The 72089-nt window shown below is 36.6% G+C and overlaps 2 protein-coding genes, 1 long non-coding RNA gene and 1 pseudogene across 5 annotated transcripts; 2 read left to right on the top strand and 2 right to left on the bottom strand.

Moving 5' to 3' along the window:
* The first annotated feature begins 17503 nt into the window (after positions 1–17503).
* On the top strand, positions 17504–34731 carry LOC145802213 (putative potassium transporter 17; annotated as a pseudogene). Its single transcript, XR_014344543.1, has 8 exons — positions 17504–17659; positions 25688–25895; positions 31186–31401; positions 31509–31559; positions 32114–32375; positions 33067–33119; positions 33203–33572; positions 33852–34731. The product of XR_014344543.1 is annotated as a putative potassium transporter 17 (transcript).
* A 2773-nt stretch (positions 34732–37504) lies between these two features.
* On the bottom strand, positions 37505–45111 carry LOC114291834 (uncharacterized). Of its 2 annotated transcripts, none has more exons than XR_014343668.1 (5): positions 44923–45111; positions 42994–43137; positions 38164–38395; positions 38008–38046; positions 37505–37765 (listed from the first exon to the last, which is right to left on the bottom strand). It is a non-coding gene; the product is annotated as an uncharacterized LOC114291834 (long non-coding RNA). The 2 variants fall into 2 exon arrangements; XR_014343669.1 differs by having other exon boundaries at positions 38197–38395.
* LOC145803249 (uncharacterized) lies at positions 41246–42460 on the top strand. The gene is made up of 2 exons (XM_082896543.1): positions 41246–41598; positions 41695–42460. The coding sequence occupies exons 1-2, from the start codon at positions 41246–41248 to the stop codon at positions 42311–42313; spliced, it is 972 nt and encodes a 323-aa protein (XP_082752669.1). The 3' UTR covers positions 42314–42460.
* Positions 45112–54346: 9235 nt separating the features above from the next.
* On the bottom strand, positions 54347–54988 carry LOC145802212 (uncharacterized). The gene is made up of 2 exons (XM_082894889.1): positions 54722–54988; positions 54347–54493 (listed from the first exon to the last, which is right to left on the bottom strand). The coding sequence occupies exons 1-2, from the start codon at positions 54986–54988 to the stop codon at positions 54347–54349; spliced, it is 414 nt and encodes a 137-aa protein (XP_082751015.1).
* Between the last annotated feature and the right edge of the window lie 17101 nt (positions 54989–72089).

The following is a 72089-nucleotide window of genomic DNA, read 5'->3' as shown; positions in this document are numbered from 1 at the left end:
TGACCCTTGTACTTAGAACCATCTTGAGGTCTTGTTCAACCCCATCTTCACCTCGGGCATTCTTTGCCGAGATGTTCCGCACTTGAACCTTGTCCGTGGGCAGGTATGGCCTAGGCCGAGATGTGGCGCACCCCGGCCAAGGTGTGGCACAGCTTAGTCAAGTGTCGTCCTCCCTAGCCGATGTTTTTCTATCCTGTTGCTGGATCCTTGTTTAGAGCCGATGTCATCTCTTTGCCGATGTGTCCTGCCCGAGCTTGCTGCATACGATTTGTCAGAGACTTGTCTTGTCTATCAATCACCTTTTTGGAGCTGAACCAACCCGATAATGCCACGTGTCTGAACTGTTTGTTAAGGCAGCCGACAGACCTTGAAACAAATCATTTTCTTGTCTCAAATCTTCGTTTTAGAGAGAGAAGCTCTAGAAAGGAGGAAGAAGAGTTCTTGAGTGAGAGTTGTCTTCCAAGCTTGATCTTTGTGGCTTGAACCGTTAGATCCGAGTTTTGAGGTTAGAATCTTGATCTCCTTTGATTGTTCTTACTGAATACCTAGCTGCATTGCATGATCGGTTTTGTTTTGCATGTCATGCATCGTTTTGAAGTTGGTTTTAGAAAGAGAAAATGGTTTTTCATGTGTTCTCGAACAAAGTCTCATTTTGATCATAGAGTTTGGAACGAAAACCATGTTTTTGTGTTTGTTCTTGCATGACCTTCTTGAATGGGTACTTAGGTCCATATTTTGAACTCTTGGCATGAAAACTCAGATTTTTGTAACAAGTTGTGAACTTGCATCCATCTTTCGAATGATCATGTTCTTCATATTCTTCAAAGGAAAACCCAGGTCTTTCCTGACTTTGTTTAACGGGACCTCGGCTTAGCCCTGGACGGTACCCAGTGTGTTTTCGAGAAAACGGGAGCAGTGGTTAAGCTCCCAGCTTGTTTTGTTTTGTCTTTGACTTAGATCTGGCATGAATGCCGAGATCATTTGCATGTGTATAGAGCTTACTTTGAGAATGTGACTTGCCATGTGATTGTAGGTCCTTGATATTTGCTTTGAGTCTACACCTGAAGAACTAGGTGAGTGGTATTATTGATAAAGCTATGTTATACTTGTTTGATAAATCTTGTTGCCTTGTTTGACAAAGTATTTTGTTAGCATGAATAAATAGCTCTTGTTTTGATGTGCCAAGTATACTCCTTGTTTTGATGCCATCTTTGGAAAGGATACGGTCCTTGTTAAATCGGGCTACGGGCCTAATTAACACAAGTCCCTTGTGCTGGAGGACTCTAAACTTTCGCAGTACTAAGTATAAAAGGACACGGTCCTTGTTAAATCGGGCTACGGGCCTAAGTAACACAAGTCCCTTGTACTGGAGGACTCTAAACTTTCGCGGTACTAAGTGCACAAGTCCCTTGTATTGGAGGACTCTAAACTTTCGCAATACTCTTGACCAAACGATTACGGATCGTACAGCTTTTGATATTTGATGATGAATACGGTTCATCCCTTGTTTCGCCGATGTTATGATACTTGTATGATGAATACGGTTCATCCCTTGTTTTGCCGATGTTATGATACTCGACTGATGAATACGGTTCATCCCTTGTTTCGCCAATGTTTGATATTTGACTGATGAATACGGTTCATCCCTTGTTTCGCCAATGTTTTGATATTTGATGATGAATACGGTTCATCCCTTGTTTCGCCGATGTTATGATACTTGTATGATGAATACGGTTCATCCCTTGTTTTGCCGATGTTATGATACTCGACTGATGAATACGGTTCATCCCTTGTTTCGCCAATGTTTGATATTTGATGATGAATACGGTTCATCCCTTGTTTCGCCGATGTTATGATACTTGACTGATGAATACGGTTCATCCCTTGTTTCGCCAATGTTTGATATTTGATGATGAATACGGTTCATCCCTTGTTTCGCCGATGTTATGATACTTGTATGATGGGTACGGTTCATCCCTTGTTTCGCCGATGTTATGATACTTGACTGATGAATACGGTTCATCCCTTGTTTCGCCAATGTTTGATATTTGATGATGAATACGGTTCATCCCTTGTTTCGCCGATGTTATGATACTTGTATGATGGGGACGGTTCATCCCTTGTTTCGCCTATGTCAGTAAACACCTTTAGGTACTTGTAATATTTGATCGATGAATACGGTTCATCCCTTGCCTTGCTAAGTTTGATGTGTTTCGTTTTGAAGGACTCCGGCTTTATTCATGCAAAACCTTTATCTTTAGTACCATTCACTGAGTTTTGTACTCACCCCTCTATATATATGTAGGTGATGAGCAGGACGGCGGCGACGCCTAGATCGTTTGGATGCTTGTTTTGGATTCGTGCTTATGTCGGCTTTACTTTTGTATTTACGTCGGCGATGCCCTGTTTTGCATGTCGGCAAACCTTGAAAATCATGCTTCTTGACTTGTATTAGCTGCATTTTGTATATGTCGGCTCGAGAAGCCTTTTGATCAAGATGTAACATGTATCTTTTTACCTTGTTGTATTTAAGTTGTAAAGTTAATTGGAATGTTTGGCATTGCTTCGATCTACGCACAGCTCTTATGGACCACTTGCATTTGATTTATTGCTTCCGCATTTGTGAGCCCCTATATTCATACTCTGATTGTGTTAAGTTTTGAAAAGTTGGCCTTCGGTAACGACGGATTACTGGCCATCACGGCACCAAACTACTAGGGGCGGTTTGGGGTCGTGACATGTATGCACCTCAATTCTGGATACTGATCCAACCTAGTCTGTCACCCTGTTGGAGAATAGGGAAAGCTGCAACCATAGTCAGAGAGAAAAGTAGTACCTGTGGTTCAACTGAGAAGAAGCAATTCTGGATACTGATCCAACCTAGTCTGTCACCCTGTTGGAGAATAAGGAAAGCTGCAACCATAGTCAGGGAGAAAAGTAGTACCTGTGGTTCAACTGAGAAGAAGCGGGAGATCTCCAGCAGCATGAGGTAAGTCATTGCCAATTGTCCCTGTGAGATACCTTCATTTCCTAGCTGTTACATTGCATTTCAGTTATTACATTACAGTGCATTGCATGAATCCTCAATTTTCAAACCGGCTTCGCGTAGCGTATAAGTCCAATTATCAAACCGGCTTCGCGTAGCGTATAAGTCCAATTATCAAACCGGCTCCGCGTAGCGTGTAAGTCCAATTTTCAAACCGGCTTCGCGTAGCATATAAGTCCAATCTTCAAAATATTTCTGCATATCATTTTGCATCCTGCCCCTGAACTACGCTGGTTTGATTCCTCGCGAAAAGGATACGTAGGCAGCCTGCGGGCACAACCATTTATTTATCTATATTTTGTTTGTTTGTCCAAGTCTTTGGCCTTATCAAAAATGGGTTGTATCTAGACTTTGACATTCACTCCCGTCACTTCTTGACTTCCGAGTTCTGTCAAAGAGGGGCAACTGTAGACACCCCATTTTTTACCGCCTTTAAGACTCGGACGCGACTGATGGTTTTGGAAGATGTGCAGGGCAAAGGTTCAATTTCTTCAGCAAGGAGAGAGTGAAAGCTCAACTTCATACCCCTTTTTGGACCAAAACAATCTTGATCAAAAGATTTTAGCCGTAAAATCCTCTCTTTCAAAATGTTTTTGAAATAAAGTTTTTACGATGTTCCGAGGCTCGCATTTTGTCAAATGTTGCGCTTTTCGGTAAACCGAGCAAGGACAAAGTGGAAAAGAATGAAAGAGAGATGAAATCTTTGAAAAAAATCTTTCAAAACACCTTGCTTAGGGGTTTGAAGTTGAAGAAAAGAGGAGAAGAGGGAAGAAATCCAGTTGGGGGAGAAAATGGGCATGAACCGTTAAGAAAGAGTCGAGCAGCCCTCGCCAAATCGGGCCTATTCATTTGCACACTTGGAATCAAGCTATGAGGCCACCACCGTTGGAAATAATACTTCCGGGGCTTCATTTTTCACTCAAGAATCTCCTAAATCCAATTCCGGACGGGGGAGATATAGCTGATTGAAGTAGGGCATCACTCCGGTTGGGACTGAATCTGCGCGGCTTCACGGAAACTGGCATAACTTTTTTCGCAGGAGGAATTTTAATGCAAGGTTTACGCCATTGGAAAGTTAACTTCCGGGGCTTCAATTTGGATACTTGAATGGCCACCATTGGACTTCCCAATCACCCACCGGCCACTTTTCTTTCCGGCAGCCCATTTTTTTTTGCCCTGAAAGTAGCAGGCCGACCACCTAGCTGGTGAAATGACTTTTTTGCCCTTTTTAGCTAGTCGGCCATAACCCCCTCCCCAAGTGTGTCCTAGAAGTGAATTTTGTTTTCCTCTAGGCCTTATATCCGAGGGTTTGGCCTTTTGGGGGGAAACTTGAATTGTTTTCCCCCCCATTTTCCCCTCTTTTCCACCCTTTTTGTCTATATAACCAGCACTCTCAGCTGGTTTTGGGGGTTACAAAATTTTCCTTAAGCCCCTTGCATTGCCTCTCCCTCTCTCTACACTTCAACCCTCCAAACCTTTAAGTTCCTACACCCCTTTCTACACCACCACCTAGCACCATACCTCCAACCTCCATTGCAGCCACTTGAAGCTGTTTTCCAGAGCTAAGGAGTCACCAAACTCAAGCCAAGAGGCTGTGAAGGATTGGTCTTCAAGGGTGAGTCCCTATTCTCCTTTTTTGTGCTTTATTTTGTTCAATACATTAGCCATACTTGCTTGCTGTTTTGGGCTCCGACCCTAACTGGAACTAGGCTTATTTTGAGATATTTTCCATGTTTGTTTAAGGGCCTCTCACTGTTTGAGGTCTCCTTGTTGCACTTGCTTCATTACCCCTCTTGTGTGCCTATTCCTTGTGTAGTATTTTTGGCCTATGTGTAGACTGTTTTGAGCTCTGTCATAAACTGTAAAGTTGTTTATTTTGAGCCCTTATTCAACATTGTTGAAGGGCTCATCACTGTTTGAGGCTTCCATTTACCACTTTCTTTTATATCTCTCTTTTGGCTCCATTTTTGCATGATTTGTTAGCCTCTTATGCTTCTGTTTTTGGGTTCTGGTACGAACTATAAGTGACCTTATTTTGACCCCCTCTTAATGTTTCATTAAGGGTCTTTCATTGTTTGAGGCATCCTTTTTATACTTTGTGTTATAGCTCTCTTTTTGGCCTTGTTTTGCATAGTATTTTGAGCATGCTTGTGCATTGTTTTGGGTTTGATCACAAACTGTAAAAGGTCATATTTTGGGCCCCTCTTAAACATTGTTGAAGGGCCCTCATCTTTTTAGAGCCGGCAGCCATGACTTGCTTCTTTATCTCACATTTAGGGCCATTTTTGCATATTGGTTTAGCCCTATTTGTGTTCACTGTTTGCTCTTGCTTAAAACTGTAAACAATCTTGTTTTGGGGCTTCCTTGAATCTGTCTTCACATTTCATGATCAAATAGTGCATGTTTTGTATAGCTATAGGCCATTGCGCATGCCTAGTTTTGCATTTCGGGTCCCATTCCATGCATCGGGTGCCATGTTTCCATGATTCAGGTCTATTTTGGGTCATATTTTAGCACTGAAATTTGCATGTTTACGTACCATGTTTCACGCCTTGCCATGCTTTGGTAGAGTGGCATTCGTGCCTTAGGATCGGTCCTCGGTTTGCGTGCATGCGTGCACGCATCTCGAGTGTCTCATTTTCATCTCATGGCCTCCTATGTGAGTGTGGCTGAGGTCCACTTGTGTTGGTGTAAGTCCATTGTGCATTGTGTATGCCATTTCATTTCATAGCATTGCGTATGCTAGGTTGTATGTTAGAGCATTGTGTATGCCTTGTTACCTCGTGCATCGTGTATGCCATTTCATAGCATTGTGCATGCTAGGTTGTATATTAGTTGCATTTATGCATATCATGCATATTTCATTGTGCTTGGGATAGGAGTTAGCCCGAGCACGGGAAACGAGGTACGTTTCGTACACCGAGTGACGGAACGTGTCTCAATTCCTTGTCACCGACACTCCGGATTATCCATGATGGAGTCTAGGCCCTGTTGTGTTTATGTGTGCATTCATTCCATATTGAGTCTTGCAAATCGACTCCTCGGCCATCATGCATTGATGTGCGTGATTGGTGACACGAGGATCGAGGCATGCATATATTTGTGAAAATACATTGCTATGCCCCTTTCCTGCTTTCTGTTGCAGCAAATCAAGAATTAGCAACCTTCCGGAGCTTGGCGCACTTTCCAAGAATAATTGTAAAACATAGGCTAATTGGGGCCATCCCAGTGGATTTCCGCGCGAGACAGCCCAGACATGCATCATCCATCATCTGAAGAAGAGTCAAGACAGTCCCTGGCTTGCATGCCAGTTTATTATTGTTCTTAGTTAATTTGTAAATTAATTAGGAATTTGTATATATTTGGACTGTCCTATTTATTCGGACCCTCTGCGCGAGGGCAATGTTGTAATAAGTGTGCGTGTGTGTGATGTATGTTTTCCAACCCCACGTCTTTCTCCCTTTTATTTACCCGCTTATGATGGTTAGATTAGGGCATGTTTCAATTAGCATACAGTATGATAGCATGTTTGCATTCATTCATCTGTATTGCATGCACCGGGCTCGGCACATCATACTAACTGCATTGTATTTTCAATTCCAAATTGAATACATGTTAGCTGTAGCATTTCATATGCCATGTTTAGAATAGCCGAGCCTGCTATAGTTGTATTTTTGCATGTGTTGCATTAGGCATTTCTGTATAATTAGGATCATGCATGGATTTCTATTGAGCTTCTGTTTTGGCTTGGAGTACTCGGTAAGTTTTATGCTTTAGCATCCTTGCATGCGTGTGAGTGACTGCCATGAATAACATGCTTACCATGAGGCTATTTGCTTATGTGATATAACTGCCTGAATGCTTGTGGGTGAAGGTTGGGTTATTTGGATTGGAACAAATCATCAACTGTGAGTTTTAAGTCCACTAGATAGTGGCAAAACCATCTTTTCTTAAGCCCACCTGAGGGTGGTAAAATCTGCATTTTAAGCCTACTTGCGAGTAGCAAACCATCTTTCAAAAACAAACAGGAAATGTTTTGTTCCAATTCAGGCAATCCAGTTTATACTTGTATGCTGTGCGCATCATATAGTAAATCTAGGCTAATAACCGGAATAAGAACACACAATGTTTTCAAAACTTGATATCATGGTTAGTAGAGGCCGATCTTTGATCGGGCGAGCGGGGGTGCTCACGAAGTGACCTTTCCCAATCGTACCCAAGTTCCCGAACCGAGGCAACTTTGGTGATGACGGACACGTGGCCTTAGGCAAACGAGTCAGGGTTTCCTAAATTTTCCCAAAATAAAATATTTAGGTGGCGACTCTGTATCTGGCAAAGCAGTCCATGTTTGGCACTTCTTTCAAAAAAATCTGTTTTCTCAAAACGATTTGTCGGATTTGGACTCTTTGGTTCAGACTTAGAACCGTGACAATTTGAGAGTCCTGAACTGTAGTGAGCCCAATATCAAACGGAACGGGGGGGACTCGTTCCTCCCCGGGGCGTTCAGGGACGTCTACAGTGGCGTTTTTCTTAAAAATGTCAAATACGTCATGATTACGTCAGAGATAACTCCTCTAACGTGCATAGTTAATAGCTGTTAAGAATTAGTGATGTTTTAGAAAACGTCATTTAAAGTCTTTAGTGGCATTTTTAAAACGTCACAAAGATACAATGACGGCCGCATCATCGACGAATTTTATAAATGTCGTTTTATTTTTTTGTGGCATTTTTCTAGCTTATTGCGGCATTTAAAAAAAGCCACTAATTTCCAATTTTGTTGCAGTGTTTGTTAGAAACAGTCAAAGTTGTTAAATTATGTCTTGAGTTGTTCACTTAAAATCTAATAATTATATGTGTTTTGAGATAGGACGATAGAAGTATTCGAGACAAGATCCTAGAATGATATTGCTTGATGAATGTACGGCCAACATTATTAAATATAGGCACATTTTTTATGTTTTGGTTGGATTTACTTTACTGATTTTTATTGAATTTCATTATAATATCATATATGAATAATAATAAAAAAAAGGTTCAACAAGGTTTAGTAATTCTAGACATACATATAGTCATAACTTAAAGAAGGGCACATTACGGAATAACTCGTTTTACATTAGATGGAAGTATCGTTTGGAAATTCACATTGGTGTAGTTCTTATGACACAATTCTATCAGTAGGTCTGCCAAATAGGGTGCTATAAATGTTGTTTGCATTCTGGAAATTTGAAGTTGGTTGTGTGTCCGTTCAATAACAGTGACTAAATGGTCCTTTTAGTTTACACATGATCTTTTTTCATTCAAAATTTTAACAGAAGCATCTCACTGTATTTTCATTTACAAGAACTCAAGGTTTGTAACTAAGAGAATCTCCAGTAAGATGCTATAATTGTTGCTGTTGTTAAATTATAACAGCTCCTCTAAAATATCCTTCTTTAGTGGGTTGCCAAAAAGACTGCCAAACTAAAACTAGGAACTCAGAAAAACACCTAGAAATTGAAATTGATGACTAGGATTCACTCAAGGTTTGGTCACACAACAAAAACTTTAAACATACGCCATAGATTTATTTTAAACACACTAGATGATAAGGACCTTGATCAATTCATGAGTGTGAAAATAGGACAATTTTGGTGAAGGTTCAAGTTTGAACCTAAGTTGTCATGCTTTTCATTTTGGGGGAACTTCATTTCAGTGCAAATTAAAAAATATATATTTTCGTATTAATGTTAAACGTTACAACATTGAAAGATAATTTTACAAACTTTCTCATGTATCTGAAATTATTTTTTGAACTTATTTCCCCTTTTAATTTGTGCTTCGATGATAATTGCATTAGCTAGAACTGGTACTGGATATAATTTATGATGGAGTTTAGGTTTACTTACTTATGAATGCTTATTGTGGCAGCAACAAGAGGAATCATTTTGTTTGGTGAACTAATTATTTAGACTCTTGGAGGTTGTGGAACTGTAGTGCCTTCAATGTTCAAGATTTGTGAAAATGTAGACTGTCAAAAGTAACAAAATTTGATGAAAACTGCTGAAGGATTTTAATTATAAAACAATTAGGATCATGTTGTATATTGGTGAGTGAAAAATCTAGAAATCCCCTAGATTGGGAAGAAAACAAACTCCTTGAGAAATCCGGATTCTGAGGCTCGCTCGAGCGAAGATTTGCTGGCTCGAGCGAGGAGTGTATTTTTCATGATTTCTACTAGTGCCTTGGCTCGAGCGACGGATCCTTGGCTCGAGCGAGGAATACACTTTTTTAGGTTTTTGTATGGACGCAATCCTTGGCTCGAGCGAGCAAGCCCTAGCTCGAGCGAGAATTCCTTGGCTCGAGCGAGCAACGACGGACATGCAATTTTGAATGCAATTTTGCATTTTGCTTCGGCCGCGAGCTGACCGGGCAGCTCGACCCCCGTAATAATCAGCGAAGTGGCAATCTTGAAAGCATTAACATCACAAACTTCTCTGCATGGTTCGATTCGGGTTTGGATTCGTATCTAATAAACTCATAGCCTCACTGAAATAAAAGTGCGAAAATTAATACATCTGAAAGGAGTTTTGTCAAACGGGGTTGCCAAGAATAAAAACCTAACAGTGAGAAAATAAAATTTTGGAAACATTGCATGTAATTGTCAAACTAGAGTTTACTAGGTAGGCATGAGGTTCAATTTGGAGGTTGTATAAATTTTCAATAAAACAAAAACATTGAAATGATCTTGATGGGATTATATGAGGAGTATAATATATCTAAATTATTAATTTTAATTTTAGAATTGTTATAATTTGCAGATTATAATATATCTAAATTATTAATTTTATAATTGTTGTAATTTGAAACGTCAATTATATTGAATAAGTGCTAGATTGCTTTGTGTGGGCTATTGTGGATGTGTACGAAGAGCATTTGTTCTATATATGGAAGACATTTATTTTGAAACAATTCTCTATTTTGGAAATCCAGTGTTTTTATATGTAATATTTAATTTAGATGAATTATACTTGGTTTCTATGCATTTATATGATATTTGGAATATGATGTTACAAGTTAAAGTTTTTGAATATATAGTTGATAATGAAATAGGTATTATTGATAATGGATTTAGATTATAATTGATAGATGTATTATTATGTACACGTACAGGTTGCAGGTAATGAAATGCATAAAATTTAGAAATGAATGAAAAATATTCAATTTGTGCATTTTAAAAAATTAATAAATAAAGCTTGAGCTTTTGGCGACTAAACATTTAGTAGTCAAAAAATAAAAAAAAAACTTATTGTAACCAAAAAAAAAAATGAAAGTTTTTGGTGACTAAAAAATTGGTAGCCAAAAAAAAAAATGAAAATTTTTGACAACTAAAAAATTGGTAGCCAAAAAGGAGTGTCACATTTTTAGCGACTAAAAAATTGGTAGCCAAAAAGGAGTGTCATGTTTTTAGCAATTAAAAAATTGGTAGTTAAAAAACTAAAGATAGAAACTATTTTCTTTTTGGCAACTAAATATTTTCTTTTGGGCGACTAAAACAAAAAAAATTAGTTGCCAATACCTTTCCCGACAATCATCTAGCAACAAAGCTAGCGACCAAAAAATTTAGCCGGCAAAAATCTACGGCGACTAAAAAATGACTTTTGGCGACTAAAAATTTAGTTGCCAAAAGTGTGACATGTTATCTCTTTAACCTTCTAATTTAGCCCTCAAACAAAATTCACAAATGGATCTGTCCAACCATATGCTATTAACAGCTTCATGACTAAAAAATTTAAAATAATTTTCATTTTCATTTTTCATATTTTAATTGATATAAGTTGATCATAAGATATTGCGAATGTTCGGTTAAATTTAAATTAGCACATGATATTAGTGTAGAATGGGAAGCAGGGAATAATAAAATGGTCCCATGTGATTGAGAAGCTCCACGGTCTTCTGGAGAAGTTATTTGGTGGTGCTAAGCTATCGCCTCCTGATTTATCCAAGTATATTGTAATTGATAAAAAGTTCTATTGTGATTATCAGAGTAGATGAGATCAATAATAATTTTATATTAAGTGATGAAAAATAGGATATAATAATTGGTGATTAATGAGTGACGTTGGTATGTGGTGCTGTGAATAACCAAATAATTTTGTATTGTATTATATTGTGATTAGTAGAATAAGTGGAGTCAATAATTTTATCAGTTTCATTTTATAGCTCGAAATTTTTATGGCCTGAGTGGCTCAACTGTCCAAAACGATGTCGTTTTGGGCAATTTATTTATTTATATATTTATTTTTTAATTTTATTTTTATTTTTTTTTGCAGAAGAAGTAGAAAGAGGAGGAAGAGGAGAGAATAGAGAGCTGTGAGAGAGAGAGAGAGAGCATATCATCATCATCAACAACATATCATCATCAACAGCAACAACAACAAACAACACCGTATCATCATCAACATGTTTTGGCACATATCATCATCTTCAACAACAACAACAACAACAACAACAACAAACAACATCACATCATCATCAACATGTTTTGACACCTTTCTTTTTTCCTTTTTCTTTTTTTTTTCTTTGTATTTGTTCTTCCTCAGTTTTTTTTTTTTTTTTCCAGATAACTCAAAACACATAGAGAGAGAGAGAGAGATATCCATACACACACATACAGAGAAAGAGAGATACAGAGAGAGAGAGAGAGAGGTACATGGATCTATACAGATTTGTGTATACAAAGATCTGTTGATGATTGCACCGGTGATGGCGGTGATGGCTCTCTCTTCTCTCTGTTCCCTCTTCCTCTCTCTTCTCTCTCTTTCTTTTTCTCTTCTTCTCTCTTCTCTCTCTTCTTCCTTCTGTTTCAGAATATAAGAGGAAGAAAAAAAATGCCCAAAATAACGTCATTTTGAGCAGTCGAGCCACTCGGGCCAAAGAAATTTCAAACTACGAAGGATTATTCTAATTTTATATTAGGTCACAAAAAAAAAAAAGATATAGTGATTGGTGATTGATGAGTAACATTGGTATGTTATGTCATGGATTATCAAATAATTTTGTCTCCTATTGTGATTAGTAGAATAAGTGGGGTCAATAATTTTATATTAAGTCCTAGAAAAACAGGATATAGTGATTGATGATTGATAAATAGGATTAGTCCGTAATGTTGTGAATCACTAAATAATTTTGTCTTATGTTGTGATTAATAGAATAAATGGGGCCAATAATTTTATATTAGGTCATAGAAAAACACGACATAGTGATTAGCAATTTTGTCTCATCTTCCTTTTAGAGAAATTTAACATAATAGTGATATTAATGATGTGACGTCACTAATAAACAATAAACTCATATGCGGTGAATCCTAGTTTCTGGTGCCACATGTGCATTGAAAAGTAAATAGTGAGGTATTACTAGATAGTGATACTGATGACGTATTGAAATTTTTTTCCTTAATAAATTTATGAGCACAAAGATTAAATACATATATCTCACAGGAAATTATGCTACATGATGTGGGATCACGTGTGGAATCCACTATTTATCAGATATTTATATTTAACTTTTGTCTTTTATAAAACTAGTGAAAACGTGTTATGCGTGGGATGTAAAAAAATTAATAAAATATATTTATGTAAAATAATATAAATAGTTAGATTTTTGTATGTAAATTATGAAAATAAAAAAATATTGAAACTTACAATTTTAGTTTTACAATTTTATCACAATTTACATATCAATTTTTAATTTGTCACAATTTTAATAATGTAACTTTCAACCACCTTACTAGTGTTGTAAATTTGGACGAGTTAAATCTAAACAACTTGATTGGAGCCTGCCAATTTTTAAAAATTGGACAATATAATTTTTAATTCGGCGAGAACCTATGTAAAATTTAAAAATTCAAATAAATTTAAATGGATTTGGACATAGACACCAAATAACCTGAGCAATTGAAACAAAATTGTATACATAAACATATAAAATTATTTCCTAAGTTAATTTTAATAATAAATAAGATTAATTAAAAATTTAATATTAATGAATAAAAACAAATACAACTTTTATAAATGGATTATCGAATAAGTTGATATTAAAAAACTTAAATTTTATAATGGCATAAAATAATTTAACTATGATTTTTAAAAAATTATTTTTAATTTAAAAATTACAATAAAATATTTAAATATAATAAAATTAAATTTCTTACAAATAAAAATACCTGGAAAAAAAAGGGTAAGAAAAAAATTTTAAAATGATATTATCATAGATGACTAATAAATTATCACCTATAACCCTTAATTTTTTTTAAATAAAAAATATTTCACGAACCATTACTTTTATTAGAAAAATAACATTTATTTCTATTTGTTTTAGCAAAGTCATTTTTTAGCAATTTGAGACAAATTTTTTTCATTTTTTATTTTAGTTTGCTTAATTGACAATTGAGATTAAAAAAAAAAATTAACAGAATCCACCATGTTTCACAAGTGCTAAAAAAGTTTAGATGAATAATAAGGAAAATGTTTGATACCCACAAAAAAACACTCACAATTTGTATCCACAATGATGTGGTATCATATGTGTCAACTCTTGCTTTGCTATACACTCAATGACATGGGACTAGGAATGGCAACGGGCCGGGCCGGGGCCGGGGATTGCCCTCCCCGTCCCCGATCCCCGAAGATCAAAATATCCCCGCCCCCGCCCCCGATCCCCGGCGGGGAACCCATCGCCCCCCCCACCCCCGTCCCCAACGGGGATCGGGTTTCCCCGACCCCGCAAAATCCCTGACAATCATCAACCACAACTCTGAAAAATCCCCCAAAAAGCTCAATCATCAACAATTTAACAAAAAAAAAAATAGATAACTCAAAATCATCAACAACCCAACAGTTTAGTATGTTCATTACACACAATTAGATCCCAAAAAAAAAAATTAGAATGTTCATTACACACACAGAGATCTAAGAAAACCCAAAAAAATAAAAAAATAAAAAAATTAGAATGTTCATTACACACACAGATCTAAGAAAACCCAAAAAAAAAAAAAAATTAAAACACACATAAATCTTGCCTTTGATTGCTCACACACAAATCTCTTTCTCTCTTACTCACTCTCTTGCCTTTGATTGCACACACACATAGATCTCAGTCTCAGATTTGCGGAGACGGTGGAAGACACCGGAGACGATCTTTAGATCTAGATCTAGAGACGAAGTCATTGAAGCCATCACGAGGTAGCGGAGACGAGGCAGGAGACGGTGGAAGGACGAGAGAGTGAGAAAGAGAGAGTGTGAGTTTCACAGAGTAGATGGAAGGGAGAAGAACGAACAAGAAAGAGAGAGAGAGAGAGAGAGAGAGTGTGTTGAGAATCTGAACTGCTCTAAACTAAACACACATATATAATATATTGTATTATATATATATATATACATTATATAATACGGGCTAATGGCACGGGGATAATTCGGGGAAAATCGGGGCGGGGCCGGGGCTGGGGGACCAATTACCGTCCCCAGCCCGAAAATTATCGGGGATGTGTTTTTCAATACCGGCCCCGGCCCTACGGGGAATAATCTTCGGGGAAAATCCTATTTATCGGGACGAGACGGTCCGGGTCCCCGTCGGGCCGGGTTTAAATTGTCATCCCTACATGGGACCCAACTCCCTTGTCACATCATTGTGGGTGAAAGTGTGAGTCTGTAGCATTACTGAAACAATAAATTATCACATAGTTTTCCATCTATAACTTTTAATAGAAAAAATGATGAATCATAGTAACAGTTCCTATAATTTTGAACTTGTGTTACTTTAGATCCTAACTTTTCAATTGTAATACATTTGACCTTGAATTTTGAATTTCATTTCAAATAAGGACAATTGAAGACAATGTTGTTCTATTTGAAGGGCAAAGTCATCATACAACTTATTTTGTGTTGGTTAACATATGTTGTTTGAAATATAATGGACTTTTTTTTAATAAATAATGTTGGAACTTTTTTGGTTATAGATTTCTGTTTGGTTTGGTTTTTAGAATATATTTTCAGCAAATTTTTCTAGGAAACTAAAAATTAAATTGGTGAAAAAAATTAAAAATACATTATTTTTGTATAATTTTATCTTTTGGGAGGGTAGAAAGAATTTTTTTGATATTTCGTATAAATAATTTTTTTTTCAAAAGTCAAACACGATGACAATTTTGATGTTAATATTAAACCAATACATTAAATCAAAAAAATCAAAAACTAAAAATATTTCATATATTAAACATATCGATTATATATTAAAAACCTAATAACCATATATTACATAATAACCACAAAAAAATATCTATTAATAACAAATACAACCATCTATTATATGATAATTATTCAAAAATATCAACAAAAATAACCACACATTATATGATCACCATCCAAACACATACTAAAAATTAATTTGGTAAAAAAACTAAAAATGTAAAAGATTTATCATATTTATATAATTTTATCTTTGGTGAGTAGAAATAATTTTTTAAAATTCAAAAATAATTTTTTTGACATTTATTTTTATCAAACTAGTTTATATTTTATCAAATTAACGATTTTATCCTTGAAATGGAGTAACAATATTTTCAATTGTTTTTATTTGGAACAAAATTTAAAATTTAAGATCAAATGTAACACAATTAAAAAGTTAGTGACCAAAATGACTTAGATCCCAAACTATAAGAACCGTTGGTGGAATTTGCCTTAGAAAAAAAATATTTGTTTCTATTTGATTTTAGTAAAAGTCACTTTTTAACTATTTAAACTAAAAAAAAATATTTTTTTTATTATTTTAATTTGTTTAATTGACAATTGAGATAAAAAAAAAAATCCATTATGTTTGGCAATTATTAAAAAAATCATTTATTTGCTTAATATTTTGCCTTTTGTTAAAAAAAATATTTGTATTAAAAAAATTTATTGTTTAAGTCCTTGTAGTTTAGAAGAATACAATTTTTTTAAAAAAATTTAAAACTAAAAATGACAAAAAATAAAAATATGAACTTTTAATAGCGATTAATATTTTGAATACGTGTATTTAATAACATATTACTTTTAGACTAATAATATTATGACATATTGTTATGACACATGTGAATATTAATCTCATTGTAGTTCTTGTAACATAATTTAAAAAATAATTTAATTTAATTTTATAATTTAATAAAAAATGAATATATTAAAAATGAATATTGATCTTATTCTGGTAACATAATTTAAGGAAGAATCTAAATTTAAAATTTTATTTTAAAAATATAAAATTAATTTATAGATCAATCATATTTATATTAACAAAAATTAAACAAAATAAAAAAAAAACATAAAATAAAGAATTACAACTTTTAGTTTTAATAAGATGACAACGTTTTGTAATTATATTAGTATAAGAATTTTGTATGAGATTTTAAAACTTTTATAATATCTCTTCTTAAAAGCATTCTTTTGTAAAATATATAAATATATAAATAATCTCAACGTCACTCTTATTTCTCCTTAATACAAAATTATGAGTTAATTATGATAATCTTAAATTTGTATTTAAAACTTATAAATCATGGGAAAGATCATTAGAATTTTAAATTTATATTGTGTCAATTTTAAATTTAAATTAATATATTACTTTCCATATTTAGTCACCTGCAAATTTAAATTTTGAAATGGATTAATATATTTTTCATCTTTTTTAAATTTGATATAATTTTTATTTGAAAGTTATAAATCAAAAGATAATAATTTTTATTTATTTATTTATTTTCAGGAATAAAACTAACTAATAAAAGATTTTTTAACTTTTAAAAATCAAAAAATTATGAAATTTAAATTAAAAACTTAGAGTTTTTAGAGGTTTTATGGATTAAAAATCCCCTTTTACTTATATAATATATAGATAGATAGATAGATATATTCCATTCTATATAATTAATATGTTTCTAACATTTGGTTTTGATTTTTAGAATCCACTTTTTAAAAAATTTTACTTTTTCATTTTTCATATTTTTTTATTTTCACAAAATTTTAAAAATATTTTAAACATTTTTTTTTTAAATTTTTAAACACATCTAACGTAAATATACTTACAAAATATAATATTTGTGAATTTGTTTTAAAAAAAAATTCACTAAATACCAATAATACAAAAAATATAAAAATTTAATACATTTTTTATATTTTTCTGTATGTATTAATTTTTTAAAATATTTTTTTATTTAAATAAATTTAAGTAAGGTGTATCTAAAAAATTAAAAAATTATTTAAAATTTTAAAAATATTTATTAAAATTAAAAAAATATATAAAAAATAAAAAACTCAATTTAAAAAAAATTAAATTCAAAAAGATTTTTCCTTCTTTTGTTCTATAAAAACAAATTCCACAATCCCACCTGACAAATCGAATACGCCTTCTGTTCCATTCTCTCTCTAAGAGAGAGAGAGACAGAGAGAGAGAGCAATGAAGAGAGAAGTGTTAGTTGTGGAATGTGAGATAGATCGGCAACCCAGAATCCTTGACTCGGTCGCCACTCGGTCGGACGACGTCGCTTTGGTGGTGTTTGATTCCGCCGCTTCTCCTCCTCCTCCTCCTCCAATCCCACCTGCAGGGGACAAGGTACGTATGCGTGTCTCAAAATTTTGTACTTCTCTCCAATTTATATTGGACTGGAGGGTGCTCTTAACCAGTCGCGCAACCTATATGGATAATCTAACTCGTCCACTATTTCATCAATGTAAAAAAATTACATTAATGGGATCAATATTTAAAAAAGAGAACCGGTGAACGAATCCAAAAAGTGATCGAGTAGACAAATTCCTTTACGGGTTGAAAAATGCTTGAGACCCGCACTAATGCACTGTCACAGTGTTGCTGTGCCTTGTTTTTTTTTTTTTTGGTTTTTTTTTTTTTGAGTGTATGCCAACTTAGTGGTGCTTTAGAGCACCACATTTAGTGGCACGTAGCATTGCTCATAAGTAATAAAATTATAAATTAAAAAAATTAAATTATCTTAAATATTTTTTCTAATATTTTTTTAATAAAAAATATAATAATATATTTTAAAATATTATTAATTTTAATTTTGGAAGAAGAAACCAAATATTTAATATTCCATGTTAGATAATGTCTCAATGGGACCACATAATTAAATGTGGTGTTATCATTTATAAGAAGCCTACAATTTAAGTGATTCAATTTAGTTAATAGGCTTAAGGGTATAGGTGTTATGGACCTAATGTGTAGATACTAGTTGTATAATTTCTATTTCTATGAGGGGCAGAAATAGAAATTAAAACATATTGTGGTATCAGAGCGGTTATATCATGTGTATTGTCAGAATTGATATCCTTTATTCATTCTATTTAGTTTCCTGGAATCAGATTCTGAATTTTCTTATGGATGTAAATTCTGTTTTTTCCTATTTTGTTCTGTGAAAATGGCAATCTGTTTTCTGGAATTGTAAAATGATTCGGTGGGCAGTTTTTTTTTATATATGTATATATATACTTGGAATTGCTGCAGATTATATAATATATACGGGGTCACAAATTTAGAAATCTTTAAATTTAATGTAATTTCATACAACGTCTACGGAAATTTAATTTTCTAATGTTCTAAATATAAGTCAATTCAAACAAGGTGTCACAAAAGTGATCTCTTGTCTAGATTGTTTTATATGGAATGTTTTGAAATTCATGTCTATGTATCTCATGCGGGTATTTATCGGTCCAAAGACATGATTAAGACTTGGCAGAATTACACACACATTTTGTGGTGATAAACATGTGCCAATTGTCAAGGAAACCTAATGTGAATAATAAATCCATCAAAAGATAGATTTGTTATTTGACATAACTTCTTGTCAATGTTTGATCATTACAACAAGAATACCACTTACAGTTAATATCACTACCCAAAGGGTTGGTATTAATGTTGTGCTAGGTATCTTGAGATGTTGTCATTAAATTAATTTATTTAGAGATTATCTGTTTGGTAACTTAATGTGAGTATAATTGTTTATTCCTTTTATTTTCTTTTCGATTCAGCTTTAATGTCGACTACTTCAATCTCTGCCAACATGAACAATGTTCCAATGTTAAATGGAACAAACTTTAAGGACTGGAAAGAGAACATATTGATTGTTCTCGGCTGCATGGACATAGACTTGGCATTAAGGATGCCAAAACCGAATGCTCTCACTGCACAAAGTACTCATGAGGAAACTGTGTACTTTGAAAAGTGGGATCGCTCTAACAGGCTAAGTCTTGTGATCATGAAGCGTGGGATTCCAGAAGTTTTTCGGGGTGTAATAACAGAGGATGTTACAGTTGCCGGTGAGTTTCTTTTAGAAATTCAAAAGCGTTTTGCTAAAAACGATAAGGCTGAAACAAGCACGCTTTTAGCAAGCTTGATTTCAATAAAGTACAAAGGCAAGGGTAATGTTCGCGAGTACATCACGGAAATGTCTCATCTTGTTTAAAACTTAAGGCACTAAAGCTCGACCTATCTGATGATTTGCTCGTGCATTTAGTTCTCATCTCTCTTCCTGCACAATTTAACCAATTTAAGGTCAGTTATAACTGCCAGAAGGAGAAATGGACTCTCAATGAGCTCATTTCATTTTGTGTGCAAGAGGAAGAGAGATTGAAGCAAGAAAGGACTGAAAGTGCTCATCTAGCAAGCACCTCCAAGCATACGGGCAAAAGAACGCATAAGGGAAAGGAAGTTGCTATTCCTCAGGGTCCGGAACCAAAGAAACAGAAAACGCAGGATGGTTGTTTCTTTTGTGGCAAGCCCGGACACAGAAAGAAGGATTGTGCCAAATACGTCGCCTGGCGTATAAAGAAAGGTCCATTTCATGTTTTGGTCTGTTCTGAAATAAATTTAGCTTCAGTACCAAGAAACACTTGGTGGGTAGATTCTGGTGCTACTACTCACATATGTGTTTCTATGCAGGGTTGCCTGAACTACTGAAAGTCAACTGATGCTGAAAGATACATCTTTGTGGGTGATGGCAAGTCAATAGAAGTGCAGGCAATAGCGCACTTTAGATTATTACTGCAAACTGGTTATTATTTGGATTTATTAGACACTTTTGTTGTACCGTCCTTTAGACGGAATTTAATTTCTGTTTCTGTATTGGACAAATTGGGATATTATTGTTCTTTTGGAAATATGAAGTTTAGTATGTCTATTAATTCCAATGTTATTGGTACTGGTTTACTTAATGTGTTTGATAATCTATATTTGCTCGAAACTATTGCATCTTATAATGTAACCTTGCACGTGGAATCACGAGGTACAAAACGTAAATTAACTAAGAAAAATTCAGCCTCATTATGGCACAAACGCCTAGGTCACATCTCTAAATCTAGAGTTGAGCGCCTTGTGTCTGATGGAATTTTGGACTCTCTTGATTTTTCAGATTTTGATGTCTGTGTTGAGTGTATCAAGGGAAAACAGACCAAAATAAAGAAATATGGTGCCCATAGGACTACAGATGTCTTATAACTAATTCATACGGACATTTGTGGCCCATTCCCTATGGCGTCTTGGAATGGTCAACAATATTTTATCACATTCATAGACGACTATTCCAGATATGGGTATCTATTTCTTATCCATGAGAAATCACAGTCTTTGGACGTATTCAAAAAATTTAAAGCCGAAGTTGAGTTACAACTCAACAAACGGATTAAAAGTGTCAGGTCTGACCGTGGTGGTGAATACTATGGCAGATATGATGGATCAGGTGAAGAACGTCCAGGACCGTTTGCAAAATACCTGGAGGAATGTGAAATCGTCCCACAATACACCATGCCAGGATCACCTAGCATGAATGGTGTATCTGAGAGACGAAATCGGACTCTTAAGGATATGGTAAGAAGTATGATCAGTCATTCTACTTTACCAGAGTCCCTCTGGGGTGAGGCTCTAAAGACAGCAACTTATATCTTAAATCGGGTGCCAACTAAAGCAGCTGCAAAAACACCTTATGAGCTTTGGGTAGTCTAAAACATTTGCATGTGTGGGGGTGTCCTGTTGAGGCGAGTCCTTATAAACCTCATGAACGAAAATTAGACTCTAAAACCATTAGCAGCTACTTTATTGGCTATGCCGAACGATCACGGGGTTACAAGTTTTATGATCCCACAAATAGGTCAATATTTGAGACGGGAATTGCAACATTTTTTGAGGATGTCGAGTTTGGGAGGAGAAATCCAGTTAGAGACATTGTCTTTGAGGAGGAAGCAGGAGTAATCCCACTTCCTACTACTACTTTTGACCAATCACAGTTTCCTATACCTGTCATTGCTCGAGAAGTAATTTCGAATCCTCAACTAGACAATGTTGTTCAAGATAATATAGTTCAAACCCCCATTCAAGATGAGGTAATTGTTCCTGAGGAACAAACTCTACAACCTCAACCTCAAGAATCTGTGCCATTAAGGCGATCCACCAGAGAAAGGAGATTTGCATTTTCAGATGATTATATTGTATATCTCCAGGAACATGAGGTAGAAAATGGAATGTCGAAAGATGATCCAATCAACTTTCGTCAAGCCATGGAAAGTTCCAACTCTCATAAGTGGATAGAAGCCATGAATGAAGAATATAAGTCTATGCAAGACAATAAAGTTTGGGAACTTGTCTCATTACCAGTTGGTGCGAAGCCCGTAGGTTGTAAATGGATATTTAAAACCAAAAGAGATTCAAATGGTAATGTGGAGAGGTATAAGGCACGTCTTGTAGCCAAAGGCTTTACTCAAAAAGAAGGAATTGACTTTAAAGAAACTTTCTCTCCAGTTTCTTCGAAAGATTCTTTTAGGACAATTATGGCGCTTGTTGCATATTTTGATCTTGAGTTGCATCAGATGGATGTCAAAACAGCTTTTCTTAATGGTGACATTAAAGAAACAATTTATATGGTGCAGCCAGAAAACTTTGTGTCAGGAGACCCAAAGAATATGGTTTGCAAATTGACTAAATCCATCTATGGACTCAAACAAGCTTCTCGTCAGTGGTACTTCAAATTTCATCAAATTCTCACTTCGTATGGTTTTGAAACTAATGTTGCTGATGAATGTGTGTATCACAAGTTCAGTGGGAGTAAACACATATTTTTGGTTTTATATGTTGACGACATATTGCTTGCCACAAACGATATAAACTTATTGCATGACACCAAGAGATTTCTATCTAAGAATTTTGAAATGAAAGATCTTGGTGATGCTTCCTTTGTATTAGGAATCGAAATACTCCGAGATCGTTCTCGGGGTATTCTGGGATTATCACAAAGGAGCTATATCGAAAAAATACTCATTAGATTTGGCATGCAAAATTGTAAATCAGGTGAAACCCCGATTGCTAAGGGAGACAAGTGTAGTCTCAGCCAATGCCCGAAGAACAGTCTTGAAATTCAAGAAATGCAGAAGATTCCTTATGCCTCAGCTGTAGGGAGTCTAATGTATGCTCAAGTATGTACGCGTCCGGATATTGCGTTTATAGTTGGCATGTTAGGCAGATATTTAAGTAATCCTGGCATGGATCATTGGAAAGCAGTCAAGCGTGTTATGCGATATTTACAGAGAACAAAGGAATATATGCTCACATATAGGAGATCGGATAAGTTAGAGGTCATTGGATATTCCGACTCCGATTTTGCTGGATGCCAAGACAGTAGGAAATCCACATCAGGCTATATTTATCTGTTAGCTGGCGAAGCAATTTCTTGGAGGTCTGCAAAGCAGACGCTCATAGCTTCATCCACCATGGCTGCAGAGTTTGTAGCATGTTATGAGGCATCAAACCAAGGGATATGGCTGCGGAATTTTGTCACTGGGTTGCGTATTTTGGAAGGCACTGAAAGACCACTTAAGATATATTGTGACAATAAGTCTGCAGTTTTATATTCCAATAACAACAGGAGCTCGACAAAATCAAAGCATATTGATATCAAGTTCCTAGTTGTAAAAGAAAGAGTGCAGAGTGGACAGATTTTCATAGAGCACATTGGGACAAACTCCATGATAGTGGATCCACTTACGAAGAAACTACCACCCAAGGTCTTTCATGAGCACACTGCTCATATGGGTGTTGTTTTATTTGAGAACATTCTGGTTTAGTGGGAGTTTGTATTTATATTACTGTTTTATGTCAGCCTTGAGTTTTATCTATGTAATTAGATTAATTTCTGCAGAAATGAAGTATTCAGTTTATTACGCTCTGTTACGTATTGTGAAGTATTGATCTCAATAAAGTTAAGTAGGACCAGTTGGACATAGGCATGTATGGATCACACCACATGTAATTTCCATGCTACGCATCCATGATTGATTTATGTCATTTAGCTATATTTGTATACGTGACCATTGGTGGGTCGAGTTACGATTGATGTAACGAAGACCGCTTTGATCCTATATTAATATAGTTAATGGACAAGATTGTTTGGATACCCTCAAGTTATGATAACAAATTTCTGAGCTCACTAAAGTTAAGCACATTTTTCAAGATACATATGTGGTCCAGTGGGAGATTGTTAGATAATGTCTCAATGGGACCACATAATTAAATGTGGTGTTATCATTTATAAGAAGCCTACAATTTAAGTGATTCAATTTAGTTAATAGGCTTAAGGGTATATGTGTTATGGACCTAATGTGTAGATACTAGCTGTATAATTTCTATTTCTATGAGGGGCAGAAATAGAAATTAAAACATATTGGTTAAAGTTGGTTTTCATTACCTTTCAGTTTTAAAACCAATAATGGTTAACTTATTGGTTTTCATTACCTTTCAGTTTTAAAACCAATAATGGTTAATTTATTGGTTTTCATTACCTTTCAGTTTTAAAACCAATAATGGTTAATTTATTGGTTTTTATTACCTTTCAGTTTTAAACCAATAATGGTTAATTTATTGGTTTTCATTACCTTTCAGTTATGAAAACCAATTACAACCTTTAAAAGGTTATGGTCCCTATTCCTTCCCAAGGTAAAAGATAAGAACACTGTTTTGTTTTTCTAAATCCTCTCAAGGAGAAACATAAGGTACCAAAGGGGAAAGGATTAGAAGGCAATAACATAGTCAATATCAAGGTTTTATTGACAATCAGACGCTTCCGTTTAACCGTTCATCGATGGATTCAGGTATGTCGTTTTAGTCTTGTTTTCTTGATGATATACATGGTAGATGATCCGAAACATGAAGTTTCATGTTCTGAAATTTATGTTTACATTCCATCCATATGATTTTAATTCAAATAATTTGATTGAAAGAAGAGTGAAAATTTTGAAGGGATATCAAAATTTCAAGTCTCTCTCCAATAAATTTAATAAAATCTCACATAAATTTTTTGGAAGAATTTTTTTTCTTATAAATAAGTGGAGACTTTCACAATAATTTTAAGCTCTCAATGAGATTTCTCATAAGAGAAGACTCTTGAAAGAGAGTTTATAATTAAAACTTTCTTATATTATATATATAGATATATGTAATAATAAAGAAAGAAAGAAAGAGAAGAAAGAATGAAAAAATAATTAGAAAATATCAAAACAATTCAAAATTTTTAATTTCTTTAACCTGGCCGATTTGTTTGACCCGTTACGGGTCACCCAGTTCGGCGGTCCAATAGTCTATTTTTTCGGTTTTCTCTAAATAAGTCGGTTTTTAGGTTGACACGGTTTAGGGGTATATCCGAACTGGAACCCCAACCGTTCAACCAGTCGAACCGGCCGATCCGGTCTGGTTTTCAAAACCATGGATGGGATATTGATAGTTATTTAATCAGATCAGAAAAGGTAACGGTAAATATGATTTTAAAAATAAATTATTAAATTATTAGTGTAACAAAAAAATGTCACAATTTTTTTTTTTTTTTTTTGTAATTATACATTATTTTTTGACAATTTAACAAATGAGGATTGAATTACAAAAGTGTTTAATATTTACTGGATGGATGTGGAGTTTTTTCTGTTATTACCAATTGTAAAGGTATTTTGGCTAAAACAAAAAAGCATCACAAAATTTCTGAATTATTGTGTGCTTTATAGTAATATAATACATCTATCTATCTATCTCTCTATACTATTATAAAGGTGTTGATGTTCTAGTTTTTGGGTTTTCTCAAAATACACTGATAGTAGTTATATGGCCAGTTATACCCTAAATTCTATTTGTTTTTTTCAAAATTAGAATTTTTTATCAAATAAAATTTACAATTAATTATTATTATTTTACTAACTTTTGTCATATCTATTTGTTGTTTTCCCTGATAATCAAACAAAGAACAATTATTTAGTTTACATTCTTTTTGTCTTTTCCCACAACAAATCCAAAAACAAATAGAATGTTAGACCATTGTCATTCTAGTCCTATGTCTCACTATAATTTTCATTTTTCAATTTTTTTTTTTTTTGGTTTTTTTTATACATGATCCAGTTGGGGTTTCCCAAATTTGTTAATTTGAAGTCGTTACATTTATGTTTAATAGTTCATTTAGAAATATTTGAAATTATTTACTACTCTAACTTCAATTCTGTCTCTTATCTTTTTTGTTTTTCTTCTTAATATGAAGTTTTAGTTTTAATTTTTGAGAATTTTTATAATTTGAAGTTGTGAGTAAAATCTCTTATGTTGGATCAGGGAACTCTAAAACTTGCTTACAAGACATTAGGAGTTGTTTTTGGAGGGCTTGTGACTTCCCCACTGTATGTTTATCCTTCAATGCAACTGAAATCTCCAATTGAAGATGATTACTTGGGTATTTACAGCATCATGTTTTGGACCCTCAGTCTAATTGGGGTCGTCAAGTATGCTTGCATAGCTCTCAGAGCCGATGATCAGGGTGAAGGTATAAAATAATTTAAATGATTCATTGTGGTTTTTATGTTTATTCTAATATCTAACATTGTGGCAAGGATTCCCTTTTTGCTTCCAAAATTTGGCCTTCTATATGTTTTGCTTTTATGTGACATATACCGTTTATCTTGCACTTTGTCATGAATTTGAGTCAATTCTTTCTTTGTCAATATAGTTTATCCTTTCTTTCAACTAGTCAGTAGTCTCTTTCATTTATAATTTTCTTTTTTTTCTTTTTTTATTATTTGGCTGCCTTGTTTTAAGTATGATGTAACAATTCCAAAATTAAATTGTGGGAGGACAATTTTGATGTGTTCCTTTAACTACACCCTTTTTTTCATTTCTTTGTCGTGAGAATTGTTATTATTGCTTGTTATTACGACATGTTTTTCTTTTTATCATTTTCCGATTTGGTTGAATTTTGTGTTTGGCCACTTGATCCAAATGGTTCTTTTCTTGGAAATACTTTCTCCTTCAACTTCTGTGTGCTAACAAATCTTGTCCATTTCTACTAGACAAAAGTGACCTAGAATTATGTTTGAGGCATGACCCGCAATTAGGCAAACATGGGTAATATGCTTTAAGGATGCTTTTGAATGGCTTTCGTGGTAACTGTTGGGGTGATGCCAAAAGTATGATTACATTTTTCCTATTTAACATGCTTCTGCTTTATCATTTGTAGGAGAAAAGATTGGCCTATTTGCAAATCCCATCAATGTTTTTTTTTTTGGCTCAAGAGATTTAAGGGGCAAGATTATTTGGAGATGTGTTTTTTTGGCTTTTCCACGAACCGTTTGGTATATGATAGAATGATAAGAGTTTTTTTTTTTTTTTTTGCATCACTATCAATAAATTTCTGTTTCTTGTGGGATCAAAGCGTGAAACCTAATTTTTGCCATGATTTTTGCATAGTGAATTGGGCAAAATGAGCCTTATTGGAAATAATTTTGTTACCAAGATTGATACTTCAAATCACGTTCGAAGAGCGATATGATGGACTTTCATCCTTCTATATGTAACGTATAAATTTTAAATACTATATCTAGTACCTTATTGTACGAAAAACTTGGTTTAAAAAGCTACTCTTAGAAAATAATGAAAATAATTTGCATGTTGCCAATGCCATTGCAAGATCAGAGGTAAAGAACTTCCTATTTGAGTGTTTTTATTCTGCTTTAATTTTGACGACAGCTATAAGACAATTTTTTAGGAGGCTTCTATTAAATTCAATGTATAAAGAGAGAAATACAGAGAATAATGTATCTATTGATGTATTATTGATTGATTTGAATATGTTTACAATGATTCCTATATATAGAAGATTCCGGTTAGCTCCTACAACGGTCTGACACAACCATACAGTGTCTTCACCAACGGTCTGACACGACCATACAGTGTCTCCTATCCTCTTTTATTTCATGTATTAGTCTATTTTCTTGTTTTGTTACTCTCTCCAAACTCAAGTTGGTTAGTTCCTATCCCCCTTGAGTTTGAGGGGAGCTGTTGAATGTAAAAAAAACTACATCTTACTCCACCTACCACTACCACCTACTACCACTTACTCCACCTACTACACACCTACCTACTCTACTCTTCTATATATGTTTACAATGATTCCTATATATAGAAGAGTAGAGTAGGTAGGTGTGTAGTAGGTGGAGTAGGTGGTAGTAGGTGGTAGTGGTAGGTGGAGTAAGATGTAGTTTTTTTTACATTCAACAGCCCCCCTCAAACTCAAGGGGGATAGGAACTAACCAACTTGAGTTTGAGTTTGGAGATAGTAACAAAACAAGAAAATAGACTAATACATAAAATAAAAGAGGATAGAAGACACTGTATGCTCGTGTCAGACCGTTGGTGAAGACACTGTATGGTTGTGTCAGACCGTTGTAGGAGCTAACCGGAATCAATGTCGGGACAATTTATGGGGTCATGCCGGACCGTTGTAGAAGCTAACCGGAATCAAAGTCGGGACAGTTTATGGGGTCATGCCGGACCGTTGGAGAAGCTAACCGGAATCAATGTCGGGACAGTTTATGGGGTCATGTCGGACCGATGTAGAATACACTGTATGATTGTGTATATAGGCTGCCCAAATATATAGACATGGATATATATATCGAGCCCTCAAAAGTCGCGCCCTCAAAAGGCACGCCCACTGCATCAAAAGCCGTGCCCGACAGAAATCATCGAGCGGCGAGCCATCAAAAGTCGCGCCAGACACGCGGCGATGCACGTGATCGACAGAGTGCGTATCGTCCTCTGCGTCATTGTCTTTATAAACCGATGCGGAGGCTGTGCAAACCAAACGAGTCTGAAACATCTGAACAAACCCTTTCGGACATTACCAGTCTGAAATCGCTGCTTCGCTGAAACACTTAGCAACCCAAAACATGGCCTCTTCATCCTGTGGTCTGCTCACTCTCTTTCCAGACCTCAACGAGTCCACAAGAGAGAAAACTGGTGCAGTTGCCCTTGAACCTCAACCAAGCGCCCCTGAGTTTGCTCCATTGACTTTTCCTATGCAGTCTGTGGAGCAAAGAATGGCAGCGCAATCAGATATTGAGGCCAATCAGTATACATTGAAGTCATGTGTGGAGACGATGACTGCAGTCACAAACTTGTCACACCGGCTGCAGAGTAGGACAAATGAGGTGCAGCAGTTAAACGCCCAACTGGCTCTGCTCCAGCGCATGTATAAGGATGCGCGAGCAGAGATATGCGTGCTAAAAGCGGAAAACAAGGAGCTGAAGCGGAAGGCCACCGTTATGTTCCGATTTGGAGGTCCACCATATGCTGCGGTGGAGGAGCAAGGGGGAGTGAACGGACTCGGCGGCGTGGGAAACACGGAGGCAACACCGTCAACGGCTGCTCAGGACGGAGGCAAGAAGAAGAGACCGGCGGCAGAGTAGAGAAGAAAAATCCTGCCTGTGGATGTGGTTGTTTGGGTTTTGTTTGTTTGTTTGTTTGTTTGTTTTTTTTTTGTTTATTTATTTATTTTTTTTTTTGGTGTAAAATTGTGATCGGGGTTGATCCCCGACATGAAGAAATGATAAGTTTGTAAAGTGTTTTTTTTTTTTTTTTTTTTTTTTTGTGTTTTGGTAGTGTTTTGTTTAAGAATAAAAAATAAAATGAAAGAAAACAAGGGATAAAGAAAATAGATAAAAAATATTTATAGATGGATTATATGAAAAAATTAGTGTGATTGTTTCAAAATAAAGTTGAGGTTAGTGCCCCTGCAAAAGATATATTATTGGAGAGTGGGTATTTAAAAAAAGATTAAAAGTGATTTGAAAAAATTAAATAAAAGTAATTGATTTTGAAATCAAACGGAGGAAAGAGAGGGACAAATCCATGTGATAAAGTGGAGAGAGAGAGAGAAGGTGAGAGTAGAGAGCATAATAATGAGTCAGGGGTCTGTCGGGTCCATGAGAGGTGGAGTATTATTTTATGAGAGAGTGAGAGGAAGTGATAATAAAACAATGTGTTTATCTGTGTATGATAGGAGAGAGAGAGAGAGAGAGAGAGAGTCCAAGACCAAGGGGGCTATTATGGGTACAATAGGAGGTAACCCTTTTCAGCTATGGAGAAAGTAATGGCTAGCTGATATTCAATTCTGTGTTATACAGAGATTTCCCATCATCTTCTTCACCAAAACTAACAATATCAAGAGCCACTTTTTTTTTTTTTTTTTTTTTTAACTTCCTTCCAATTATTTCCAATACCTTCTTGTCGTATTTGACAGGACTCCCTGCAAGTACAATAATCCTTTGTTGTTTCTTTTTGTTGAAGAACGAAGGCAGAGGTAGAGATCTCGGCGACGGAGATAGCGAGATCGCCAATCCGGCGTATACATCGCCGGAGACCGATTTGAGATCGCCGATTTGGATCTGCTTCGGTACGATTAGAACGTCGCTTGCCTTCTTCGCCGGCTGACGATGACCGTTGATCTTCGAACCGAGAGACTCGTCTCTCCTCAAAATCATCACCGGTCCCATCACGAGATTATTGTGATGGTAGTTGTTGTGGTTGTGACTCTTTCTCAGATCATCCAAACTCGCCGATCTACTCGATGCCAACGGCTTGTTCTTCTTCTGCTCCGGCCGAACCGCCGGCTTCCGGCTAAGGTTAGGGTTTCCATTGTTTTTCCGGCGATGGTGCTGAAACATAGGTTGAGCAATTCTGATCCGTTCGATCAAACAATCCTGCGGACGCAAAACCTCCGTTGGATAATTGCGGCGGAACTCCGCTGGAGTGAGATCGGAGGTCCGACCCGGGGTTGTTCAAGATGGATGATGGTGATGATGCTCTGATCTTGAAGGTGAAGTTCTGCCATGGAATTTGTTAGCAGCAGCAACAAGAAGATCAAATAATTTGTGGCAGCGGAGTGAATGTATGTGTAGAGGTTCGGCGGGCGGCCAAGGCGAGGCTGTTGCTCGCCGGTGAAGCGGAATTACTAGGTTCTCGACCTCGCTCTGATACCATATTAAATTCAATGTATAAAGAGAGAAATACAGAGAATAATGTATCTATTGATGTATTATTGATTGATTTGAATATGTTTACAATGATTCCTATATATAGAAGAGTAGAGTAGGTAGGTGTGTAGTAGGTGGAGTAGGTGGTAGTGGTAGGTGGAGTAAGATGTAGTTTTTTTTACATTCAACAGCTTCGAAATTTATTATTCATGCAACAATTTTTCTGTTCCTTCAGTTCAGTGTATCGTTTTGGTTGATGAAGTATTCTTATTGGTTGTGAAGACTTTCATATGTGCGAAGGAGGGTGGGGACCCTCTCAATATAGCAATTGCGTGGTGCTTTTGACAACATTGTCCTTACATTTCATTCTTGAGCCGCCCGTATTCTCTTATTAGGAAATTTGTTACCCACATTCAATGTTATAAACTCAGATTTAGATTAAACTTGTCCTTATGAAGTGAATTTGATATGTGGAAGCTTCTGGACTCAAAAGTTCTATTCAGAGGAAAGAATATGATCAATAAATCTTGCATGTTTTATAACCAAGTTGTTCTTCGACAATGGCTATGAGATGATACTAAAAGTCCTATATGGTCGATATACTTATCAAAACAAAAAGCTTGTTTGCGCGATACATTTAATTCTCTTATTATGACTAAATTTAAAACTAAAATTAAAATTCTTGTTTGCTCAATATATTAAATTTTCTTCTTGATTTGTAAGAACAATCTTTCCACATGTCACTTGCATCCATATGCATCTGCTTGCCTGATTTCTCAAATTCTGGATAATGATTTATTACAGGTGGAACATTTGCTTTATATGCATTACTTTGTAAGAATTTGGATATTGGAATTCTTTCTTCCAAACTTGTAGCTTTGAACTCAAGCTCTGAAAAGCGAAGTAGGCTGGGTATTTTTTTCGAAAAAAGTGTGGTCGCGAGAAGAGTGTTGCTTTTCATTGCAATGCTAGGCATGTTCATGCTAATCGATGATGGGATACTTACACCTGCAATCTCAGGTTTGTTACCATTCAACTATCCTTAACTCTTTTTTTTTTTTTTGGGCAGCAGTTTTTGTGTTTAATTGTTCATAACAATCTTCTATCTTTTATCAAAATTGTTCCAGTGTTATCAGCAATGGACGGCATAAGAGCACCTTTTCCTTCTGTCAGCAAATGTAAGTATTGACATGGAGTTCTGTAACTTTAGCTAGTTCCTAATATTTGATTGTCGTTAAGGTTCAATGACTATGACATCTTTTCAAGGTGTCATTTTCTTGAAATCAAAAGCCCTTTAACATTGTGTATTTTTTCAATTAAGCCTCTAATCTATTTTTTCATTCAAATAGGCCCCCTAACTTTCCAAATTGATTTAATTTAGTCCTTTTGTTACATTCTGTCTACTTTTTGCAGTTAAGCATATCATATGGTCCCTAACTAAATGGTAAATTGGTAAAATCAACATTAAAACCCACTTTTCTAGTATCAAAACAAACAGATAAGTAAACCCATTGTCGACCTTGGAAACTTGTGTTGGTGAAGGACTGAAACTATTTCTCTGTGAACTTGAGTTTTCTCCATTGAAATACTTGATATAAGCACTTGAGAACAGATATAATACATAAAAAGCATGATAGATGGAAGAGATCATACTAGCAACTCAAACTTTTTTCATTTTTATAGAGTTCAGTTCGTTTATGTGTTCACAGATTTCTTGGTTTTCAATTTGCAGCCTTAGTTGAAGTCCTGTCTGCAGTAGTTCTTATTGTTCTGTTCCTGCTGCAGAAGTACGGTACCTCACGAGTGAGTTTCATTTTCTCTCCCATTATGGGCGCATGGACCGTCACTACTCCTCTTATAGGAATTTATAGCATTATTCGTCATTACCCGAGCATATTCAAGGCGATATCACCGCACTACATCGTCAGTTTTTTTTTTGAGAAATGGAAAGGAAGGCTGGCTATTGCTTGTTGGCACCGTCCTTTGCATCACTGGTCAGCCTCCTATTTCTGGTCTATTACGTTGTGGTTCTTAACAAATGACACTACTGTTCTTTCCACAAACTTCTCTGGAAAGCATATTCCTCTAGCCTATAACTTGAATAGCAGTGCTAAATGCAAGTGTTAAAATTTTAAAATAATGTTTGAAAGCCATGATTAAGGTACTTCATTGCAGAAAGATTGAGGAAGATGATCAATTTTATAGTGGTTTAGATATAATGATTTTACAAGTAACAAGAAAGAATTGGTGCTTAAAGTTTTCTGTGTTTTGGCTTGTATATGTAGTTATGAAGGTCTTTACTAGGTTTGTTAACGAATTGGATTTGGATTGGATTTGGCGTATTTCGAATCCGTCCCAATTATAAAAATCTGACCCTGAACCCGTGCTGATTATGATAAATCCAATAAGAGATCACCCGAATCTGATTTATCTGGGAATTTTGATTTGAAAATTCAAATTTGTTATAGTACTTAATTTTTTTTCGTTTGAATATCATTTTCTTGATTTCTTGGTTGTTGTTGCCCATTGTTCAGAAAATGTTTTTTTTTTTTTTTTCTTTTCATATTTGTTTTAGAAGGTTGGGTTCAATTGCTTAGTTGGTCATGGTGGAAGAATCTATTGGTTAGGCGAGTAGGGTGTTCTAGACTCGCTTGATTCATTAATGTGAAATTTCACTTTTTTTAGGTTCGGAAGCACTGTTTGCTGATCTTGGTCATTTCAATCGGAAATCCATTCAGGTGTCGTATTTAGCTCACTATCTCATGAATTTCCATTTCTCTGATATTATGCAGCGGTTTTCTAACGCATTCTATCCTACCAGCTAGCCTTTCTATTTACTATATACCCATCGTTGGTTCTGACATATGCGGGACAAACAGCATACCTGATCAAAAACCCAAATAATCACGATGACGGGTTCTACAAGTTTGTACCAAAAACAATTTACTGGCCTATGTTCATTGTTGCCACGTTGGCAGCAATTGTTGCAAGTCAGTCACTGATATCGGCCACCTTTTCCATTATCAAGCAATCTGTCATGCTCGATTATTTCCCTCGAGTCAAGGTGGTGCACACATCCTCCAAGAAAGAAGGCGAGGTTTACTGCCCGGAAATCAATTACATCCTCATGATACTTTGTGTTGCTGTCATTCTCATTTTCGGTGATGGAAAGGATATCGGAAATGCTTTTGGTATGATAAACTAATTAACCTTGAATCTTTTTTTCTTTTTTAATCGAACATCTGAAAATTTACTTTCTAGTTTATCATAATGTTTTTCAAAAATAGTTCGCCAAATGTGTCTTTCAAATTTTTTTTTTTTAAATTTTTAAAAAACACAATCAAACACGTTTACTGCTTGCCGTTTGTTCTGTTCTGTTATGCAGCTTCTTTTTTCTTATTTTTATGTTATTTGGCTTTCTTATTATGCAAATTTAATGCATCTACTGATCGTTAAAACATTATTTACAGGTGTTGTTGTTAGCCTTGTTATGCTCATCACCACAATACTATTGACATTAGTCATGATCATGATTTGGCGAACTCCACCGGTGTTGGTTGCTCTTTACTTCATTGTATATTTTGTGATGGAAGGTGTTTACGTGAGTGCAGTTTCCACAAAAATCCCACAAGGTGGATGGATTCCATTTGCCATTTCTTTCATCCTTGCTTTCATCATGTTCGGTTGGTTCTATGGAAGCACAGAAAGATCCAGTATGAGCTATCCCACAAGATAGACAGAGACCAACTAAGAATGCTATTATCCGATCCCAAAGTCCAAAGAGTTCCTGGAGTTTGCTTCTTCTACACCATCATTCAAGACGGTTTGACCCCAATTCTCGGGCATTACATTAAGAACATGAAATCTCTTCACAAGGTTACTATTTTCACGACCTTTCGATACTTGTTGGTTCCCAGAGTTGTGCCACACGAAAGAATCGTTGTCAGCAAACTAGGCCTTAAAGGGGTATACAGATGTGTGGTTCAATATGGTTATGATGATTCTCTTGATCTTGAAGGAGACGATTTTGTGAGTCAAGTTATTGATAGATTGCAGGCACATATACAGAATGGCTCTGACTATGCACCGTCGGTTACTTCAGGGCTTGAGGAAGAGATATCTGATATGGAAGAGGCAAAGGTCACTGGCGCGGTTCATGTTCGGGGAAAGACAAGGTTTTATGTTGGTAAAAATTGTGGTTGGTTTGATAGGTATATGCTTGCATTCTATGAAGTTCTGCATAGGAATTGTAGGTCAGCATTGCCTGCTATGGGGGTGCCGTTATTGAAGCGTGTTGAGGTTGGAATGCTCTATGAGGTTTGAGAGAGAGAGAGAGAGAGAGAGAGTAGTGTAAAATACTGAAAATGAGAATGCATTGTGGTTTGATAGAGAGAGAGGTTAGTATAAAAGCCAAATTAAAGTTAAGGTTTAGGTAGTGTCAATTAGAATGTAATGTGGGTATAATTTATATACATATTTTGGATTTTGAGTGGAGATAAAATGTATCATAAAAAAATCAGTTATGCTAGGTATCATGAAAAACCTTTCATGAAAATAATCATGAAAGGTTTGTGACCTTTGGATTACACTTAGAATAAAGCACCACACATTAATCAAGGTAATCCAATGATCATAATTCTTTCATGATCATTTTCATGAAAAAAATTTCATGATCCCTAACTTTTCTCTAAAAAAATATATAAATGTAACAAGAAATAGTGGATTGCGGTTCAGAAGAAAAGGATCAATTTATAATTACAAGAAACTATTTCTCAATTTATGATTTTTTATATTTTTTGGTATAATTTGTGTACTGGTGAGATTTTGTGTTAATTGTTTGTATATTTATTTGATAAGAATTCAATTTCCAGATCATTAAAAAAAAATTTATTGGCTCAGAAAAAAAAAATGAAAAAAAGATAAATTACTTTTATCCCATTGTGGTTTGGTTTATGTGCATATTACTCATTTGAAAAAAAAGGTAAATCACACTTTGTCCTTTTATTTTTGATCACTTTCTCACTTTGGCTTTAAAATTTTTATTTTATTTTATTTTAACCATTCATGTTTTAAGCTTTTCCTAATTTACTTTTAAATTTAATTTATATTTAAAATTAGACAGAAAATATCACGATAATTGTCCCATATTATAAAAATTATATTATGATATTGAGATTTGAATGTGTTAGAAATGTAAGCTATATATAATAAAATATTTTTATACCACGTGACTGTCAATGTATCATGTTTTGTCTAACTTTTAACAGAAGTCAGTTTTAGAAGTAAATTAGAAAAAAACTTAAAACAAGAAGGGTCAAAGTGAAAAAAATAAAAATAAAATAAAAACAAACAAACAAACAAACAAACAAACAAACAAACTTTAAGAGCCAAAGTAAGAAAATGATCAAAAATAAAGGGGACAAAGTATAATTTATCATGAAAATAACCACATAACCCGCACTAATTTTTGTTAGGTTAATTCTATTTACACACCATTAATCCTCTAAGTACACACCATTACTTAGTACACACACATAATAATTTTTAGAGTTTAAAATATTTTAGTTCATACCTTAACTTTACATTTCTAGTCATGAGGTAACACACCACTTGTGTATTTGAATACACATCACGACCACACCCAAATATCTCTATCTTCAGATAGATCTTCATCGTCAGTGTTGAAGATCTCTAACGTCGACAGAGAGTTTCGTTCGGCTAGTGCATTCTCGTTGTTTCAGAATTTCATCGTCACTGTCGTTTTACCGTTGGCTTGCCAGTATATTATCGTCGTTTCTGATCTCCATCTTTGCCATTGTCTCGTTGTTGTTTCGTCGGTGCATTGTCAGTGTTGAAAATTTATCATTCTCATCCTTGATTCACACCTTTTATTCTCACATTGGTATGTTTTTCCTATCTTCTTTTGATTTAGTTACTGATTCAACTTCCATAGCAATTTCTATTTCAAGTTTAACCCAACTCTGATTGTCTAACATAATATCATCGTATAAAAAAATAAAATTGAACAAATTGAATATGTTCAAAATATTTATGTTGAACAAAACAAATACGTTTATACTTTATATGCTGAACAATTTCAACTCGTTAAGACTTATTATGTTGAATATGTATTGTATATTATATTATATTATATTTATTTTTTTATTGTAAATGTTGAATACATTTACTTTTTGTAAAATTAAAAACAAATTAAATTATTGAATTGAAAAATTTGAGAAATGAAATTTTTAAGAAATTAAAATGTTCAGTTTTTTATGTATGAACATTTATAATTTGGTCAACCTTAATAATTTGAACAAAATTGTTTTATTCGAATAAAAATAATCGAACATTGTGCAAAATTCAACTCTGATTATCCGAACATGTGACAAACAAAGTCATCTTTCCAATGATTATACGAACGAGATAAACGAAAAAAAAATAAAAAGCCAAGTATTAAACTGACATTTTCATTGTTATATTTTTCGAACTTAACAATCTCAATGTCATCCATGGTATACAAATCTTCAAAACCAATAGATTTCAATGTTATTAAACCCTAAATCTTCAAAATCAATTGTTTTCAATATTTTTAAACCCTAAATTTCAAAACTAATTTATTTTAGATGTTTATATGTTTATACACTACAACAAAAAACAATTTTTGCAACGCAACAAAATTCGTCGCCAAAAGGCAGAAATTGTCGGCAAAGAGCTTTGTTAACCCGTAGTGCTTCGTTTGTAACCCGTCGCCGAAAGTGTGTCGAGAAAAGTTTTTATCGACGAAGAATTCATTGCATTGCCAAAATTCTGTCTTTAGCGACAAACATCTTTGTGGGCAAAAGCCTTTAACCACCGTCGCCAATTTACCATTGCGTTGGCAAAAGTAATTCAAGTAAGGTGATTATGTGTTACTTTTGCCGACTTAAATTTGCATCGGTAAAAATGATACTTTTGACAACAACTTGATTGCGTTGGCAAAACATCTAATTGTTTTATTAAATTTAAAAGAAAAAAAAATTGGTATTTGGGATAGCAAAAATTGCCATCACAAATAACAAATTACCTTCCAATAAAAAATTATTAAATATTATCCACACTTTAATTCATTGACATCCAAATATATATAAACAAATAAATAATTTTATTTATGATAACAACAATAGCCCATGTGTTCTTACAATCCAAAATTTAAGTTCATGTACAATAATACCTAAAGTTAAACCAAGTATAAAATAAATAAAATCAAGTCAATCCCAATTGGAATGATGTGTTTGATGCAACTATAGCATCACCAATGACAATATGCAAATGCATGTGAACAAGCCTCTTCTCATTTCCAATTAACACTTGAGCAAGATCATTATCTCCATCTTCACACAGCCTACATTCAAGAAAGAAAAAGATTTTTTTTTATTATTAATATTGTCATAAATGAAAATATAAACTCGTAAATTTAGAGGACTGAGATTTAAGGGAAATGCATGAAGAAATCTCAACATAATTGAGTTAAGGCATTGACCAAAAAGAAAAATATCCCAATCGACAATAGTAAAATAGGGGAAAAAGAATTTCAAATAATTTCTTAGCATAACAAGAGAAAAATAGACAATGAATTAGCTGTACCTGGCACAATAGTTCACCACCAAACATTGCTAAATCAATCTACAAAATAAAGTTCAATTATTTTGATAAGTAAAAATAAGACAATTCAAATCAAATAACATAAAAAGAAACCAAGTTTGTGACATCTGAAATGAATTCATAGTGATGATCAAATACCAAGAGAAAGAACCAAAAAAAGAAACTAATAACCCAAAATCTGGCATGATCCGAACTGGGAGAATTCTGGCTAACGGAGCAGTAATTCCAGCAAATCCATCACTTGAACTGATATTGAGAAGAACTATGCTAGTCATACTCTTGCCAAATAGCCACTGCCACATACCTGCCTCATTTTCGGGGACGTAAACATTCTCCATTTGTATAGACCCAAACATGTAACACATGGAACCTATAGGCCAATCAAATTTCACACACATTGCAGTGGAAAGAATAAATACAAAATGGTTTATAAGGTAAAAAAATAGGATGCAATCAAATCAGTATCAGGTAGCTTTAAAATAGCAAACATAATTTATTCCACTACTAGCAACCTCTGGTAAGAATTTATTGATCATTGGAAAGCTCCCCAAGTCTCAACCTATAAACTAACTAGTATATCATTCCTAACTCAGCTAATTCTGCTTACCAAATATAGCATGGAGTATTGATCACCAACTCAATCAATGTCCTTCCCATCCAACGTAAAAAAAACTACCACATGCTCCAAGTCTCACACCCTGAGACCTGAGGCCATAATCCGATATCAACTTAATTTTTTGAATGAACAAACTACTTGGTAAACCCTACAAGATGAACTATTCATATTATCAAAATGAGACCGAGGTCGACTCACAACCCCCTCAACTGGCTCTTTTTATCCTTTCAGCCATTTATCTCCAGAAAAATATGTCATCAGGTAGTGCTAAAAAACCCAAAATATATGAGAATAATTTAGTTCAAGGGACAACAGTGTGATTTATTCTTTTTTTAAAAATTCCAATGCCGGACTAAACAAGGCGTACATTTTTTTTTCTTTTTTTGTGCAACAATAGAATAGTCTGGCACTTTAAGAGACAGATGAACCAAACAAACCATATACCCGTGGCTATGTATGGCAGCTATGAAGCACGGACACCTCTCCGAGGGCTCCGTACCAGTGTCGGACACGTGTCGGACACGGACACGCGTCGGACACGCGGTGGACACGTGTCGGACACGCACTAGAGAGTGTCCAATTTTTTTTTTTTTTATTTTTTCTGAAGCCGGACACGTCCAGGACACGTTATGGACACTCTCGGACACGCACGGGGCCAATTTCAGAATTTACAAAACATTTTTAGGGTCAATTTCAGAATTTACAAAATATTTTTGGGGTCAATCTGTAAAAAAACAAAAAAAAATTTGTTTGCCCTAAATCGATCAAAAGCCCTAATCGATCTAAGAGGTCAGTAGAGAACAAAAAGAGAAAGAGAGAAGGCGAAGAAACAGAGGAGAAAGAGAACCTGGGCTCGTCCGTTGCTCGTCATCGCTCGTCGTTGCTCGTCGCTCCTCGGCCGTCGCTCGTCGCTCGTAAGGTACGTCTTCTTCTTCCTTCCTCAGCTTCCGTCTTCTTCCTTCTTCTTCTGGTCTTCGCCAGTTGATGTCTCTCTCTCTCTCTCTCTGTCGAGGTCTCCTCTCTCTCTCTCTCTCTCTCTCTCTGTCTGGTCTTCGTCCATCTTCTTCGACTTCGGTCTCTCTCTCTCTTTTTTTTTTCTATTTTCTTTTTATATTTTTTTCCCTCTATTATTTCAGAATATATATATATATATATATATTTATTAATTAGTTTTTGTTAATAAATCTTTTTTCAGTATTTATTTCAAAATATATATATATTTATTAATTAGTTTTGTTAATATGTAATATATATATATATATATATTTTATTAGTTTTGTTAATATATATATATTTTATTAGTTTTGTTAATTTTAATAATAATGTGTGTTTATTAATTTTATTATAGGAACAAATTTGTAATTCTGAAACAATGGCTACTACGGGTGGTAGTTCTAATGATGTACCTGATGATTATTTTGATGAGAACAAACCATTGTGGAAGTATGTAACTAATTAGCAAAACCTGGGGAAGGAGGAGGAAATTGCCAATTACAATGTAATTTTTGTAATAATACTTTCAAAGGTTCATATACAAGAGCAAGGGCACATCTATTAAAACTTCCAGGAAAGGGAATTGGTGGTTGTAAGAAAATTACAAGTCAAAAACTTTCACAATTGCAAAATGAGAATGATGCTGCTGAATTGAGAATTAAAAATGCTCATCCCAAAAATGTACCACTACCCCCTTCTAGTGTATCAATTGGTAGTAGTTATGCTTATGAATCAAAGAAAAGGAGGACATGTGCAAGTGGGAGTGGGAGTGGGAGTGAGAGTGGGAGTGGAAGTGCGCCTGGGAGTGGGAGTGCTATTGAGAAAGCATTCAACATGAAGGATAGAGAGCAATTACATTTTGAAATTGCTAGAATGTTCTACTCAGGGGGGGTACCATTTAATCTTGCAAGAAATCCTTACTATGTTAGCTCTTACACATTTGCTGCAAACCATAATATTCCTGGATATTTGCCTCCCGGTTATAATTTGTTACGAACCACATTACTTCAAAAGGAGAGGGCAAATATTGATAGATTGTTGCAACCAATTAGGGGTACATGGAAGGAAAAAGGGGTGAGCATTGTTAGTGATGGTTGGAGTGATTCTCAAAGGAGGCCTTTGATTAATTTTATGGCGGTGAGTGAAAGTGGGCCTATGTTTATTAAGGCGGTTGATTGTTCTGGAGAAACTAAAGACAAATATTTTATTGCAAATTTGATGAAAGAAGTGATTAATGAGGTTGGGGCTAGTAATGTTGCTCAAGTCATCATGGATAATGCTCTTAATTGTAAGACAGCTGGACAACTCATTGAAGCTCAATTCTCTCATATTCTATGGACTCCTTGTGTAGTGCACACATTAAATCTAGCTTTGAAAAATATTTGTGCGGCAAAGAATATTGAGAGGGTCACATATGAAGAGTGTAGTTGGATTAGTGATATTGCCGGAGATGGTTTGATGATTAAAAATTTTATCTCTAATCACTCAATGCGATTGGCTATGTACAATGAATTTGTGTCATTGAAGTTGCTATCGGTTGCCGAAACACGATTTGCCTCCACAATTGTGATGCTCAAGAGGTTGAAGCTTATAAAACATGGGCTTTAAGCAATGGGAATTAGTGACAAGTGGAATTGCTATAGAGAGGATGATGTTGGGAAGGCCAAATTTGTAAAAGAAAAGATTTTGGATGTGCGGTGGGACTACATTGATTATATTCTTTCCTTCACGGGTCCTATATATGACATGCTTAGGGCTTGTGATACGGACAAACCTTGCCTTCACTTAGTGTATGATATGTGGGACACAATGATAGAGAAAGTGAAGATGACAATATATAGGCATGAAGGGAAAAGAATAGATGAGGAATCTACATTTTACAATGTGGTACATCAAATTCTCGTGGATCGTTGGAATAAAAACAATACTCCTCTCCATTGTATGGCACATTCATTGAATCCAAAGTAAGTATCACATTTAAATTTGTTTTAGATATTTCATTTTAATGGACTTATCTAGTCTTTCTTGAAATAATTATTTTTTCCTATTTTGTATTGTAGATATTATAGTGATGAGTGGCTCCATGAGGATCAAAATAGAGTTCCTCCACATAGGGATGAAGAGGTGACACGTGAGAGGAACAAGTGTTTTAAGAGGTATTTTGAAGATATCACAGAGCGAACCAATGTGATAACTGAGTTTGGAAAATTTTCGGGTTATGTTGAAGCATTCTCGGAGTATGATTCTATTCATAATAGGTGGCACATGGACCCTTATACTTGGTGGTGTGCATATGGTGCATATGCACCATCTCTTCAAAAACTAGCTTTGAGATTACTTATGCAACGCGCCTCTTCATCTTGTTGTGAGAGAAATTGGAGTACTTACTCCTTTATTCACTCAGTGAGAAGGAACAAAATGGTCCCTCAAAGAGCGGAGGACTTGGTGTTCATTCATAGCAATCTTCGTCTTTTATCAAGGAGGAGCTCCCAATACTTGCAAGGAGAGACAAAAATGTGGGACATTGCTGGAGATAATTTTGACTCACTTGATGATATTGGAATGCTTGGGATAGCTAACCTCTCACTTGATGAACCAGCTATGGAGGCGGTCCTATTTACAGATGAAGGAGAAGATGGAGGTGGTGGTGAAGATGTTGTAATAGTTTCCTCTACTTAAATTCACATTTTCTGATATTTATGGATTTTGTAATAGATGATAGTTATTGGTACATTGGATAATTTTATATTTTGTGGTTTGATTTTCATGCACTTTGTAACAAATGATGGTTGGTAGCTTCAAATGACATGTTATGTATTGATGGAATGCAATTTTATGTTATTTCAATGTTTTTTTAATTATTTTTTAATAATTTTATGACATATAATAAATAAAATTAATTATATATATTGAACGTGTCCCCAGCGTGTCGTGTCCCCCATTTTTTGAAAATTTGCGTGTCGGCGTGTCCGTGTCATGTCCGTGTCGTGTCGCGTGTCCGTGTCCGTGTCCGTGCTTCATAGTATGGCAGTGTGAAGAAAGATGCTCAGCTGTCTGTTCCAACTAGGTGTCATGGATTGGGGCTGGAAGCAGGATCTGTTCCTACTCTGTCCCTATTCAGATGCAATCCAACATAAAAAAAACAACCACATTTAACTAAATAATATTCTCCCTTGCTTTTGTAATTCCAATTTCCAAAAGAATTGTCAAACATCTACTCCTTATATGCAGTTATGCATTCTTTCTGTTCAGAAAGCTTCAACATGGAAAATATAAATATAAAATAAAATACAATTAAAAGTTAATTACACATCTGACAGCCGGCATAGTGAATATTCACACAATTAAACCTCTCTCACCATATCAAGAGAAGACATGTTTTCCAAGCTGCAAACAACATGTGCTCCAAGTTCTAGTAGCAGAGGGTATGCCCCAAGAAACTCGAAACTCTCCGTACATCCTGCATCTAAGTAGACAGTGGCATCTTCAATGTGCTCTGATATCTGAACAATTTAAAGAGGAACCATGAAAAAAGATTCATTTAAAAGATACATGAAAGTAATTGAAATTTAAAATGCAAGGTAGTCCAACTTCAGCCCAATAAATAAAGAACCAAGTGCACATAAGTTACATTTTCCTGAGGAAAAAAAATTACCAATTGATGCTTGTCAATAGAGGATAATCAACATAGGCATAACAAGCAAGTCTGTTTGGAATTGTTCATTGATGGGTTGCTTTGAAAGAATTCTGGTGTGTCGTTCACACTTCACAACCCTCAATACGCATTTCTACATTTGCTACTTATATTAATTTAAACTTTTTAAAGCTACACACAAATTTTGGTCTCTGAATTAGACATAGTGAGCTCCATACAGACTTGTAGGTGTGAGAGCGTTGTGATGTGATTCTTCTTTTCCCATTTTTCTCAAATTATGGACGCACAAAAAATAAAAAATGCAACTAATTCTGAAGAGCTTAATTGGAAGTCATATATAGTAGAGGAGAGAGACTTGATGAATGTGAAATATGTCATTTTCTCTTAATTGACACTAATAATACCTCCTCTCCTCGGTACTTACACTGCAAGAGTCTCCAACAATAAGAAGGAAACCCATTCATAACTCTCTTTCCACCAAACAAATCACACTTCTAATGCCTTTTATAAAATAAAATAAAAAAGCAAATCACTTTCCAAAAGTTAAAAGGCTATCCTCCAAACTAGCAAGATGATAATTATGATGCACCCAGAAATATTATCAATAATTGTTATTTCTACAAAATGTAAAGAGAAATGCTGTAGTCTAAGTGTTTTAAAAATTGTGAAAAGATTAGAAGAAATTTTGAAAACAATAAAAGTTGTCTTGAAATTATGAAAAGATTAGAAGAAGTTCTGAAATCAATAAAAGTTGTTTTGAAATTAATGAAAAGTATTTTGTATTCTTTATTTATTTATTTTTTTTCTTTCTTTCTTTCTTCTTGTGCTCCAATGAAAAGATGAGTGAAATGTGAAAGGAATATATGATAGTATAGAAGTATACTGATTTTTTTTTTTTCTTTCTTCTAGTTAATTTTTTTTTTTAAAGTAATTTAATTATGATATTAACATCTTCGTAGTTAGAGTGAATGTCTAGTTCAGATTTAGAGAGGCAAGTTGTAAGGATCACAGTGGAGTCCATTGTTGTGGAGGCCCACAACTTCTCCCACAAAATTCAAAGTCAACATTGAATCTAAACAAAGTGGAGAGAAGCACACCAGTTGAATGTGGGTGGGAGGCTTAAATTCCATAAAATGAAGCGTACTGGGTGACCCTTTTAGCTTGTTTTTGTGGGAACAGAGTCATTCTTTAAAAAAATTGAGGGTTGTAGATTCGGTTGGTGATACATATTGAAAAAAAATAATAAGAATAAAGTTCAGAAAAAAAAGAAATAGAAAGCAGAAAAAAAATAGCATCAAAGAATAATAATATGAATTGAAAAGAATCAATCTTATCAATTCAATCAGAAACATTGTTCCTACAGTGCAATCTAATAAGAAATAGCATCAAATGAGCAAGAAAAAAAAATCTTAAAAAAACCCTAGCAATTCACTAGAAGCTAGAGATATAATGGTTCTTCTCTAGTTCAAAACTCAATAGCAAGCAGATAGAATTGCAGGATATGTTATGAACCCTTGACAAAGAAACAAATAACTGAAACAAAGGAAATACAAAGCAAATAGAACAGAGATTCAAATAACAAATTGAGAGAGAGAGAGAAGTAGGATACAGAGCAAAGAGGAGATGAACCTACCAAGCCAGAATGAAGAGGCGATGGTGTAGCACAGCAACGGTAAATGGCGAAAGCCCGACGGTCAACAAATATCTATGCCGACGTGCGATTGTGAGAGGGAGAGAACTTCCAATCGTGAGAACGGGGTTTTACCTAGCAGCAAAAACCGAGAGGGGGAAAATTAGGTGTGAAGGTAAAAATCAAGGTCCCTGTTTGGTTTTAGTTCAACCTTCTATTTTATTATTATTATTTTTTTACTTATTCAGAAAAAACTTTCTATTCTTTTTAAATATATTTTAAAATTAAAAATTATTCATATACTTTGTAAAATTTTATAAAATTGATAGGTATTTTCCAGTGTGTTTGGTTTCAGTTTTCTGAATTTAATTTTTTAAAAATTATTTTTTTTTGTTTTTTTTAATTTTGTGAACATTTTTTAAATTTTAAGTATTTTTTTTTTTACTTTTTTAGATGCACCTTATTTGGATATATCTAAAAAGTAAAATATTTGTGAAAAATATTTTAAAAGATTAATAAATACACAAAAATACAAAAAAAAATACTAAATTTTTATTTTTTTTTTCTGTATTTTTGATATTTAGTGAATTTTTAAAAGATTTTTTTTTCACAAAATTATACTTTTTAGGTGTATTTCTTTTAGATGTGTCTAAAAATTAAAAAAATTTAGTAAAAATAAAAAAAATACAGAAAACAAGAAAATAGAATATTTTGAAAAGTGAATTCTAGAAAACAAAACCAAACAAACTCTTAGATATTTTTAAATTTTTCACGAAACTAATTTTAGTCTTTTAAAAGAAATCTGAAACAAGTTTTAGAAAATCAAAGCCATCTCAACTTTTGTCGACGAAAAATTTTGTCGTCGCTAAATGTTTACTTCTTTGCCAACGCCAATTTGTTGTTGCCAAAAATAAATTGACTAACAGCAACGTTTATCATGTTGCCAAAAAATAACCTTCGTCGCTAAAATTTTCAAAATTTTGGCGCCAACCAAAAATTTAGACGCCTAATGAATATTATACATTTTTAGCGACGATAGTAAATTGCGTCGTTAAAGGTCTAACTTTACCAACGAAATTGATCACTGTGTCGCCAAAAATATACTTTTTGCTATGAAAATTTGGTATCGTCGCCAAAAGTGATTAAAAGTGTAATTTTTTGTAGTGATAGGTGATGATGGTATGTGAAGAGTATTCTTTGTTTTCACATACGAAATCTTTAAATGGGTAGAAAACACCACCACATTATCCTTAATTGTCTTTTCATTTGAGGATATTATTAGATTATAAATTTAATCGGTTAATGGTATGTACTGAAATAATTAGTGATGTATAAATAGAATTTCCCTTTTTGTTAATAAAGCATATAAATTGACCTTTATACCTTCTTCTTCTTCTCTTTCCAATTACACTACATACACACACACACATATATATATATATATACATATTCTCTCCTTCCCATGTCACCCACTTATATGTATAGCAAACTTATATGTAAAGTGTGTTATATATACAAGCCCACTTATAATTGCATTCAATAATTTTGTTTGCTCTAATTCAAGTGCCCACTTATAATTACATTCAATAATTTTGTTTGCTCTAATTCATGTCACTGGATGGTGTTTCATGTTCGACTCTAAGACCCAATTTGTTAGAGACAGTGGTGAGATAGAGTGATGTGGCAGCAATGTTTGATGGAGTTTATGGCACCACCAAGAGATTGATTACTGGAAACATTTTTCAAATATTTGCAAGACAAAACTCAAAACCTACAACAATAGCACTAAAAACTCGAGCTCCTTAAGCTGTCGACAGACTAAATGCAACTGTGATTTTTTCCGGCAGGTATAAGAGGTGCTAAATGGTTGGAAAGAAAATGAAGTACAACGAGGAAAAAATAAGCATTCCTTTGTAAATTTAAAGATCTATAAAGGACATTTTCCTCTTAAACTAGACATACACTCCACACAACTGTATGACTCTCACAACCCGTTATCTTAGACCGAAAAATTAAGGGTTCATTGTAGTTCACAAACTACATGGAGATTATATAGTTATTTCTAAATGACAACGGGACAATTCGTACATAGACCAAACTATGAGAGGGTAAAATAAAATTTGCCTAAGAAAAAAAAAATGACTTCTCATTCTACTACTGTATCCTAGTGCTCTCTCAAAACAGCTTCAATGAGTATTATAGTCATTGATAATTTTTATTTTTCTTTTGATAAAAATAGTTGTTTAAATTAGAGCATATTATAATTTGGTATTTACTAAATCTAAAGAAAAAATTTACAAAATAGCTATAAGGGAAGTGGTGTTATATGAAATAAAATGTTAGGCAACTAAAATACAATACATTCAGAAAGTGTATAGTTGAAAAGTAAGCAATCAGTCCATTCCAAGTGGCATTAAACTAGCATATCAGAATGGTAAAGCAAGGAAAAAATCTCAACTCGCATGCGATGTGATGCGATAATATATAAACATATAAATTTATTTAATTTAAACACAGTATATAGCCTTTTTCATCCACACAATTCAACCAAGCTCAAATGATATGGACAAGCTATATCACAAAAGATAGTCCACATCATCAAGCCACATAATCAACAAATTTTCATAAACAACAAAGTGACTCTAAAACTTTAGTATAATTACTATTTTACTTTAGTGTAAGTTTATAAAATTTAGACATTACTAGTAAGATCTTGTGGACAAAATTGGAGGATATGGCATCATCCATACCATAGCCTTTAACAGAGCACACTGACAAAAATTAATTGATATAGCCGATCCCACTTGAGTATTTGGTTTGATGATTACAATTTGGTATTGAATACAAAAAATTGATTAATTTTAAAATATCTCTAGCATGTTGAAAAATTTAAAAATTCTCGAGCTATTAATTTGTGATTATGTATCAATTTTAAATAGTAAATAACAATCACAATCAAACAATTAAAGACAAATTGACGCAACGATTTAACGCAAAAAAGCCACGGGTAAAAGCCACAAAACAATCCACTAAGAAGACAAAAAGGATTACACAAGTGCACTCTCAATTACCTAGCGAATCCACGCCCGAATTGAACAGACTCCTATGTGCCTCTTCTACCACCGTCTTCACCTCGGAATTGTTTTGCCCAACATTGAATCCACAATGTCGATGTCGAATTCAAGATGATGAGCTACTTCGGAACCCACCAAAGCTTAAGGCTCAAGTTCCACGGAATCCATCGAAGAACAACTCTCTCTTTTGTGAATAAACGAGAACAAGCAAACCCTTGATGAAGTTGATATGACGTTCACGGATCCATTGATCACTCTTAAACCATCAAGGAAACACTCAGAAAGCACCCTCCAATGTAAAACACTTTGTGTCTTGTTCCCCTCTGAAAATCTAAACGGCCCAAAACCTAAAAACAACGAACAATACACTTTATAGAAAGCAGGATCGTGTAGACCGCTCGAGTGCACATTTCACTGCTCGAGCGGTGTGACTAAAGGTGGTGCGGAAACATATAGGCTGACCACTCAAGCGCAACTTTCACCGCTCGAGTAGTAAAACTTTCTTCCCAAAAGTTCAGGCGTTTTGCAAAAATACTGGATGATTTGTTTCTTTGCTCGAGTGCACAAATGACCGCTCGAGCGGTCAAATAACCTTGACTGCATTTTGGCTTTTTGCTTCGGGGGCGCTGTCCCGAACCCACCATGGGGCACTGTCCTTTGGACCCCCACGAGTTGACCGGGCAGCTCGATCTTCAACATAGTCAGCGAAGTGGCAACATGAAAGAATTAAGATCACAAACACCTCTGCAAGGCACAATTTGGGTTGGATTCACATCTAAACACTCATAGTTCCACTGTAATAAAAGAGTGAATAAAATTACAATTGAAAGGAGTTTTGTCAAACGGGATTGCCAATAACACAAACTTAACAATCTCCCCATTTGGCAATTTCATAACAAAACACCCCTAACAAATAAAATCCTAATCACCCCAACCCATTACAGCCAACAAAAACAAACTTGTTTATCAAGGTCATGATTTGCAAAACAACTATTAGTGCGACAAGAGTATATGAAAAAGAAATAAACATATGACAAGATTATCTTGAATCATGATATGGAAATATGAATAAAAGAAAATTGGAGATTTTAAGAACATGCAACATAAATAGATGAAAATTGGAGATTTTACGAATATGCAGCATGAATAGATTAAGAAACATGCAAAAACACTCAAAATTTCTCCCCATTTTTGTTATGAATTGTCAAAGGAATCTCAATCAACTAAAGCAAGAGCATAAACCGCACAAGTAAGAACAAGATGATATAAAAATTAATAGCTTGCGAGAAGTAAGCAATAAATAAGCAATGGATAGCAACATCTAAACTAACTAATGTCAATCTCCCTTACCAAACCAATCAATGTAAGTTCATGCTAAAAAACCCTTGCAATGATAAACCAAACTCCCGTTCACTAAAAGCAACCACAAACACTGAAAACAACGAACAAGAAGAAAAAGACAAAAATAATATGGTAGAGCAAGTAAGGAATTTCAGATTTGTACCTTAAAATACACAAGATTATCTAAGAAACACAATTACTTGAAAACCCAATGTGTACAGCCTCTAGAAGATTCCTCATGAAAAAATGTGATGCTACATGTGTAAAGCATAGATCTCATAATAAAAGTGTGTATGTGTGTGGCTCTTAGAGTTCGAAAAACACTAGATTCAAATCCAGTAGTGATTTGATAGTTGGACCTCTGGCAAGAGAATCTAACCACAACTAAGGAAAGTCAAACCACCAGGAATCAAGAAGTATTTGTTGAGTAAATGCGGAGGCTCCCCCTCAATCAATGAACCCAATTTTTTTTATTTTTTATTTTTTAAATTTTCTTTCTTTCTTTTGTGCACTCATTGGAGGCTTTTACGTTCAAGAGTATGGAAACCGAACCAGAGAAGCATGGATACAATAAGGATAGCCTGGTTGGTGACTTTGAGGTAGCCTTTTCCTCATCCTCATGCCTTGACTACAAACTACTGCGGAAAACCATGAAAATACAAAAAGATGGAAGGTGGTTAAGAGACTTAGCATCACTCATGATGTGCTAGTATAGGTCAATTCCTCTAGAAAAGCAAATGACACAATACTGTCTTCTTAGTTGATTGTTTTGTGGTTTTTGCCTCTTTTTTTTTTTAATCACAATTGGAGGCGCTCCAATTGTGATTTTTCCATGTTAAATCGTTGTGTCAATTCGTCTTTGATTGTTTGATTGAGATTGTTATTTACTGTTTAAAATTGATATATAATCACAAACTAATATCTCGAGGATTTTAAGATTTTCCAATTGGTATCAGAGCGGGTCGCTCTATTTTTATTTTTTCAAAACTATTAGAATGAGATCTTATTTGATTTGTGATAATGGATTCAATTCGTAAAGGGAATTCTATGGTTTGACCACACATGCTTGACGAATTTAATTATTCTTTTTGGAAAGCTTGGATGAGAGCGTTTTTAAAATCTATTGATGAAAAAGTTTGAAAATCCGTCATGTGTGGGCGAACTGAATCGACTATTACCATTAATGAAGTAACTTTCCCTAAACCAATCGATAAGTGGGACGCAACTGATTACCAAAATAGTAGCTGGAATAGTAAAGCTATCAATTCTTTCTTTTGTGCCGTCACACCAGAAGAGTTTAGTAATATTTGCTATTGTGAAGTCGCAAAAGAGGCTTGGGATATCTTACAAACTATTCGTAAGGGCATTCCTTCGGTTAAACACTCAAAACTTCAAAGGCTTACGCTTAGTTTTGAAAACCTTTCAACGAAAAATAATGAGACCTTTGATTAATTTTATGCAAAGTTGAGTGACATTGTAAATTTTAGCTTCAATTTAGGTGAAAAAAATACCGAAATCCAAGATTGTGGGAAAAATTTTGAGGTCCTTGCCCGATTGGTTCCAACCAAAAGTTACAACTATTGAGGAGGCTCATGATGTTGACAACCTCAAGCTGGATCATTTGGTTGGAAATCTCCAAACCTATGAGGCACATATGACTTTCAAAAGAAACAAATAGATGATAATGCTTTTGGTAGTGCTCATAGAATTGGAAAGGATTCTGATGAAAATTGTGAGATTGATTCCAAGATTACGGATGCTTTTGTAAAACAATTTAAAAAGTCTTTTTCGAAAAAGAATCCTTATCTTCTAGAATCAACTCATAAATTTAAAGGCAAAGATAAGCTCAAAATTGATTCTATAACCAAGAAGAAGAAAGGAAAAATACAAGGGAACTCTGAAAGAGTCCAGTGCTATGAATGTCAAGGATTTGGTCGTTTTGCTCAAGAATGCCCTAATCGTTTGTGAAAGAAAAAAGCATTCGCTATCACTTGAGGTGATGAATCAGAGTTGGATAAGGATGAAAGTGACGACGAGACTCAAGACGAAGAGGGGAGTGAACAATTTCTTGCTTTCATGGTGGCTTCCGGAACTAAAGGACGAATGGAGTATCCAAAGAGGCCGGTTGAGAATGCCACTGATGATGAATCCTCAATGACATTTTCAGCAAAAAAATCAAATTTAAGTTTTAATCCCAACCTTCGCCCCGTTTTGGCCAAATTATTTTAAACTATTAAAATATATTTTGTTAGTTAATTAATTTGTGATATTTTATAATTTTACACAATTTTATGTGTTTGTACATATTTTAGGTAGTTTTTACATAAATTGATTTAAATAATATTTTTTTAGATATTTTATATTATATAATAATATTAATTAAGTAAAAAATAAATAAAAAAGAAAAACGAAATTGAGGTCGGCACAGCCGAGCTCCCCAAAATCAACTAATATGTATATGTATATTATATTAGGATATTTATTATATACATATTATATGTTGGGATATTTATTATTATAGTATTATTTATTTTGTTTGTTTACTAGTGTTTTTGCCTATAAAAGGCGAGGCTTGGGCTGAAGTTTAGGGAGTTAGAAAAAAAAGAGAGGTGCTGGAGAGTTTAACACAAAAGAACAGAGGAAGGAAAAAAAATGTTGGAAAATAATGATTTTTTAGTAATTTTAATTTGAAATTAATGTGGGATCCAACCGTTTGTTGAGGTGGGTCTGAGTGATTTTGTATTATCTTAAGTGCGAAGATTGCAATACAAAAATAATGAGCCGAAACCATTGAGTTGTGAATGAGAATTGTCTCATAAAGTGGGCATCAATAAAGTTGGGTTTAGATTTGGATTTACTCTTGGTTTGAATTGGGTCTAGACTTGTACTTGTGCATGTGCTGGGTTTAGACTTGGACTTGGACTTGGACTTGGACTTGGACTTGACCTAGACCTAGTCTTAAGCTTTGAGCTGAACTATACTGGGCTTAGTTTGTGCATATCTATGAGATTGGGCTTGGATCGGGTTGTGATCCAACACCGATATCCATTTTACAACCCATCTAGTTTAATTATCAAAACTTATACATTATATATACATTATGATTGATATAATGGTTTTGGACTTTTGAACCTTTGTAACTCTAGCCCTAATGGCTAGAGTTGATGATATTTGATGACCCCATTGGTGTTAGCCTTCATGGCTAAGACTCTCCCCTATTAGTATAAATAGAAGCATTTCTCCTCCAACTTAGTAGGTTGCTTTTAGAGAGGTTTTGTGATAGAAAATGAGATAGTGTTTTGAGATAAAAAGTTGGAGATGTTTTTTACACTAAAGAAATTTTTTCCCTATATTCTTTTGTTAGCCTCTTCTTTGGTTTTTGTTAGAGTGCATCCATTATCAAATTCACCGAAGCTATTCAGAAGATGCTTATGTCTTAGTTGGTTTCGACCGTCGTATCCTGGGAGACAAACGCTGTCACGACCTAACCCCCGGATGCTCAGGGTTGGAATTGCAACTTATTAATTCTAATTAAACAAATTAAGTGGTGCAAGCGGAAGCGAAATAAAAGTAAGAAAATAATTAAATAAATATTTAACTCCATTAACCACCCTATTATTTAAATAAAAAGGAAATTCAACCATCGGCTTTTATTATGTTATTATTCGGTGACTGGCAATAAAACGAAGAAAAAGTAAGGAAAGAAAAAAATAAAAATAAAAATGTTGGCAACAAGTTCTGTGCTGGTTCACCACATGAGGTCATAATTTTTCCTTATATTTCATCACCTGAAAGGGGTAACAGTTATAAGCACATAGTAGAGCAAGAGATATTATGCCAAGAGCATAGGGGCACAAAATAATCATGGATAGTTATTTAAACTAAAACACTAAACATAACTTAATTTGAATAAATAAATTATTTAAGTGGCAGAAACTGAAATCCAGAAATTATGTAGGTAAATAACCATAATTACGGTACAGAGCAAAATATAACAAAGTTTATTGGAGTGACAATCAGAACAAAGGCCAATGGATCCATGACAAAAGAAGGCCACAAAGTGACCATTCAGAGGTTAATGGTTATTTAAGTCCCTTAAAACATGGGACTCCCGTCATGGTACTTACCAAAAATAAATATTTATAAGGAAGTTTTTTGGTTTTTTTTTACTAAAAGACAAATTGGTTACAAATCAAAAAAAAAAAAAAAATCAAACAAAATATCACACCAAACCTCATAATCATTTCACTTTTTCTCTCACAAATATCACATCCAACCACAAAAAAACCCAACTATCTTCCCAAACACAAAACATTTTTTCTCCAATAATATCCTACAACTAAAAAAACCTTAAAAAAAAACCCACTTCCCAAACACCCACATAATCCTTGTCAAATAATTTCTAAAATTTAAATAATCATATCCATGGGTTTCCATTCAAGCAAATGGTGTTCAGAAAAATAATTAAAATACTTGAAATCTAAATTACTTGTATAAAATAAATTATGGTAACTCAAAACATACATAAAATATGTTATGGTAACTCAAGGTATAATATAACTCACCTTTATATTAATCCCTTACTATTACTTCTCCGTTCACTGAAACGCCCTCCTTTTCTGACTGACTTCCCTTCTATTTTCCTCCCTCCTTGCCCACACCCTATTTATAGGGTGGCCGGTGCATCACCCTTGGTTCAAAACTGAGCAATCTTTCAATCCAAGCTTATCTAGAAATTGTTTGCTTAATTCTATATTGACCCCAATTAATATAATAATTACACAATAACCCCTAATTTTTAATTAAAATACATTTTATCATATACATTTATAACTTAAAATTTTTATTTACTTTTGTTCTATTAATTCATTATTTGGGGTGTCATATTTCTCCCATTCTAAATAGAAGTTTGCCCCCAAACTTGCCGTACCTTGATTTTTGAAAAGGTGTGGGTATTTGGTCCGCATTTGACTCTCCGTTTCTCATATAGCTTCTTCGACACAATGATTTTTTCATAAGACTTTCAGAAGAGGTATAGTCTTGTTTCGGAGAACCTGATCACGACGATCGAGAATTTGCACTGGTTGTTCTTCATAAGAGAGATCTTCTTGAACTTCTAGGTCCTCATAATCAACAACTTGCTCTGGATCTTGAAGATACTGCCAAAGCATCGAAACGTGAAACACATTGTGGACATTGGATAGGTCAGGTGGCAGTACAAGGCGATATGCCATAGGACCAATCCTTTCTAGTATCTCAAATGGCTTGATGTAACGTGGGTTTAACTTTCTTCGCTTGCCAAATTAGATAACCCCTCTTGTTGGTGAGATCTTTAGGAACACATGATCTCCTATTTGAAATTCTAAGTCCCATCTCTGTGTTTTTACATGGCATTTTCGCTGGTTCTGGGCAGTGCAAATTCGTTGTTGGATGGGTTGAATTTTATCACTCGCTATTTGCACGATTTCAGGGCCTATTAACTTCCTGTCTCCGAGTTCTGCCCAACACAGAGGCAATCGACACCTCCTTCCATACAGTGTTTCGTATGGTGCCATTTCAATGGTTGCTTGGTAATTGTTGTTATAGGCGAATTCTACTAACGGTTGCTGCTCATCCCAATTACCTTTGAGATCTAGCATGCACACACGTAACATATCTTCCAAAGTCTGGATTGTTCTTTCGGATTGTCTATCAGTTTACGGGTGATAAACAGTGCTAAACTTTAGTGTTGTTCCCAAAACATCTTGCAATTTGTTCCAAAAATGAGATACGAAGCGAGGATCTCGATTAGACACGATCGAAACTGGGGTATCACGCAATCGAATGATTTCCTTGATGTATAAAGTGGCAAACTTATTAAGGGACAACGTGATTTTGATTGGTAGAAAATGAGCTGACTTTGTCAATCGGTCTATTATAACCCATATTGCATCATTCTTCGAGATTGATCGCGGTAGCTTGACCACGAAGTCCATAGTAATGTGCTTTCATTTCCATTCAAGAATAGGGAGTGTTTGCAACGTTCCTGGAGGTCTATGATGTTCTACTTTAACACGTTGACAATGCAGACACTTGGAGATATGGTTTGCTATGTCTATTTTCATTCATGTCCACCAGTAGTGTTCCTTCAGATCGTGATACATCTTCGTATTGCCAAGGTAGACCACAAACCTTGAGCTATGACTTCTGCCAATATCTTCTTCTTGAGTTCTGGAAGGTCGGGTACGCAAATTCGATTTCAAAATTTTAGCATCCCATTGCTTATAGTGAAATCAAGATTGGGCGTATTTTTTTGCTCCTCGTACTTTTTCTTCAAAAGTTTATCTTCACATTGGCGTGCTTTAATTTCTTCAATCAACGCGGGTTCCACGATTATGTTGGCAAGCAGTCCATTGGTCTTGTAGGAGATGAAGGTACATGCCAAACTTCTGGTAGTGTTTCGACTCAATGCGTCTGCTACCACAGTAGCTTTGCCTGGATGGTGATGGATCTCTACATCGTAGTCCTTCAGAAATTCTAGCCATCGTCGTTGGCTTATATTCAGTTCTTTTTGTGTAAAAAGATATTTAAGACTCTTGTGATCTGTGTAAATTTCGAAGGTTACTCCGTACAGATAATGATACCAGATCTTGAGGGTGAAGATCATCGGAGCTAATTCTAGATCATCGGGTTGGGTAGTTCTTCTCGTGAATCTTTAATTGACATGAGGCATATGCAATGATTTTTCCATTTTGCATAAGAATGCAACTCAAACCATTGTATGAGGCATCGTTATAAATTACAAACCCATCCACTCCCGTACGGAGTGCTAGTATAGGAGCTGACACCACTCCGGTTTTTAACTCTTGGATGCAACGTTGATGTTTGTCAGTCCATTTAAAGGGTGTGTTCTTTTGAGTTAACTGGGTCAAGGGTGATGTTATCTTCAAGAAATCTTGCATGAAGCGTCTGTAATAGCCGGCTAGACCCTAGAAGCTTCGAATCTCAAACATGTTAGTAGGTCATGGCCAATCCACGATTGCTATAACTTTTTGGGGGTCAATCGAGATGCCATCCTTGTTAATGACGTGACCGAGGAAGTGTACACTAGTGATCCAAGATTCGTATTTCTTCAACTTGGCATAAATTTTGTGATCACGCAGTGTCTCTGGAACTCTTCGCAAGTGGTGTTCATGATCTTCTAGTTATTTGGAGTATATGAGAATGTCGTCAATGAAGACAATGACGAACTCGTCAAGATAGGGTTTGAATACCCGATTCATGAGGTCCATAAAGGCTGCTGGAGCATTTGTGATGACAAATGGCATAACGAGGAACTCGTAGTGCCTGTAACGTGTTCTAAAGGAAGTCTTTTCGATGCTTTTCGTTTTAACTTTTAGTTGATGATAGCGGGAACGCAAATCGATTTTTGAGAATACTTGGACGCCTTGAAGTTGATCTAACAAGTCATCGATTTGTGGCAGGAGGTACCGATTCTTAATGGTGACCTTGTTCAATTCTCAATAATCGATACATAATCTCATGGTACCATCCTTCTTCTTTACGAACATTACTGGAGCTCCCCCGGGTGAGGTATTTGGTCAAATGAAGCCTTTGTCCAGTAGTTCCTAGAGTTGGGTCTTCAGTTCTTTCAATTCCATCATTGACATACGGTAAGGGGCTTTTGATATTGGTTGTGTACCAGGTTGAGTTTCAATGGTGAATTTGATTTCTCGGTCAACCGGGGTACCAGGTAGATCTTTAGGAAAGACATCTAGGAATTCTTGAACCATGAGAATTGCATCAAGTGTGGGGGCTTCTTGTTGAGTATAGATCAAATAACAAATATAATAACCATTTTTTAGAAGTCGTTGGGTTGTCATGGAGGATATAACAAATGGAGGGGTAGAAACTCCAGTTCCATTAAAGACAAGCTTGAGTTGGTTTGGTAACCGGAGGGAGACCTTTTTGGCTTTGCAATCAATAGAGGCGTGATTGGAAGTTAGCAAATCCATTCCTAAGATCACATCAAAGTTACCAATGCAGAGGGGAATCAAATTTATGTATACGGTTTCACCTTTTAAGGATATAATGCAAGATTTGTACACATCAGTACCAAGGGCAGAATTACCAAAAGGAAAAGACACAGATAGTATATATCCTAACTTTTTGGGTATTGATGCTAACTTGGAAGCAAAGTGTGGTGCAACAAAAGAATGAGTTGAACTAGAGTCAATGAGGACATGAGCTAAATGACCACAAATAGAAAGTGTACCTTACACAACATTCTTGGCAACCTCCAGGTTTCCATGCACCAAGGCGAAAGCTCTTTCTTGGTGTTTTTGGTCCTTCCTCACTCCTCCAGGTACGGCGGGTTTTGGGGTTGGTTCAGAGGGGCTTGCTAGAGGATTGGTAAACTTTGGACAATCTCGCAGCAAGTGGCCAACTTGATCGCATCTAAAGCATGCTCCCGTGCTTTGATGGCATTGTACCCAATGAGCCTTCCCATACGTAGGGCAATTTGGAATGGTGTCACTTCTGGGGTTAGTAGGGCATTGATTTCCTAGACTAGTTGAGCTCATATTTACCTTTTGGGAGGCGTAACACCAGATCTCCGGTGGTCTCTTTCCTAAAATCGCTTATTTTGACTTGGTTCCCTAGAGCACGAGGCTTTAATTCCTTTTTCGGTGATGTATGCTTGATCCACCACTCCTGCATATGTTGGCATTTTTAGAACTTCAATCTTGTTTCTGATGTCATCATCTAAGTTGGCTTCAAACTTGTTTTCATATTCCACTACCGACATCGTTCCTTGCTTTAGATGTATGAATTCTGATACCTGTTGTTCTCATAGTGAATCTGGAAAGTATTTTTCATAAAATACTTCCAAGAATCTTTCCCAAGTGTTGTTCTCATTAGTTTCCATGAGGATGGTGGAGTTGGATATGTATTATCACCCACACCTTGAAATTTGGAAAGCTTATCTTTATTGAAAATTGTTTACCTATTTAGAAATATCTATTTTGGGCTATCAGTGGAGGATAGCTATGATTATTGTAGAAATTGCATGAGAATTAGGAAAATTGAAACTATTTTCTCATTTAGTTGCATTGAGCATTATCTCACATCTGTATATTGGTAATGTCTACTATTTTGAGAAAGAGGGGTGAATTTAGGAAACATGTATTGCCACATTGAAATAAGTTGGCTTGAGTGTCCATGGTGAAAGTCCTAAAAACCGTGTGTATACATGGGTGCCGATCTTGCGGACAATATATCTATAAAATGGCAATAATAGTGCTTATATAGCTTACGTTTACATGGGTGCCGGTTCACGAGTTTTCGCGGACGAAATTTTTGTAAAAGGTTGTATTGGTTTGGGATTCCCAGAGTGCGATTCACTGCCCTATCTTTCTATTGTAAAGGAAATGAGTTATGATATTATCATAGCGTTGCATAGTTTTGGAAAGAGATATAAAATATTCTTGGCACAAGTATTGCATATGCATCCACCTTGTAACTTTGTTAAGATTCATGTACTGTGTTAGATTATTTCTACTGGGCTTTAGCTCCCCCTATGTGGGAAAAACATTTCAGGTACTGATGATATGCCTCCTCCAAGGCAATAGCTTGGGAGGACTTGGAGCAAAGGCTTCATTTTGTTGATTATTTTTTTTGTGTTGTACAGGCCAAGGGCCGTTAACTGTATTGGACTTGAATTCCACTTTTGTTGTAACCAAGCACTGTCTTGGAAAGTTATATACCTTTAGGGCATTTATTATCTATTTTATTCTCGTATCTTATCTCTTGTTGTAACATATGCTGTAGATTCAGGGATAGACTTGTGAATGTATATTTGCATGTGTTACTCTTTTGTAAACTCAATTGGAATCAATGAAAGATAATTACTTATATTGGTTTAGTTATTTAATGCTTATGATGGATGGTTTATTGTCTATTATTTCGGGGTGTTACCACTTGGTATCAGAGCGTACCAGGTTTGGATAATTTGAGTATGTGGTAAATGGTTCTTACCACAATGGGTTTATCTCGCTTGATAAAGATATTTGTATGTGTGGTATGCTATGTGATAACATGCTTAGGTGATAACATGCTTATGTGATTATATGAGTATGAGATTTAAGTCCTAAGATACTGATTAGGAATACGAGTTGCTAGAAATCCTATTAGAAGAGCACTTGATCACTGCTATTTCTAATTGGAACTCTGGCAATGTCGCGGGACGATCATTATCTAGGAAGGAAATTCGTATGTGTTTATTTGACTACATGCTTATGTGGAATGAATTACTGTTGTCCATTGCCTTAGGACGCGAGTGAGTTAGCTTCGGCACATTTATGAATGTGCTAATCTCTTTTGTTACCTTTATTAGGATGTCAAGATATGATCATGGCCGTGGTAGGTATGGTACACCTAGACGACATGAGGTGCCGTTATCGGATGAAATTCCAGCGTAGGAAGAAGGGGCTGGTTAGGCCAATGTGGTCGAACCAGTGGGTCAGTAGGCCATGGGCGCTTTGGCTAACAAAATGGCAGGAGCTTTACGGGGATCTATGGACATTCTCAGGGCTGAGAATCAAGTCCAAGCCTAAGTTGCTAAAATAGGGCCATCATTCTTGAAGAGGGAGTTTTTTCGGTCTAATCCGGATGAATTTTTGGGTGATCTGAAGGAGCCATTGAAGACAGATGAGTAGCTAGAGCAGATGATGAAGACGTTTGAGATACTTGGCATCGAGGATGACGGTTTGTGAGTGACCTTGGCATCCCTTCTAGCTGAAGGGAGATGGGGGTCAATGGTGGAAGTATGCGCGTGGGTGCATTGTAGTGACTTGGGAGGCTTTTGTCAACGTCTTCTTGGATAATTTTTTTGCCTCCCACTGATAGGAAGAAGTTGAGGGACCAATTCTTAAGCTCAAGTAGCTTAGTTTACCAGTAGCCGAGTTTGAGGTAGCTTTCACAAGCCTCTCTAGATTTGCACCGGAACTTGTGGCGACAGAGGAATGTCGTTGCATTAAGTTCGAAAAGAGATTGAGGACTGGGCTCCTTTTTAAAGTAGTTGGGTCAATGATTAGGGACTACGGACGCCTTGTGGAGGTAGTGACTCATCTTAAGACTGTGGTTCAGGCAGAGGAAGAACGGATGAGGGGCTCCAGGAGGAGTTAGGAGGTTCAGGGAGAGAGTCTGGACAGTAAGAGGCAGAGGGGTTCTGCCCCATAGTAGGGGACGGCTGCATAGTCTAGATCCACCTTTCCTGTGTAGAGTTTGGGTTTAGGGAGAGGTAATCAAGGAGGCTTCTCTTGTTTTAAATGTGGTCAATTGGGTTATAAGTCTCCAGCTTGCTCGCAGAGGGGAGGATGGCAACAATCTACACCATCTTCTGCTCGTTCTCAAAGCCAGAGTCAAAGGAGAGGGTAACCGCCTACCTGTTATCAGTGTGGGCAGTTAGGGCATGTGAGGAGGTTTTGTCCTTAGTCAGGTGGCACACATGGTGTGTCTGGTTCGAGGCAGACACAGAGCCACCAGCTTGCATAGTTAGCATAGGCCTTAAAGGCTAATTAAGGAGCCTCTTTGGCTCAGTCAATGCATTAGACTTATGCTCCGAGAGGCGAGCAGGTAGAGCAGAGACCTACGGGGCGTGTGTTTGCTGTTACCACGCCAGACTTAGTGTCAGTGCCTTCAGTTGTGAGAGGTACTTTCTTGTTATGCAACTCTATTGCTAATATGTTGATTGATACAGTTGCATCCCATTCTTTTATGTCTTATGCATTTGCATCGACATTGGGGTTAGAAGTGGCTCGGTTAGCATCTCCACTCAGGGTAGAGTCTCCTGTGGGTGGTGAAGTTGTTTTAGACCAGGGGTGTCAGGGTTGTGATATAGAAGTTACCGGTCGCCGACTCTTTTTTTTATTTGCACTGATTGACATGTCGAGTTTTGATGCTATATTGGGTATGGACTGATTGTCATCGTATTGGGCTATCATAGATTGTTATCGTCAAAGAGTTACTCTATGTACCTAGAGCGGTGATTTTTTTCATTTCATGGGAGACAGAGTCGATAGAGCCTTATTGCCTGTGTGTGATTCACATGGTCGGGGTGAACTTAGTCTCCTTGTTGCTGCATTCTTAGGTGTTGAGAGTGATATAGTCCAGGTTGATTTGTCAAGGGTAGTTTGTGAATACCTGAATGTCTTTCTCGAGGATCTCACCAGTTTGCCACCTCATCGTGAGATTGAGTTCTCTATTGACTTGGTGCCTGGCACAACATTGATTTCTATGGCACCATATAGATTTGCACCCGCCTAGTTGAGTGAGTTGATGATTCAACTCCAAGAATTACTAGATAAGGGTTTTATCCGCCCTAATACTTCACCTTGGGGAGTACCGACTTTCTTTTCCAAGAAGAAGGATGGCACGTTGTGACTTTATATAGATTATTGGAAGTTGAATGGGGCAACTGTCAAGAACAAGTACCCATTACCTCATATAGATGATCTGTTTGACCAGTTAAAGGGGTCTTGTTACTTTTCTAAGATAGATCTGAGATCGGGTTATCATCAATTGAGGGTGAAAGAAGAGGATATCTAGAAGACGACATTTCGTACATGGCATGGCCATTACGAGTTCCTAGTGATGTCTTTTTGGTTAACTAACACACCAGCCATATTTATGGATTTGATGAACCAAATTTTCTGTGAGTATTTAGACCGCTTTGTAGTCGTCTTTGTTGATGACATCTTGATTTACTTACCCTCTGAGGAGGAGCATGAGGAACATTTGCGAGTTGTACTTGAGTTGGTTAGAGCCCACAAACTATATGATAAATTCGGGAAGTGTGAATTCTGGTTAAAAAAAGTAAAATTCTTAGGCCATGTGGTATCCGGAGAAGGGGTGACTGCAAACTCTTCTAAGATAGAAGCCATGGAAGATTGGGAACAACCTAAGAACATCTTTAAGATTTGTAGTTTCTTGGGGTTGGTCGAGTATTACCGTCGATTCATGAAGGATTTCTCTAGATTAGCCTCACCATTGATTAGGCTTACGAGGAAGGGAATTAAGTTTGTGTGGAATGAGACTTGTGAAAAGTTGTTCCATGACCTTAAGGTTAGACTTACCATTGCTCCCGTATTGATTATTCTAGAGAGTGGTTTGGGCTATTCGGTGTATTGTGATGCTTCACTTAAAGGTCTGGGTTGTGTCTTGATACAAGAGAGAAAGGTAGTAGCATATGGCGCACGTCAGTTGAAAACACATGAGAGGAACTATTCTATTCATGACCTAGAGCTAGCAACAGTGATCTTTGCCTTGAAGATTTGGAGACATTACTTGTATGGTGAGAAATTTGAAGTGTTTTCTAATCACAAGAGTTTGAAGTATCTATTTTCACAAAAAGATCTAAATTTGAGGCAAAGAAGGTGGATAGAGTTTAAGGAGGACTATGATTTTGATTTGCACTATCATCTAGGGAAGGCCAACGTAGTGGCTGACGCTTTGAGTAGGAAAGCCTTTAGTGGTATGGCTAGTATTACCATCCGGGAATGAGAGATGTTGGGTGCTAGTGGTGAGTTCGATTTGCATCTTGGCGAGTCCATTTATTTGGCAGCTTTGTATTCAGTAGGTGCAGAACCTACACTTGTGAGCCGAGTTATAGAAGCACAGATGAGCGATCTTGAGGTAGAAAACCTCCGGGAGAAGATCTCTAGTAGGAAGGTAGAGAAGGGCTTGAACGTGTATTCTGACTCGAGTGTTAGATAGCTTGACCGCCTTTTTGTGTCGGAGTCTTGTTGAGAAGAAGTATTCCGAGAGTTTCATCATTCACGCCTTGTGGTACACCTAGAAGGCACAAAGATGTATCATGATCTTAGCCGCCAGTTTTGGTGAAGGGGAATGAAGAATGATGTAGCAGTGTTTATATCGAAGTGCCTTACTTGTCAGCAAGTCTAGGCCAAGCATCAGAGGCCAGTGGGTTTGTTGCAACCCTTGCCTATAGCCGAGTGGAAGTGGGAGCATGTCACGATGGACTTTGTTGTGGGTCTTCCGAGGACTCAACGGGGTAATGATGCAATTTGGGTGGTATTTGACTGATTGACCAAGTTAGCACACTTTGTACCTATGTGCACGAGTGACTCGGTAGATTATCTAGTCGATCTCTACATTAGGAACATAGTTCGACTTTCATGGGGTCCTTGGGACTATTGTTTTGGATTTGCGTTTTAAAGCTTGGTTGTGACAGAGCCTGCAGAATGCCTTGGGCACTAGGTTAACCTTTAGTACCGCCTATCATCCTCAGACTGACGGGCGTTAGAGCATACTATTTAGATCCTTGAGGATATGTTTCGAGGTTGTGTCCTTGACTTTAAGGGGTTGTGGGAGAGGCACTTGCTTTTAGTGGAGTTTGCCTATAACAATAGCTTCCAGTCGAGTATTGGCATGGCACCGTTTGAGGCCTTGTATGGCTGACTGTGTAGATCTCCTGTGTGTTGGGCTGAAGTGGGCAATGCACTTATGTTTGGTTTGGAGTTGGTCCGGGAAACAACGGAGAAAGTTACACTTATCCGTAAAAGGTTGGTCATGGCTCAGAGTCGTCAGAAGAGCTATGTCGACCGTAGGAGGAGACCGTTATCCTTTGAGGTGGGAGATCACGTCTTCTTGAAGATATCACCTAGACGGGGTTCGATGAGGTTGGAAAGAATGAAAAGTTGTCTTCTAGATTTATTAGGCCTTTTGAGATCCTGGAGTAGATTGGGGAGGTGGCTTATCATTTGGCCTTGCCGCCACAACTTTCTGGGGTTCATGATGTGTTTCATATTTGTATGCTTCGGAAGTATGAGCCGAATCCATCACACGTGTTGGATTGGACTGAGTTAGAGGTAGATAAGGATGCCTCGTATGAGGGGAGACCGGTTAGAGTCTTAGATACTCGAGACTAAGTCTTGTGAGGCAAGACAATTCCTTTGGTGAAGGTATTGTGGAGACACCACGGGGTCGAGGAAGCAACTTGGGAATGTGAGGCAGAAGTCTGTGAGAAGTATCCAGACTTATTTATTGATGTTTGAGCATGTATTGAAAATTTTGTTGTATTGATTTAATATAAACATTGTATATGTTTTGGAAATGTGAATTGTATATTCAATATCGAGAACTTGTTTATCCTTATTATGAGAATGAATGATCGGTGGATGGGTCATAGTGATGAATTTGATTTATTACCCTCGTTGTAATTGGTTTAAACATGGATTTGATATTTGATTTTAAATTTCAGGGATGAAATTCCATAAGGAGGGAGGTTATAGCGATTCTGGTTTAGATCCTACCCATTTGATGTTCTGGATCCGGGTTTCATCGTATTATATGCTATTCATGCCTTGTTTCCCCCCCCCCCAATTTTTCCTCATTGAGTTTGGTCATTGGAGTGTTAGGGTTGTGTTTGAAATAGGTCGGGAGTTAGTTTTTTGAAAACTGTCGTTGCCCAAATTTTGGCTTCTACGCTCGAGTGAAGCTTTTTGCGCTCAAGAGGTCTTTGTGAACTCTCAATACTTTTGCAGGACTGCAAAACTACTAAGAGTGTGCATGTAGACACCCCATTTTTGACCGACCTTAAGACCCAGACGTCACCAGTTGAGCGCTTGGTGATATTGCATATCGTGCTCGTTCTGAGGTTGCGGAGTCTCGGCTGCGAGCCTTGCCTCCAAACTTCGGGGCTCTTTTGTGCCTTACCTCGGTTTGCGAACCAGGCTCTTTTTTCTCTATTTTCTCCTCCCGAAGGGAGGGAGAGGTCTTGTAGATCATCTCTCAGTGGCCGTAGGCTATGTTTCGTGGTCGTAGGCCATTTTTCCCATTTGGAGCTCGGTTTCCGATTTTTTTTCGGAGCTGACGGCCGTGTGCCTCGGTTCGGGACCGCCTAACCACCTCCGTTTGCTCCGATTTTTGGCACACATCTTATTTACTCCCTTTTGGGAGACACTGTGGCCCGAGAGACCAACTTCGTGGTCGAATGCCACCTCCGGTGCTTAACAGCCCATTTTTGGGGCCCCGGGCCTCACGTTTCGGTCCCCGAACCTCCGTTTTGCATCCGTTTTGGTTCATTTTTGGTGGAGACCTCATTTTCATTACTAGGAAGCTTGTAGTAGGGTGGGAGGCTAGCAATTGTTCTAAAAAGCCAGCTTTATTTCTTCATCGCTCTCCGTCGCCCGTTTTCCTAACTAAAAGGCTAATGTTGACCACCCCGGGGCTACTTTCTTTAGCCCTAAACCCCATATTTGTGTTGTACACACCTGGGAGGCCACCAATATGTATAGGCCAGCCAGTAATTGTCCTTGACCCTTTTAAACCCCTCTAAAAAGTTGGCTTTTCACTCTCCTGGTTCATATTCACATGGGAGGCCACTTTTTTGGGGTGGCCGGCCAGCAATTTGCATTGACCCTTTTGACCCCTGGCCGGCCGGGCATGGGAGGTGGCCGGCCAGCCACCTAAACCTTTTGAACCTGGCCGGCCAGAATCCCCTCTCCAAATGCCTCCCAACTGTACCCTCTGTTTTTCCCCTAGATTTTGTATCCGGGGGGGCTGCCTTTAGGGGGCAAATTTGAATTGGTTTTTTCCCCCCTTTCCTTGGCCTCTCTCCCTTTACAAAACCAGCACCCCAGCTCCATTTTGGAGGGTTAGAAAATCAGTTAAGGCACCATTGATACATACACTCCCTATCTCTCTCGTTCAACCCTCAAAGCCCGAAGAGTCTTGCACCATTTACACACCAACTCATAGCACCACACCTCCACACTCCATTCCAGCAACTTGGAGGCCATTTGCAGAGGTTGGAAGCTCAGAAATTTGGACCAAAAGATGCTGGAGACTTAGGCTACAAGGGTGAGTCCCTATTTCCTCTTTTCTTGCCCTATTTTGCATGCTTTCTTAGCCTTTGTTTCTTGAATTTTTGGGCTCCAACCCAAACTGTAAATAGTCATATTTTGAGTTCCTTTTCATGTTTGATCAAGGACCGCTTTCTGTTTGAGGTCTTCTCCTTACCGTTTGTGTTTAATCTCTCTTTTAGGCCTATTTTTGCATGATATTTTAGGCTTATTTGTGAGCTGTTTTGGACTTGGTCATCAACTGTGAAATGCCTTGTTTTGGGCCTCTCTTCAACTTTTTTGAAGGGCTCTTTGCCGTTTGAGGTTAGATGCTACCACTTGTCTCTTTATCCCTCTTTTAGGCCTTTTTCTTGCATGACAGTTTAGCCCTATTTTTGATCATTTTCGTGGATTTATGTAAACTCTAAAGTGCTTCATTTTGATCCCCTCTTCAACTTTGTTGAAGGGCTCTTCACTGTTTGGGGCCAGCTTCTGTCCCTTGTCTCTATCCTCTCTTTTAGGGCCATTTTTGCATGATAGATTAGCCCTATTTGTGTTCACTTTTGAGATCTGTTATAAACTGGAAAAAGTCTCATTTTGACATCATATTCATGTTTGATTAAGGGCATTTTCTTGTTTGAGGTCATATGCTTCCTTGTATGCTTGATTGTCTTTTATTTTGAGCCTTACACCTAAGCTCTTGTTGCATGCCTTGTTTGGCCTTCTAGCCACTGAAATCCAATGGATTTTCAGTGGCTAGAACACTATTTTGAGCCTCCAAATCAGAGGGGGGTGACCCCCTCTCTCCTTGACTTGTTTGGTGGTCATTTTGGCCTTCCAAAGAGACCCTATCTTGCATGCTTCGAAGTCACTTTCTAGGGTCAATTTGGTGAGTTTTAGGACTACCATATTTGATTTTCATAGTTTTTTATGCCATGCTAAATGTCTACCTTGCATGTGCTTAATAACTCCTTGCATGGCCCTCCAAAGTAACTCATTATTTTTGCATACCATGGCTTCATTTCAGTGGTTATTTGGGCATATTTTCACATGTTTTGTTCACTGATTTTTTCTGGTTTGGTGAGATTACATTTGCTTCATATCTTTGCCATGTAAACCATGTTCGCTAGTCAAGATTGCATGCTATTTTTGTCCACCATGCTAGCATCTTTTGGCCATGCTTTGAACTAGAAATGTTCATGTTTTGAGACTGCCTTGGCTCTGTTTTCATGCTTCATGAACAAATAATGCATGCTTTGTATAGCTATAAGTCATTCCATGTGCCTAGTTTCGAGTTTCGGGTTTCATCTCATGCATCGGGTGCCATTTTTTCATGTTTCGGGGCTGTTTAGCATCATATTTCAGTGCTGGAATTTGTAAGTTTGCATGCCATCTTGCATCCCTTGCCATGGCTTGTTAGAGTTACATGTTATGCCTTAGGCTTGGTCCTCGGTTTGCGTGCATGCATGCACGCATTTCGAGAGTCTCATTTTCACCTAATGGCTACTGATGTGAGTGTGGCTGAGGTCCACTCATGTTGGTGTAAGTCCATTATGCATTGTGTATGCCATTTCATTTCATACCATTACGTATGCAAGGTTGTATGTTAGAGCATTGTGTATGCCTCGTTACATCGTGCATCGTGTATGCCATTTCATAGCATTGTGTGTGCTAGATTGCATGTTAGGATTGCATTCATGCATGTCATGCATATCGCATTGTGTTTGGGATAGGAGTTAGCCCGAGCACGGGAAACGAGGGACGATTCGTACTCTGAGTGACGGAACGTGTCTCAATTCCCGGTCACCGACACTCCGGATTGTCCATGATGGAGCCTAGGCCCTGTTGTGTTTTCATGTGCATTCATTCCATATTGAGTCATGCAAATCGACTCCTCGGCCATCATGCATCGAGATGCGTGATTGGTGGCACGAGGATCGAGGACTACACTCCCTGAAGAGTAGTCATGCATACATATGTGAAAATACTTTGCCATGCCCCTTTGTTGCTCTCTGTTGCAGCCAATCAGAAATCAGCAGCCTTCCGGAGCTTGGCACGCATTCCAAGAACAATTGCAAACAGAGGCAAACTAGGGCATCGCAGTGGATTTTCGCACAAGGCAACTTAAGCATGCATCATCCATCATTCGGAACAGAGCCGGGGAGGTCCACGGATTTGCGTGCAATTTACTGCTTTCCTAGTTAATTTGTTAATTAATTAGGTTTTTTTTAATTATTTATTCGGTTTTGTAATTATTTATTCGGGACTGTAATTATTCATTTGGGACTGTATTATTTATTCGGACCCTCCAAGCGAGGGCACAACTGTAATAAGTGTGCGTGTGTGTGATGTATGTTTTCCAACCTCACGTCTTTCTCCCTTTTATTTATCAGCTTATGATGGTTAGATTAGGGCATGTTTCAATTAGCATACAGTATGATAGCATGTTTGCATTCATTCATCTGTCTTGCATGCACCGGGCTCGGCGCATCATACTAACTGCATTTGTATTTCAATTCCGAGTTGAATACTTGTTAGTTGTAGCATTTCGCATGCCATCTTTAGAATAGCCGAGCCTATCTTAGTTGCATTTTGCGTGTGTTGCATTAGGCATTTCTGTATAGTTAGAATCATGTATGGATTTCTAATTAGCTTCTGTTTTGGCTTGGAGTACTCGGTAAGTTTTATGCTTTAGCATCCTTGCATGCGTGTGAGTGACTGCCATGATAGCATGCTTACCATGAGGCTATATGCTTATGTGATATAACTGTCTGAATGCGTGTGGGTGAAGGTTGGATTATTTGAATTGGAATAAATGCATTGACTGTGAGTTTTAAGCCCACTAGATGGTGGCAAAATCATGTTTTTCTAAGCCCACCCGAGGGTGGCAAATCCACGTCTTAGCCTACTTGCGGGTAGCACCATCAAACCACTTTCAAAAATAAACATGAAATGTTTTGTTCCAATTCAGACGATCCAGTCTATACTTGTATGCTGTGCATATCACATAGTAAATCTAGGCTAATAACCGGAATAAGAACGCATAAAGTTTTCAAAACTAGATATCATGGTTAGTAGAGGTCGATCTTTGATCGGGTGAGCAGAGGTGCTCACGAGTGACCTTCCCCAATCGTACCCAAGTTCTCGAGCCGAGGCAACTTTGGTGATGACGGACACGTGGCCTTAGGCAAACGAGTCAGGGTTTCTTAAATTTTCCCAAAATAAAACATTTAAGTGGCGACTCTGTATCTGGCAAAGCAGTCCATGTTTGGCACTTCTTTCAAAATCTGTTTTCTCAAAACGATTTGCCGGATTTGGACTCTTTGGTTCAGATTTAGAACCGTGACAATTTGAGAGTCCGAACTTGTAGTGAGCCCAAAACGAACAGAACGGGACTCATCCTCCCGGGACGTTTGGGGACGTCTACAGTTTCTGGCGACTTTGCTGGGGAATTAGAGAACTTGACTCGAACTCATGATATCTGTTTTTGACTACACTTATGTGTTTCTTTGCATTGCATTTGCATTGGTGCGCCTAGGACACTGTGTTTGCCATCTGCTATTCCCGAACGGTTTGCCGGAGGCTTGTCTTGTCAAGGCATGACCATAAGGCTGACCGGTTATGGGTTCTGCCAGTATGGGAACACAAACCCCGGTTTTATCGGGCCACCCTTTTCGACCATTCGACCTAGTGCATATTCGGATCCATAGTGACCATTCCAAACTAGGGCAGGTTGCTTACCTGATATAGGTTGCTTGAAACCGCTGCGTGCGTAGTGAAACCCTAGCTCCTGACAAAATAGGACAGGGAAACCCTCCCCCAACATAGGGGTGTTTTGGCTCTCAATTATCTGTTATGTGCTGTCAGAGTGTGTCTCTACAGGGGTTGCATGTATCAGTTTGCGAGTTTGGGGCATCAGGCCTGCGGGCATCAGTTAGTGTTTGAGAATCAGTTATCTGCGGGTATCAGATTCGGTCTTTGGGGACAGTGATTCAGGGATAGCGATCAGTGATTAAGGACAGTGTGTGTTTAGCTTATCGACCGTGCGTTGATTATGCCTAGCTGTGTGTTGTGCATTTACTTTAAGTTGATATGCTATTCGTTTATCTGTTTATTTCCTTATTGCTTTATTTATCTTTTTACTAGGGCAGTTTTAGCACAATTGCTTCCGACCAAGTAGATATTCCCTAAGCACCCTGGACAAGAGGTCGCCGACTCAATCGATCCGAGGATCTGGTTGACGGACAGCCAATGTTTCACTCTCTACCCCCAGTTATCAGGCAAAGACCAAGGAAACGCAGTGTATCCGAGCAGAGGTTGCCAGAGCAGTGGACTACCCCAATCAGTGGACAGTCAGATTGAGATCCCAATTGTTGCTATAGAAATAGACCTGCCAATAGTTCAGACAAATCAGGGCAGTATGGCGGCACCGACAGGAGTTGAGGAAATGATGCATCAGATGCAAGAGACCATGAGAGCCATGCAGCAGGACACTGTTTGCCGGGATAAGTTTGCCAAACAACAGGCCGAGATCATGGCCCAACAAGCAGAATTAATCGCCAGACTGCAACAACAAATCGGAGCATCTGCTTCGCACCCGGTTCCTCCCCCACCGAGAATCCCAGCACCTGAGGAGGCACCAAATGTCCAGGCAGATACGGACATACCAACGGGGCCAGCTCCCCCCCCAATTTTGCCCCAGCTATCTAAGGCACCTACGCCTGTCAATCAACCAGACTCTCCCTTCGAGTTCGAGGTAAACCATACAGCATTGAAATTGAGCAAGCTCGAGAAGCTATTCAAAAAATCCCAAGGGGTAAAGGCTATCCCAGATATCGAGGATGGATATACCGACGTGGCTGTAATGTTGCCGGACAGATTCAAAATGCTGCAGATTGATCGCTTCGACGGATCTGGTGATCCCATGGTCCACCTCTAGCTATTCTCAGATATATTACGGTCAATGGGCCTCACCAGACCCCAGAAGCTTTCGCTATTCGGCCGAACCCTGTCAGGCGTGGCCGCTATCTGGTATGCGAAGTTGGAGGATGATGTCAAGCGGAGTTGGGATGAAATGGCCGAGGCCTTTGTTGCGCAATACTCTTACAACACCCAAATTGAGATTACAACTCGTGATCTCGAAACAACAAGGCAGGAGCACAAAGAGAGTTTCTCGGATTTCGTGACCCGGTGGAGGGCGAAGGCCTCGATGATGACTTTAAGGCCCACCGATAAGGACCAGATCAGGATGATTGTGCGCAATCTCCAGCCAAAACTGATGCAAAAAATGATTGTGCTCCCCTTCCCCACCTTTTCGGATCTGCACGAGATGGGAGTACAAATTGAAGATGCAATGAAACAGGGTCTGATTGACCAAGACAGAGAGCAACCCCGAAGAACCTTTAACTGTAACAATAATGTAGGCCCGAGTGGCACAGCAACTACAAGGACTTCGGAAGTCAGCATGGTCACCACCATTCCCCCTCCCCTTCCAAGACCCATGGCAGCCACACCTTTCTCCGGTGCATCCGGAAGTAACACCCAAACCACCAAGTACCCACCCAGAGGCCAAAGAAACTTCACCCCATTGTATATGCCCCTGTCCAAGGCTCTAGGGGTATTAATCAGGAAAGGGCATCTAAAACCCCTGGAGCCGGGGCCACTACCAAACCCACTTCCCCCCTCTCACAACCCAGCCAAATACTGCGCGTATCACCAACAACATGGCCACGACACTGACCAATGTTTTCGACTGCGTCATGAGATTCAAGATCTCATTGACAAACAGGTGATCCTACCTCCAGAAAACCCAATGTCACAACTAACCCACTCCCTACACACAACCAGGCGCCATCTCCCAAAAGAGTCAATTTTATCCAAACTGGGGTCGTGTCTTACGATCCTAGTATCTATA

Source organism: Camellia sinensis, chromosome 11 (assembly GCF_055761805.1).
Source record: "Camellia sinensis isolate YWXY chromosome 11, ASM5576180v1, whole genome shotgun sequence".
Classification (NCBI taxonomy): domain Eukaryota; kingdom Viridiplantae; phylum Streptophyta; class Magnoliopsida; order Ericales; family Theaceae; genus Camellia; species Camellia sinensis.
The sequence above is the reverse complement of the archived record's forward strand: the minus strand, read 5'-3'. Positions and strand labels throughout refer to the sequence as shown.

What these genes read in the sequence shown, in the direction of transcription:
- LOC145803249 (XM_082896543.1), top strand. Translation starts at nt 41,246, where the DNA reads ATGGGAATTAGTGACAAGTGGAATTGCTATAGAGAGGATGATGTTGGG. An exon ending in GCACATTCATTGAATCCAAA is followed by an intron (nt 41,599 to 41,694) that starts GTAAGTATCACA and finishes TTTGTATTGTAG; the next exon opens with ATATTATAGTGATGAGTGGC.
- LOC145802212 (XM_082894889.1), bottom strand. Translation starts at nt 54,988, where the DNA reads ATGTTACGTGTGTGCATGCTAGATCTCAAAGGTAATTGGGATGAGCAG. An exon ending in AGAACCAGCGAAAATGCCAT is followed by an intron (nt 54,494 to 54,721) that starts GTAAAAACACAG and finishes ATGCTTTGGCAG; the next exon opens with TATCTTCAAGATCCAGAGCA.